At 36.9% G+C, this 72,089-nt stretch overlaps 1 protein-coding gene across 1 annotated transcript; it reads right to left on the reverse strand.

The window, feature by feature from the left end:
- Positions 1-11,413: 11,413 nt before the first annotated feature.
- On the reverse strand, positions 11,414-57,863 carry ADAM7 (ADAM metallopeptidase domain 7). The gene is given in 20 exon segments (XM_029202333.1): positions 11,414-11,452; positions 21,741-21,840; positions 22,430-22,449; positions 22,451-22,536; positions 23,062-23,140; positions 24,268-24,348; positions 28,496-28,682; positions 29,684-29,786; positions 30,192-30,387; positions 31,419-31,508; positions 33,126-33,301; positions 34,143-34,272; positions 35,777-35,861; positions 38,167-38,336; positions 40,968-41,036; positions 44,385-44,438; positions 45,720-45,912; positions 46,949-47,025; positions 48,347-48,425; positions 57,784-57,863. Coding segments are annotated over 20 exon segments (2,094 nt in total).
- Positions 57,864-72,089: the final 14,226 nt, after the last annotated feature.

Here is a 72,089-nt window from a genome sequence, read left to right on the forward strand (position 1 = left end):
GTCCTCTTTACTGGGTGAACTCACAGATGCTGATGTCTATGGAGAATTTGCACAACCTTAGTGGCGGTCATGGGCTCCCACCTCTCTAGTTATTCCAGGACACCTCCTAGTCTTCTCATTCCAGCCAGTTCTCTCCAAATTGCCAAGCTCTCCAATTCCAGTTGATTTTCAATATGTGGGCTCTTGATGCTTCCTGTATTGCAGTTTAAGGACCCACTCTGCACATGTCTCTTTGGATCAGCCTCAATTATGTCTCTTAATCACAATTTTACATGGACCCTCTGGCAGGATGTTGATGGAACCGTCTTGGTGCTTGATGAATCAGCCCCTCTGTACACTCCCTTTAGTCTGCCCAGCCTGAATTCTCCACTGGGGGAAACCAACTTGAAATATAAAGGAAAATTTATTGCAAAGATCAGAAAAATTGCATCTTTTGGTGTCTCAATCAGAAAATTAAAATATTACATTTTCATCGAAATTGTCTAAGTTATTTACTCATTTACATGTACCAGAAGTCTAATTTCTGAATTAGATTACTGGGTCTCAGGATGAACAGAGACCTTATGTCCATTAAAGGTATTTTTTTTTCATGAAACATACATATAGTTTAAAATATCAAATGATATTCAAGATTTATAATGAAAGATAGGAGCCCCTGCCCCATACTTTCCCAGTCACTATACACTAAACAACCAGTACTGTAAGTTATTTCCACTACCAGATACCTCCATATTTCTAAATAAGTCACTTACGTTTCCATTGGTACATTTGTCAATTTTAGGAATTATCTACCATCTTCCATCTGAGAATGATAAAGACTCACCACTCTTTTATCTCCTTCTTCTTACCACTTGTTTCCTAATCTTTCCAAAATAGGTATAGCACAGTTGTTTTAAATATCGCTCATAGTTGAACAGCACAGTATAGGCGATGACATTTCTTTCCTTGTACATTTTTTTCCTTGGATTTCAAATAGCCCCATTAAAATTTTTTTGTATTAAACTCTCCAGGACAGGGTTTTTTTTTTTACCTTGGACCTATTGGTAGTTTGGTCTGATAATTCTTGGATGGGATGGTAAAGGGCAGGAGGCTGTCTTGTGCATTGTAGGATATTTAGATGCGTCACTGGTCTCCTTCTAACACCTCCATCTAGTTGGAACAACCAAAAATGTCTCCAGACCTTGTCATATGTCTCCTGAAGAACAAAATCACCCTCACTGAGAACCACTGCTCCAGAAGAACTGGAAACCACATCTCAGGATGGTAAAGACACTTTGTTCTCAGCCAGGTCCACTATTGTGTTTTTGTTTATCTCCTCTTGAGGACATCTCTTCTGGAGCTTTCTATCCTTTCTGCAATCTGACCAGCGACTTTCTGGGACTCCCTAGGACAGCAGTCATCCTGGGACCTCCCTCCACCCACATCTGGGAAATTTCCTTTACTTTTCTACTGTGTTGAATCATCTGTTCCTCAAATCTTTTGTCTTCTTTATCCTTTTATTCTCTTACATTTTGGAGCACCTCCTCTGCCAACTTCCAGTAGGTGAATAACAGCTAAAATTTTGAAAGCTTGCATGGTGAAAATGTTTATTCTACCTTCATACTTGATTATGAAGTTTAGCTGAGTTTAGACTTCCAGTTTGAAAAACATTTTTCCTCAGTATTTGAAGGCATTGATCTGTTTTCTCCTAACCTCCTATACGGTATTGAGAAATATAATGATATCCCTGATTTTGATTCCTCTTTATAACCTGTAACTTGCCTCTGAGGTTTTGAGTTCTTTTTAAAACTGGTGATTTGAAATTTCAGTACACTATAACTTTTTTTTAATTAATTAATTTTTGGCTGCATCAGGTCTTCGTTGCTGCACACAGGCTTCTCATTGCGGTGGCTTCTCTTGTTGCGGAGCACGGCTCTAAGCACGCGGGCTTCAACCATCATGGCTCGTGGGCTCTAGAGTGCAGGCTCAGTAGTTGTGGTGCACAGGCTTCGTTGGTCTGTGGCATGTGGGATCTTCCCAGACCAGGGCTCGAACCCGCATCCCCTGCATTGGCAGGCGGATTCTTAACCACTGTGTCACCAGGGAAGTCCGTTTTAACATCTTTATTGGAGTATAATTGCTGTACAATGTTGTGTTAGTTTCTGCTGTATAACAAAGTGAATCAGCTATATTACACTGTAACTTTTAAGGTGGGTACTTTCTATCTGGAAACTCACATGCCTTTTTGAAGGCTCCTCCACTCTGCCAAACAGTACACACCTCCTCTTCCTTCCCCTGGGCAACCCCCTCTACTGCCTTCCTCCTTTGTGCCTTTCATCACACTATTTTATGACCATCCATTTGCAGGCCTGTTTTGCTTTCCCGTGAGGGTTGGGTTTCTTAGGGCAGAGCTTTATCCACCTGTATATCTTCATGTCCCTAGAACAATGCCTCCAACACAGCAAGTGTGCAATGAATCCTTGTTGAATAATGAAGTAAATGGATAATGAAACAAGAAGAACCTAAATGCTATCAATCCATATTTGTGATTCATTTCGTTATTTTTATGCCATTTTTTTCCCTCTGAAATTTACAAGGATTATTGGTCTCTGTTTCTAGTTTTTGCTTGTTTGCTTTTAGAAGTGTCACTGAGTGGGGGAGTTCCTAGTGAAGAAGGTCATATTTTGGCTGTTCTGTGATCCTGAAATGATGTTCATTCTATCACTCTTCTTTCCTTTTTTTTTTTTTTTTTTTTTTTTTTTTTGCGGTTCGCAGGCCTCTCACTGCTGTGGCCTCTCCCGTTGCAGAGCACAGGCTCCGGATGCGCAGGCTCAGCGGCCATGGCTCATGGGCCCAGCTGCTCCGCGGCATGTGGGATCTTCCCTGACCGGGGCATGAACCTGTGTCCCCTGCATCAGCAGGTGGACTCCCAACCACTGCGCCACCAGGGAAGCCCCGTCTTTCCCTTTTTTTTAAATTCATCTGTATTGGAGTATAGTTGCTTTACAATATTTTGTTAGTTTCTGCTGTACAGCAAAGTGAGTCAGTCATCCATGTACATACATAATCTTTTTTAGATTTCTCACTCTTCTTTCTGAGCGTTCTCTCAGTTGAAGATCCAAGTGAACCCAGGCAGGAGTATGACATTACATTGGCCTTGTGTCTGATAATTCAGTTCTGAAGGTGGGATGTTGAGTGGCACAGGGTCCAGCTGGTGAGATTTTCAGCATAGAAACCTGTTAAAACACCAAAGCGTCACTAATGAGATGGGATGAATTGATTTCTATTCTGAATTGCTTGGCAGTGTGCCTCAGTACTGAGGCATCAGATGTGCTCAGTGTGCTACATGGAAGACCATTTCTTTTTTTATTTTATTTTATTTTATTGATTTTTATACAGCAGGTTCTTATTAGTCATCCATTTTATACATATTGGTGGATACATGTCAATCCCAATCTCCCAATTCATCCCACCACCACCACCCCCGCCACTTTCCCCCCTTTGTATCCATACGTTTGTTCTCTACATCTGTGTCTCAATTTCTGCCCTGCAAACCGGTTCATCTGTACTATTTTTTTAGGTTCCACATATATGCGTTAATATACGATATTTGTTTTTCTCCTTCTGACTTACTTCACTCTGTATGATAGTCCCTAGATCCATCCACGTCTCTACAAATGACCCAATTTTGTTCCTTTTTATGGCTGAGTAATATTCCATTGTATATATGTACCACATCTTCTTTATGCATTCATCTGTCGATAGGCACTTAGGTTGCTTCCCTGTCCTGACTATTGTAAATACAGCTGCAATGAACATTGGGGTACATGACTCCTTTTGAGTTATGGTTTTCTCAGGGTATGTGCCCAATAGTGGGATTGCTGGGTCATATGGTAGTTCTATTTTTAGCTTTTTAAGGAACCTCCATACTGTTCTCCATAGTGGCTGCATCAATTTACATTCCCACCAACAGTGCAAGAGGGTACCCTTTTCGCCACACCCTCTCCAGCATTTGTTGTTTGTAGATTTTCTGATGATGTCCATTCTTACTGGTGTGAGGTGATACCTCATTGAGGTTTGATTTGCATTTCTCTAATAATTAGTGATGTTGAGCAGCTTTTCATGTGCTTCTTGGCCATCTGTATGTCTTCTTTGGAGAAATGTCCGTTTAGGTCTTCTGCCCATTTTTGGATTGGGTTGTTTGTGTTTTTAATATTGAGCTGCATGAGCTGTTTATATATTTTGGAGATTAATCCTTTGTCCGTTGATTCATTTGCAAACATTTTCTCACAGCCTGAGGGTTGTTTTTTCATCTTGTTTGTAGTTTCCTTTGCTGTGTAAAAGCTTTTAAGTTTCATTAGGTCCCATTTGTTTATTTTTGTTTTTATTTCCATTACTGTAGGAGGTGGATCAAAAAAAATCTTGCTGTGATTTATGTCAAAGAGTGCTCTTCCTATGTTTTCCTCTAAGAGTTTTATAGTGTTCCATCTTACATTTAGGTCTCTAATCCGTTTTAAATTTATTTTTGTGTATGGTGTTAGGGAATGTCCTAATTTCATTCTTTTACATGTAGCTGTCCAGTTTTCCCAGCACCACTTATTGAAGAGACTGTCTTTTCTCCATTGTATATCCTTGCCTCCTTGGTCATAGATTAGTTGACCATAGGTACGTGGGCTTAACTATGGGCTTTCTATCCTGTTCCATTGATCTATATTTCTGTTTTTGTGCCAGTACCATATTGTCTTGATTACTGTAGCTTTATAGTATAGTCTGAAGTCAGGGAGTCTGATTCCTTCAGCTCCGTTTTTTTCCCTCAAGACAGCTTTGACTATTCGGGATCTTTTGTGTCTCCATACAAATTTTAAGATTTTTTGTTCTAGTTCTCTAAAAAATGCCATTGGTAATTTGATAGGGATTGCATTGAATCTGTAGATTGCTTTGGGTAGTATAGTCATTTTCATAATATTGATTCTTCCAATCCAAGAACATGGTATATCTCTCCATCTGTTTGTATCATCTTTCATTTCTTTCACCAGTGTCTTATAGTTTTCTGCATACAGGTCTTTTGTCTCCCTAGGTAGGTTTATTCCTAGGTATTTTATTTTTTGTTGTGGTGGTAAATGGGACTGTTTCCTTAATTTCTCTTTAAAATTTTTCATAACTAGTGTATAGGAAAGCAAGAGATTTCTGTGCATTAATTTTGTATCCTGCAACTTTACTAAATTCATTGATTAGCTCTAGTAGTTTTCTGGTGGCATCTTTAGGATTCTCTATGTATAGTATCATATCATCTGCAAACAGTGACAGCTTTACTTCTTCTTTTCCTATTTGGATTCCTTTTATTTCTTTTTCTTCTCTGATTGCCATGGCTAGGACTTCCAAAACCATGTTGAAGAGTAGTGTGAGAGTGGACATCCTTTTCTTGTTCCTCATCTTAGAGGAAATGCTTTCAGTTTTTCACCATTGAGAATGATGTTTGCTGTGGGTTTGTTGTATATGGCCTTTATTATGTTGAGGTAGGTTCCCTCTATGCCCAGTTTCTGGAGAGTTTTTATCATAAATGGGTGTTGAATTTTGTCTAAAGCTTTTTCTGCACCTATTGAGATGATCATATGGTTTTTATTCTTCAATTTGTTAATATGGTGTGTCGCATTGATTGATTTCCATATATTGAAGAATTCTTGAATCTCAGATAAATCCCACTTGATCATGGAGTATGATCCTTTTAATGTGTTGTTGGATTCTGTTTGCTAGTATTTTGTTGAGAATTTTTGCATCTATATTCATCAGTGATATTGGTCTGTAATTTTCTTTTTTTTGTAGTATCATTGTCTGGTTTTGGTATCAGGGTGATGGTGGCCACATAGAATGAGTTTGGGAGTGTTCCTTCCTCTGCAATTTTTTGGAAGCATTTGAGAAGGATGGGTGTTAGCTCTTCTCTAAACGTTTGAGAGAATTCACCTGTGAAGCCATCTGGTCCCGGACTTTTGTTTGTTGGAAGATCTTAAATCACAGTTTCAATTTCGTTACTTGTGATTGGTCTGTTCATATTTTCTATTTCTTCCTGGTTCATTCTTAGAAGGTTATAGCTTTCTAAGAATTTGTCCATTTCTTCCAGGTTGTCCATTTTATTGGCATAGAGTTGCTTGTAGTAGTCTCTTAGGATGCTTTGTATTTCTGCAGTGTCTGTCGTAACTTCTTTTTCATTTCCAATTTTATTGATTTGAGTCCTCTGCTGCTTTTTCTTGATGAGTCTGGCTAATGGTTTATCAATTTTATCTTCTCAAAGAACCAGCCTTTAGTTTTATTGATCTTTGCTATTGTTTTCCTTATTTCTATTTCATTTATTTCTGCTCTGATCTGTATGATTTCTTTCCTTCTGGTAACTTTGGGTTTTGTTTGTTCTTCTTTCTCTAGTTCCTTTAGGTGTAAGGTTAGATTGTTTGCTTGAGATTTTTCTTGTTTCTTGAGGTAGGCTTGTATTGCTATAAACTTCCCTCTTAGAACTGCTTTTGCTGCATCCCATAGGTTTTGGATAGTCGTGCTTTCATTGTCATTTGTCTCTAGGTATTTTTTGATTTCCTCTTTGATTTCTTCAGTGATCTCTTGGTTATTTAGTAATGTATTGTTTAGCCTCCATGTGTTTGTGTTTTTTACGTTTTTTTCCGTGTAGTTCATTTCTGATCTCATAGCGATGTGGTCAGAAAAGACGCCTGATATGATTTCAATTTTCTTAAATTTACTGAGGCTTGATTTGTGACCCAAGATGTGGTCTATCTTGGAGAATGTTTCGTGCACACTTGTGAAGAAAGTGTAATCTGCTGTTTTTGGATGGAATGTCCTATAAATATCAATTAAATCTATCTGGTCTGTTGTGTCATTTAAAGCTCCTGTTTCCTTATTTAGTTTCATTTTGGATGATCTGTCCAGTGATGTAAGTGAGGTGTTAAAGTCCCCCACTATTATTGTGTTACTGTCGATTACCTCTTTTATAGCTGTTAGCAGTTGCCTTATGTACTGAGGTGCTCCTATGTTGGGTGCATATATATTTATAGTTGCTATATCTTCTTCTTGGATTGATCCCTTGATCATTATGTAGTGTCCTTCCTTGTCTCTTCTAACATTCTTTGTTTTAAAGTCTATTTTATCTGATATGAGTATTGCTACTCCAGCTTCCTTGATTTCCATTTGCATGGAATATCTTTTTCCATCCCCTCACTTTCAGTCTGTATGTGTCCCTAGGTCTGAAGTGGGTCTCTTTTAGACAGAATATATATGAGTCTTGTTTTTGTATCCGTTCAGCGAGCCTGTGTCTTTTAGTTGGAGCATTTAATCCTTTCACCTTTAAGGTAGTTATCGATATGTATGTTCCTATGACCATTTTCTTAATTGTTTTGGGTTTGTTTTTGTAGGTCCTTTTCTTCTCTTGTGTTTCCCACTTAGAGAAGTTCCTTTAGCATTTGTTGTAAAGCTGGTTTGGTGGTGCTGAATTCTTTTAGCTTTTGCTTGTCTGTAAAGCTTTTGATTTCTTCATCGAATCTGAATGAGATCCTTGCCGGGTAGAGTAATCTTGGTTGTAGGTTCTTCCCTTTCATCACTTTAAATATATCATGCCACTCCTTTCTGGCTTGTCGAGTTTCTGCTGAGAAATCAGCTGTTAACCTTATGGGAGTTCCCTTGTATGTTATTTGTCATTTTTCCCTTGCTGCTTTCAATAATTTTTCTTTGTCTTTAATTTTTGCCAATTTGATTACTGTGTGTCTCGGTGTGTTTCTCCTTGGGTTTATCCTGTATGGGATTCACTGTGCTTCCTGGACTTGAGTGGCTCTTTCCTTTCCCATGTTAGGGAAGTTTTCGACTATAATCTCTTCAAATATTTTCTCGAGTCCTTTCTCTCTCTCTTCTCCTTCTGGAACCCCTATAATGAGAATGTTGTTGAGTTTAATATTGCCCCAGAGGTGTCTTAGGCTGTCTTCATTTCTTTTCATTTTTTTTTCTGTATTCTGTTCCACAGCAGTGAACTCCACCACTCTGTCTTCCAGGTCAATTATCCGTTCTTCTGCCTCAGTTATTCTGCTATTGATTCCTTCTAGTGTATTTTTCATTTGTTACTGTATTGTTCCTCTCTGTTTGTTTGTTCTTTAATTCTTCTAGGTCTTTGTTAAACATTTCTTGCACCTTCTTGATCTTTGCCTCCATTCCTTTTCTGAGGTCCTGGATCATCTTTACTATCATTAGTCTGAATTCTTTTTCTGGAAGGTTGCCTATCTCCACTTCATTTAGTTGTTTTTCTGGGGTTTTATCTTGTTCCTTCATCTGGTACATAGCCCTCTGCCCTTTTATCTTGTCTTTCTGTGAATGTGGTTTTTGTTCCACAGGCTGCAGGATTATAGTTCTTCTTGCTTCTGCTTTCTGCCATCTGGTGGATGAGGCTGTCTAAGAGGCTTGTGCAAGTTTCCTGATGGGAGGGACTGGTGGTGGGTAGAGTTGGGTGTTGCTCTGGTGGGCAGAGCTCAGTAAAACTTTAATCTGCTTGTCTGCTAATGGGTGGGGCTGGGTTCCCTCCCTGTTGGTTGTTTGGCCTGAGGCGACACAACACCGGAGCCTCCTCAGGCTCTTTGGTGGGGCTAATGGCAGACTCTGGGAGGGCTCATGCCAAGGAGTACTTCCCAGAACTTCTGCTGCCAGTGTCCTTGTCCCCGCGGTGAGCCACAGCCACCCCCCTCCTCTGCAGGAGACCCTCCAACACTAGCAGGTAGGTCTGGTTCAGTCTCCTATGGCGTCACTGCTCCTTCCCCTGGGTCCCAATGCGCACACTACTTTGTGTGTGCCCTCCAAGAGTGGAGTCTCTGTTTCCCTCAGTCCTGTCAAAGTCCTGCAATCAAATCCCGCTAGCCTTCAAAGTCTAATTCTCTCAGAATTCCTCCTCCAGTTGCTGGACCCCCAGGTTGGGAAGCCTGACGTGGGGCTCAGAACCTTCACTCCAGTGGGTGGCTTTCTGTGGTATAAGTGTTCTCCAGTTTGTGAGTCACCCACCCAGCAGTTATGGGATTTGATTTTACTGTGACTGAGCCCCCCTTAACATCTCATTGTGGCTTCTCCTTTGTCTTTGGATGTGGGGTATCTTTTTTGGTGAGTTCCAGTGTCTTCCTGTCGATGATTGTTCAGCAGTTAGCTGTGATGCCGGTGCTCTCGCAAGAGGGAGTGAGAGCAAGTCCTTCTTCTCCACCATCTTGAACCGATCTCAGAAGGTCATTTCTTTTCCTTTCCTGGGCAGCCTAGAGACTGCAGAAGATCATGATGTCTTAATCTAAGTCCCTCTTCAGAGAGAGCATCACACACATTTCTGAGATCAAACTAATCTCCAGCTACTTTGCCAGGTGGACCTGAAGAAGCATGTTCCAGAGTCAGGACCTCAGATTTCTTCTTTTTTTAAAAAAATGTCACCTTTCCCGGGTCATCATCATAAACTTTTATATCAAGAAGCTGATCCTGATAAAGTGAGGAATGGAAAAGTTTAAATATGGGATGAGAATGATTTTTAAATGCTGGAGGATTTGCCTAAAATCATTCATGTTTTTCTATCCAGCAAGTCCTTTTGGAATGACGACAGACCTTTGAATATTTTCTTCCCTCTAATCATTACTTCAAAGAACCTGGAGAAGGTGTGAAAAATGAAATTGATATCTGTTGCTTTATGGCCAAAACCCAGGCCCACCCACTGCTCTTCGTTGGGCAACCCCTTTCTAGATCAAAGTCGCGTTCCCCAGGAATAAACTCTTAGGTCGTTCACCGGCGACCTGTTATGTTGTTGTTACATTGGTGCCTGACTGTTACCCACTCCAGCCTCAAAACTGGAATGGGTGACAGTTCAGATCATGCTTTTAGTCTAAGGCCCGTTTACAGCTGTATGTCTGGGGACCACTTATCGTTAGTTTCCTTGTCTATAAAATAATAGTTGTCACAGAACTTTGCAGTGGACATCCTAGGAGAAGTGTGTAAAGGTCTAGCAGGTGCCTGGAGTCTGAAAGGGTGCAGTACAGATACCCTCTCTTTCCTTACCTGTGAAAGGTGACCACTCATCTGGGGCATTTTTTATTATTATTAAAGCAAGGAAGAAGGCTTCAGCCTCTTTATCGATGCCTGCCACCCCGTGACCCATCAGCTGCTAAGTGTCAATAATTCTGCTGGTTTTCCTTCCCTGAACACAGATGGTGGAGGCAGCATCAGACAGTTCCCCAGGCATGCTAAACTGAACTAAAACATCACCCAGGGAGAGCCCCGTTCTGTTGAGAAAGCATCATCCAGAACCTGAAGTAGTTGTAAAACACAGAAAAGATTCCAGGATCACAAGCACCCCCTAGGGAGTGGCCAGGAGAACGGCAAACGGTATTAAAGCCTCAGCTAGCTGTATCCCTAGACACAGCTCTCTGTGGACAACAGCATCTCAACTAGGGTAAATCGGCTTAATCGTGAGGTGACTGCTGCCTGGCGTCCCTTTTCTTTCCTTGCTGTGTTAACCCATGAATCATTGTCCCTGAGGCTGCAAAGGTTGGGAAGTTTGGTGGATGGAAAATGAGAATGGGAGTGAGATATATTAATTTCCTTTCCAGGAGTCTGAATTTGGAGGAGGCCTCTGCTTTTTCCCTATAATATAATCAAAAGTATATTTACACCAGCAGCGTGGGATTGATTGAAAGCGTACTCTTTGGAGTTAGACATCCTGGGTTGATGTCCTGACTATGTAATTGAATCAGCTGTCTCTCTTTCGGTGGATTATTTGACTTTTGACCTTGATTTTCTCAAACTATAAAATGAGAATAATAATATTAGTTCACTCAGAATTGTTTTAATTTTAAAATGAAATTATACATATGGAGTGCTTAGAATAATGCTTAACAAATAGTGTGCACTCAGTAAATGCTGTATTTGCTCTCCTTGTAGCAAATTGCTGGTATCCATGGCAAGAACACTGGGTTTTACATTCAGTTATCTAAGATTCTCTAAGACAGCTCTGGCATAATTTCTTCTGAGCTAGCACTCGGGTGACGCTGAAGACATCTTTTTCTATGTCTTTCATTCCTGGAGACCTCTGAGGTTTAAAGTTATATGTATCTTCTTTCCTTAGCAATCAATATCCATTACGTATAGCTCACGGTTACCGCTTTTCCTGGAGAAAGATGTTAATGGATTCTGTCAAGGCCACGAGGCAGCCACTTCCTTACAGAACGGCTTATGAGTTTCTTAAAAGCCTGACCTTCAGTTAGAAAGTGATCAGGAAGCTTCCAATGAGCTCAGGAGTCTAATCAATATTTCTCAGTCTTTGGTGATGATCAGTTGTCATCAAGGGTCCACCAAAATGTCATGTCACACAGGCTGTGGCTTTTCCTGACATTTTCTATCCATTAGGTGTCCCTGGAAAAGGGGGAGCTCTTCAAGTTTCCATGGCAGAAGTGGCTAATCTGCCGGCCTTCTAAAAAATAAGTACACAGATAATACAAAATTTAAAAACAAAAGCAAAACCTCACAGGAGTCTTCAGGAGACTGGGTTATTTGGGACTATTGACAGATCAGCTTCAAGAAGACTGGATTGCAGAACTGAGAATAAATAGTGTTTGTCTTTCCAATTTAAAATCTCCAATCATAGCTTTCAGGCTGCCAGCCCAGCTCCCCTTTTGTTCAGTGATAATGATCCCTATTTTTCTACCTCAACCCATGACCCTGGCAGACAGGAAGTTGTGTCTGGCTAAATTCACAGAGTTACCTCCTTAATAATCAAGAACAGGACTTTAACACATTTCTTAGTACGTTTATTTAAAGTCATGATTTTGACGGCCTGGTGGTGTCTGACAAAGGGATGAAATCGTCCAGCAAGCTGCCTGTTCACAGGAGATTTAGTTTCCTATGTCGCCACCTAGTGAGCATTCTAAGAACTTCATTGATGGGTTGTCAGGTACAGACAGACCTGCCACATATATATGCACGTTTATAAGGAGGTTATTACCTTTCTTTAGAATATATTTCCCAGTTTTAGCACATGTGTGTGCTAAAATGTGTGGATTTTTTAAAAATTCCACAATCTCGTGTCAGTACAGATGCTTTGAGAAAAAGGCAAATTGGGTATATGGAGCTGGTTGATATTTGAGAATACAGTCATCCATTTGTAATCATGAGTTCTGCATGCAGGGATTCAACCAACTGAGGATGAAAAAATATTTTTTAAAAAATTCACAACTTTCCAAAAAGCAAAACTTGAACTTGCCACATCCCAGCCACTATTTACATAGCATTTACATTTTATTTACAATTATTTACAAAGCTACTATTTTCATTATATTGGGTATTACAAGTAATCTAGAAATGACTTAAAGTATACTGGGAGGATATGCTTAGGTTATATGCAAATACTTTGCCGTTTTATGTAAGAGACTTGAGCTTGGGAGGAGTTTTGTTTGGGGGGTCCTGGAGCCAATCCTCCACAGATACTGAGGCAGGACTGTAATGGATGCTATTGGCAATGCTGGTTTTGTCTTGTTTTCATTTGGGTCACCATCGCTGCATTCCTGGCAGAAATGATATAAAAATATACTTGAGATTCCTTGGCACTGTAGCATTTAGACAATGTATTTTAACAAATACGGATTCTGATATATTTTTTTGGAGAATTTTTTTTTTTTTTTTTTTTTTTGCGGTACGCGGGCCTCTCACTGCTGTGGCCTCTCCCGTTGCGGAGCACAGGCTCCGGACGCGCAGGCTCAGCGGCCATGGCTCACGGGCCCAGCCCCTCCGCGGCATGTGGGATCTTCCCGGACCGGGGCACAAACCCGTGTCCCCTGCATCAGCAGGCGGACTCTCAACCACTGCGCCACCAGGAAAGCCCTAGAGAATTTTTTAAAGTGATTTTGTGGGAAGTTAAACTGCAGAATCTATCCCCCAACTGCCCTCCACCCCCTGCAATGTACAGCCACTCACATCTCTGCTCAGTTTGACTTCTTTTTATATTTTACTGATTCCTGTGGGGTTCCCTGGTTCTGTATCACTCACAGGTCAGAGGTTTGGGCAGCGGTTTTGCTCAAATTCTGGGAGCCGATATACCTTTGGCCCTCTGCCCTTGGTCTGCGCCTGGGCTGGGGAGCATCGTCAAAGTTCAGCTGGGTTTCACTCATGCCTTGGATTTTCCTCTGTGGCGCTCTCTTAGGTACTCACCCCCCAGGTGGGGGTGGGATGGTGTGGGGGGCTTGTCAAACCTGCCATGCTTCTCTCATGTCTATACCCGCCTCTTCCCATTTCAGGTCGGTCCACTCTCGCCCTCCCTATGACTAGACCTCAGCCTAACTAAGATGCATCTTTGTCCTATTTGTTTTCTGTTGGCACTTTTGCTGATCAATCGTTTGGCTTCCTGCTCACCAACCCAAACCAGCCCACTGAATGTCCTTAAAAAATTTAAATACAAAGTTAGATAAAAGGTCTTGGAAGGAGCAGTGCATGTGATGGGCCCCGAAGCCCCAGCTGCCTCTGTCCAGGGCAGAGGGCACATGACCCAGCCGTAAGCACAGCCCAGCATCCCAAGACACAACCTCCCAGACCCGTAGCAAGCGCCGTCTAAGTTGAGGCAAGTACTAGCATCAGGAAGGGTTATTTATTCGTGGCAGGGCAGCAAGGCACTTACGGGGCTGAGGTGGGAGGCAGAGGTGCTCGGACAGTAGGTCTAACAGGTAAGTCCATTCCCACCAGGAGTTCTGTCAGTGCCTGTGGGTTCAAGGGAAAGGATTCAAACCCTGGGAGGTGACAAGAGCTAGAAATATCAAGGCTATGAAATCATAACTGGCTCCATAACCAGGGACAGAACTGGGCCTACAAGGGGCCCACTAGTAGGGGATGGCTGTGAAAATGCTTCCTAATCTGTAGACAATATTGGAAGAAGAAGATCCCTAAGAAATAGAGCAGAGAGAGGCAGCATTTGAAAGGACTGTAGGTAAAGTCTCTAAGGCCCAGGTTGAGTAGTATGGGCAAGCATGGTGAATACCACCTGAAATTAAAAAGATGCTCGATTGTCAGAAGGCCCCTGGGGTTATTTGAAAAACAGGGAAGCAGATTAGAAGACTAGAGTGATTATCTAGGCAGGAAGCAATGAAGCAGGAGGACTTAGGGAATTCCAGACATTTATAATTGGAGAAAAGAAATTTGAAAAAAAAAGAAATCACTAGAAATTGGTAGTTAGCTGAATGTGGATCCCAAGACAGAGGCTATGAGTGACGTCCTCGGAAAGGACACCATGAGGGGAGTTTTCTGAAAGAGATATGGGAACAATAAAAAAAAAAAAAAAAAAAATCAAGAAAATGGTTCTTTTAAAGGGGGAATATCACCAAAATGTATATTGTTGATCAACATGTATTGTTCAGGCAAATACGGATATGTGAACATCCCTTCATTTTGTCTTTTTAAAAAAAATTGTTTATAGTTGATTTACAGTGTTGTGTTAGTTTCAGGTGTACAGCAAAGTGAATCAGTTATACATATACATATATCCACTCTTCTTTAGATTCTTTTCCCATATAGGTCATTACAGAGTATTGAGTAGAGTTCCCTGTGCTATACAATAGGTCCTTATTAGTTATCTGTTTTATATGTAGTAGTGTGTATATCTCAATCCCAGTCTTCCAATTTAACCCTCCCCCTGACCCCTGCTTCCCCTGCCAACCATAAGTTTGTTTTCTACATCTGTGACTATTTGTTTTGTAAATAAGTTCATTTGTACCATTTTTTTTTTTTTTTAGATTCCACATATAAGCAATATCATATGATATTTGTCTTGGACATGAGGATTATTGTTTGCTCTAATGAGGCTAGTATATATGATATGGAATTTCTCTTTTCTCAAAAATTTACATAAAATATTTCAATTAGTATATTTTGCATTAAGCATGCCTTTATCGGTATTGTTTCTTTCTTTCTTTCTTTCTTTTTACATATAAAGATTTATTTTAATCAGGTAAGTATTCATCATCTCTTTTTTAAGTGTCCAACTTATCCTGTGGAGGATACACAGGAGACAGGCACTTTTGTGGAGGTCAGAGCACAGAGGCAGACTCTGTGTCTCCTACCAAGACCAGACTCATGTCACTCTGGAAAATGGGACAAATTAAATCTATAACACCTATCAATATATACTGTGAAACCTTATTTCATTACCACAGGCTGGTAAATGCCCTTGGTGCATGAATGCATTGCCCATCCAAGGTGCCAGTTTTGTTTCTTAAAGGAATAGCTTTGATTAGAAAAACAGATGCTTTTTGAAAGCACACTAGGTACAAAGTGCTGAGTCACTGCTGTCCTTTGCTGATTTCACTCACTCTTCCCATCAACCAGTCAGCAGAGCCACAGAAATTCACCAAGAACCATCAGCTTTCTTCTTTGATTTGCAGTCTTTATTTCATTGAATCAGAAAATTTGCAGTTAGCCCTTGAAAACTTTATTTCAGTAAGTGAAAAAATAATTGCAGATAGCTTTAGCAGTTAACAAAAAAGAAAACAGAGAACCCATGAGAACACTTTGAGGAGCCCCCATATAAGAAGGAGCTGAAATCATTCCCAGGACAATCCCGCGCATCACCGTCAACTGACAGGAAGGGAAGGAAACAGTGCAGAAATCGCACAGGAAGTGCTCAAACCCGTGTATTGTAAGGATCTCAAAAGCCCTTCGTGGGAATTGTCTTTCTTCTCTGCTGGAGTCAATTTTCTGAAATTTTTGTAATGCTCTGACTTTTCTGTCAAGTTCTTAAGGAATTCTAAAAAATAAGGAATTTTGAATTAACGTCTAGTCATTTAGAATTAACAGGAGCATTTCATGTCCTCTTTGGCTGCCACCACAAGTTTAAGAAGGATTTTTGTAGTTAAAGTGACTATTCTTTTCCCTCTTTCACTGTCTACCTTTTAATTAACTAGTGGAATCTGATGTTTCCTGCACAGATTTCCTTGGCATCTCTGCAGGAGAGAAGTTCATTTAAACCATAATTAATGGTAATTATGTCAGGTTCAAATTAAGATAAGTACTTTTATGTTCCCAAAGAAATAACCTGTTATAAGAGATGTTTTACTTCTTAGACTCAGCGTTGTAATTTACTGTCCTCTAAGTTTTGACTCTTTTTTTTTTTTAAGTAATTAGATTAATGTAAGAAAATCCTAGAGCAAGAAGACTATTTTTTGTATTAAGGAGCATTTGAAAAATGGTAGATTTTTTTGGTAGCCTATGTCTATGCCATTCTACAGGTAAATATTACAGAAGATGTTGTTTCTCTTCACCGTTTTCTGTCTGGACAAAAAACATTTGAAAAACTACCAGAAATATGTGTAGCAAACATCTAGGGAAGGTTAAGAAGATCTTGCATCCAGAATCCTCAGCCTAGCCTTGCACGGCCGTTTTGGATATCCAATTTCAAGCTCTAAATAAAAAGAGATGGTTAAAAGTAAATTGTTTTCTGCAAAATCTATAAGCATGTTATATTTCATTTATATCTACTAATTACAGTAACCTTTCTGGATTCTCTTGTACTTCATTTATTCACATTTTCCCAGATCGCCTTAGCCATGGCTAATTAAGCCGTCATTATAAAATAAAATCAACAAGCCTATCACAAAAGAAAGAAAATCATTTTATTTTTCAATACAAGAAGCCAGTTTGCTTGCACTAAGGAGCATCTCTTTCTACTCCCCAGTATGAGACAGGTTCATCCTTGTGGAGTGGAGGGACCATTAGAAAAGTCTTTTCTTCTCCATCCCAACAGGGAAAGTGTATTGGGCAGTATTTCTAGTAAGAATGCTTTCTTGGGGAAAGCTTCACATTAACCCAGTACATTGTAGGGACTCAACAAAAGTCACTGAATGGATGAATGAAGGAATGAAAACAACAACTCTGAATGCTCATTTTTTCTCCCTTTGGCAAAAATCACAATTTTTTGATAAATTTTCTGACATTAGACCTAATAATTCAAAAGTGAAATCATCCCTCGGGCATAGTCAGTTATTGATTTGTAAGTGAAAACTTGGACAAAGTAATCATGGAAAAAACTGTTCCGTTAGAAAGGATACCTTTTCTATGATTACCAGTACTGTTATGTCCTTTAAAATACCTCATGAGAACCCATGGGTATGTATACTCTAACCAAGAAAAGTTTGAGAAAGAAATTTTGTTTTTGTTGTTATTTCCAAAATGTGTTCAGACTCTGACACTGTTGAATTCTAGCTTGCTCCTTCAGTCAAGTTGAAAACTCTTGGACTAAAACATGCACTGCTGAATTATGTTAGAAGTTTAAACATATCAGGGGAAACAATTTCAACCTTCCTAATCTTTTGATAAGAACAGAGGATCTCTCCAATCAATGAGTAGACAAAGAACACAAAAGGAGACTAGCATTTGAAAAATCTGTGTCAGGAACAAAACCAGATTTCACACACAGGCACACATACCCATGAGCACATATACACACAGACCACCTCTTTTTGATCCATGAAAAACCTAAGACTGTAAATCGCTAGGGAATGGAGGGGATGGGGGTGGGGTGAGGCAATGATAGTTCAGGATAAGTGAAGTTTTATCAGAAGCCATGTTTCCTTGTTATCCTGATTGTAACTCTCTCCAGCAATATATTTGGTAAGAAGATTGCCAAATATTTTTCAAGTACTAGAGTTTTCATTCAAAAAACATCTCAGTTGAAATCCCAGTAAAACCAATTTATAAAAAGGGACTGTGCTGGTGGAGCAGGGCATGGGGAGATATGCTCATTCCGTGCCACCCTGACTATACAGCACGTTCTGAGACCCTTTTGTGTGACAGGCAGATTCTGTGGAGCCACAGACTGAACACTACCTTAATCACACACTTCTAGCCATTGAACAATGCGTAATGAGAATTGCTGAGTTTACAAAGATGTAGTTGAGAATCTCGGTGATTTTGGCGTCCAGTTCTGAATAAGAAGTGTTCTGTGTGACCTTGAGGATACAGGTGTAGATAAAGATTCCAGTGGTACAGGTGCTCTTAGAAACTTGGTAATATATCTTTTTTGGCTCCGTGTCTCTCGTGCATGTGTGGGCTGATTTAGCTAATTTGTTTCTTTCTCATCAGTATTTATTCAGGGAAGACATCTCCTCAGTTAGCGGAAAGCCCTCTGCTAATCAAGGCCTCTCTGGAAGCTCTCATTGGGTTTGACCCCTGAGAACCAGGGCTGGGACCAGGGCAAGGTGAGCAAGGCATTTGTCCCAGGAGCAGCATTTAAGGGGTACAAACAAACTCTGTGATCACAATCAATAATATGTTAATGTGTTGTTTAAAAAAAGAATCAGAACTAATTCCCAAGAATTCATGATGAGCACAGTCAGTATTTTAAATAATGACAGTATCTGACTGTGTACTTACAAGAGTCACTGTGCTCTTTATCACCCTCATCCCAGCCCTGCTGAGAAGTAGGAAGTTCCTGTTTCTGCCTCAAGTCAGAGAGCCATGTTATACTGTTGGAAGTTTTCAAGGGACCAATGAGTGGTTAAGAGGTACCAAGATTATTAGTGAAATGTACACAGACTAGCACAACCAACAGAAAAGAGCCAAGGGACCATACCAGCGTGATGTAGTGCGGACTCAAGAAACTGGTTGAAGTCTCTCCAAGGACCCTGCAGTTCTTGGCTGATGAAAAGAGATACTCTTAACCTGCAGTTAGGGCTCAAACAAATATGACTATTTTCCAAGCCTACAAAATACATTTGCTAGTCGTCTCCAGGATACAGTCCTAGTAAATGTACAGATATTGAAACACACAGAGACCATATTCTTGCCTAGGTTGTTCTCTTGTGATGGATGAGTCTAACAACTTATCTGTAAATCAAGCATACATATAAGAGTGGGAGTTTCTTTACATGTTATGATATGAGTAGTTCAAGGTCAGTCTGTTAACTTCCAAATCTTAGAGTCTCTAATTGTCTGCATGCCTGAAATTCCACAACCAGGCACATCCCTTTGGACCTTGGAGGTCTTTGAGGATTTCCAGAACTTACTATCGTAATGCAGATGTGCCCTGCCGAAGTTACCCTTTTTGAAGTGCTTTCTTTTAACCCCCGTGGACATTAATACAACCAGGCAGCATGGTTCAGTGGAAACAGGACCTAGGAGAGGCACTGGGTACCAGACAGAAAAGCTAACCAAATATCATTAATGTAACTGGGAAAGGACACCAAACACAGATCTTTTCCAAACCACAATTTTGCTGAGAACTGGCCTTTGATGGGTAACTAATGTATCAGACAGGAGTCAGCTAAGTCATTATTATTCATATAATTTTATGACAAATAATACAAAAAACCTAAACAAGAGATTCAAGGACCCAAACTGTCCTATAAATCTACATTTATAATATGTTATGCTATATGGTTAATTAAATTCATTCATATATTTAACAAATATGAGCTCTTCTTCTAAGTTCCCCCATTTAACTAAAAATCCAAAAAGCCCTTAAGGATTTTGTATTCAATATAAATATGCCCCAGGCTCTATTTGAACCTCTGGTGACTATCTATCATTGATCATATGCTCAGGCTAACTTCACCTGAATCCTTTCTCTGGGAGTGCAACTGTTTTGCACATTAATTTAAAGAAAATGTAATTAGGAAAGTTACTGCGACAGTGCATGAGGCATAGTAGACACTTAACACATATTAAGTGCTAAATATATACCAGACACGGTGCTAAGTGCATTTACATTCAGTTTCTTATTTAAACCTGATATTAGCATCCTGTGTTCTCATATCAGAAAATCTCAGTGTAAGCTTAATAAATTATTACACAATATTTTCCTTTCATTTGCGTGGACAATGTAGACTTGTTGATTTGGGTCACTACTGGCATAATAAAATGTATGAATGGATAAAAATGATCAACCATCATATTACCAGAGAAAGGGTAACTATACAGACATAAGTAAGAGAAGTTCAGTAAAAGCCTTTCTACTATAATGTCATATATGTGTTCCTGGGGGTAGGGTGGGAGCTTGTTCTGTAATATTGTACAGTAAAAAGCACAGGCCTTTTGGGACATGGAGAGTTGGGGTAAAGCATTCAAAATCTCTGGAGCCATGGAGCAAAACCAAAAAAAAAAAAAAATCCTTATTTTAAAATACTAGCACCATTATATTTTCATTGGCATTTGCATCTAACAAGGATCAGTTCATACTTCCTTCAAGACTTCGGTCCTGGTGGGCAGTTTCATCGGTATAATCTTATCGCAAATTCTTTCCTCACTGGTTAACTTTTTTTTAAAGGAATGCTTTTGTAGCTTCCTAAGCAGCACTCACATTTTTTTTTTTTTTTCCACCGAGTCAAATGCTTTGGAAATCATAGCTGTTGTTAAAGGTGCTGAACAAGCCACTGCTTGCAAGGACTTTTACAGGATTGTCAGCTTTTTTATTAGGTTTTCATATATTGCTATGGGTGTTATTTTAATAAACTTTTCTTTTAATGTAAAAGATACACAAAGAAATGTACAAACAAAGTATGAGGTGGGTGAATTTTAAAAAATGAGCACCTATGGGTAACCGAACCCCACCCAGATCAAAACATAAAACTTTAACCGTTCCCTCTGAAAATCTTCCCTGTGGTATGACTACCCTGACTTCTAATACCATAGAGTAGTTTTGTCAGTTTGAATTTATTTAAGTTGAATCATACAGTTTGCTTTTAGGTTCGGTGTGTTGTCTAAGAGTATGTGACAGTAAGATATCACATATAATAGTATGTTGTAAATGTCAGTAGTTTGTTCGTTTTTCCTTCTCTGTAGCGTTATTGGACATACGTATTATTTTCACTTTTTGCAAATAATGCTGTTGGAACATTATTGTTGATGTTTTCCGATATACACATGTACACATTTCCGTTCAGTGTGTTCATAATGACAGGAATTGCTGGATTACAGCGAATGTGTATGATCACGTTTAGGGTATAGTATGAATTTTGCCTATTGGTTGTACCATTTAAAGTTTCATTAGCTTTTATGAGAGTTTTTACTCTCTATATCCCCACTAATAATTGGCATTGTTGCCCATATTCATTTTTAGTCATTTCTTGGGAAAATACAATACAGATAAAAAACACACACAAAACAGATTCATGGCTTAATGAACCATTTAAGGTAAATATCCTTGCAATCACTGCACTGATTAAGGAATAAGACTTTGCCATTTCAAGTTTCCTGTCATTACTGTCACCCACTTCCTCCCCCCAAATTAGCCACTTTCCCAACTTAAAATAATGACCTCCTCCTTGCATGTGATTTTACACTTTTACCCCCAAATATTTATCTCGTAACACCATCGTTTAGTCTTGTACATTTTAAATTTTTTACGAGAAAGATTTTTCCCAGTGTTTTTCTGATACTGATCTCTAATAGAATTTTATTTTGAGAACATATTTTGTATGACCCCAATTCTTTTAAATTTATTAAGATTTGTTTCATATCCCAGAATATGATTTATGCTTGTACATTTTTCCAGTCATGCACAAATTAGTATTTTATTTAACCAATATATTCTGCTCTGAAATAGTGTCTTGGTATGTTTGAGTCCTGCCATCCTCTCCTTCCCCACCTGTCAACGGAAGGTTATTGGTGTGGAATCAGGTTAGACCATTCTGCATTTCCCACCTCACTTAGCTTAGGGGTAGTTCCACTTCACACATACATAAAACTACTTTTTAAATTGATTAGTGCAAATGATATTTTCTTACATGTAGGGGGTGAATATCAGGTAAGATGGACTCAGTCCTTGTCTGCTGCTCATCACCAAAGTATCCTTTATTCTCCACTCCTAGGGTTTCTCTCGGTGGGCTGTCAAGAAAGGAATTGAATGTTGATACCAGCTAAAGTATGAGGTAAGCCGGTGGTTAATATTAAATCATCTCGGAGATTTTTTAAAGACTGATACTCATGTTACACTCTATAACAATTAAATCTGATGGAGGAATCAAATTTAGTACTTTTAAAAAATCTCCTTTTAAAAAAAAAATTGGAGTATAGTTGCTTTACAGTGTTGTGTTAGTTTCTGCTGTGTAGCAAGGTGAATCAGCCACGCGTATACAAATATCCCCTCTTCCTTGGATTTCCTTCCCATTTAGGTCACCACAGAGCATTGAGTAGAGTTCCCTGTGCTGTACAGTCTGTTCTCATTAGTTATCTATTTTATACATAGTAGTATATGTATGTCAATCCTAAATCCCTTTTGATTCCAGTGTGCAGCAAAGTTTGGGAGTCACTGGGATAAACATTTCAATGAGAGCAAAGTGTGTAAAAGCCTGACTTATTACTAATCTACTTGGCCTTCAGTAAGAGGCTTATACTTTTCTCCCATCTCTATGGCCATAAAGCTTACATAGTCTCAGTCATGGTCCCCTTCAACACACAGAGAATACAGACATACCTTTGAACTTGCTTCAACTTAAATACATTTTTTGTAACGAATTAATACTATGACAACCACAACACCAATAATAACCAGGATGAGCCCAACCACCAGGATGGAGATATCTGTAACATTAAGACACATGAACTTCAGCCAGGACATCAACTTTAGGATGATGGAATATTAACACTTAACTGAGCTGTTACAATTCTGCTTATTCCTTCCTTAAAGGGCTTTAATTCTCCCTCCACCGGTTATTTTTTTAAATAAAGTGAAAGACTAAAACATTGCACAAATTATTATCTGTATTAACAATTAACACTCCACCCAAGATTCCATTGTGCTTAAGGGAATCACAGTCAGCAGGAAAAGTTGGATTGTCAGTTATTGACTATAGAAAAGGCCTTATTGTGTTACGGGTTCTTAGAAGAACTCATCCAAATTTAACTAGAAGGAGATATGTTCATTCTAAAAAGAAATTTTAGTAAATTCAAACTTGGGTATTTAAATATCCAATGTACCAAAAATTCCATACAAATCCATACAGAAATACAACATATGTGCAGTAGACTTAGAATATAAGCAAAAAGCATTCTCACTGGTCAGGCTTTTGATATATGAAAGATATTATATTAATCTAGGATGCTCACTGGTAACCTTTAAGGTTTCCTCCCATTCCGCAGATGCCTGTACTGCCTCACACTGGCACTCAAGTTCACCATCATCCACCTGGAAGAGCCGTAAATCATAATTCATCAAAGGACTGAGGTAAGTTGTGTTTTGAAGCTCATTTAGCTTAGTGCCGGCTCTACATCAAACACACACACCCAAAAATACACACACCCACGCACTCATGAACTTTTTATTGATTAATTAACAAAACTGCTTACCAAAATCAATGTTGGGAAAAATAAGCAAACAAAATACAAGGAGCAGCTGTCTTTGAAGATGGCCTTGGAACAAGAGAATGATCCTGACAAATTCAAAACCAGATGAGCCAGGTAGTTTGACTTATTTTTCCAGAAGCCATAAATCTTATTAAATGAACAGCCCGGCTAGAGCTGGACATGTCATAGCCAAAGAGGAGACTCTAACTAGGCTTAGTAACAGTGAGATAATATTAACGTGGGAAAAAAGTGATGGCATAATGTTTAGTTCATCAAAGAGCATTGTGTAATGGTTAAGAACACACACTCTTTCTGTATTGAATTCTCAGCTTTTCCTTGCACATACCATCAGTGCGACTGGTTCACCATCTCTGAAAGTGGGCATAGAAATAGTACTTATCTTTTAATGTTGTTATGAAGCTTTTAAAATTTAATATATATGTAAAATAATTGAAAGAGTACAATTCTATATACGTGTTACTGATTAGTTTGGCTTAGGAAAGATGTTACCCACACATGCAAACTGCTAGGTACTGCTAGTATTGAACAGTGTTAAATGAGTGAAAAAAATTGCTTTTATTGTTTTTCTCAAAAGCTTTAGGCTATTGTTGATATTGGTGTAATTTAACTGTAAGTGAAATTATGATAGATCCAATATTAAACTTCAGGTTTAAACTTCATTCATATGTAAGCTCCTGGGTTTCTAGATTACCAGTCCAATGATAAGACATATACTTGCAACACTGGCATTATCTATGTATAATACTTGGTTTGGCTTTTGGATCAATATTATTGATGATACATGAAAAAAATGGATCCCCAATGCATATTTTATTTAAAAATCACTATACATACATATATACATACACGCTCATGTGCACACCTGCACTTATACATGGGCTCAGGAATGAAGTCTTGTGTAAATAAATGACTGGTAAGACACTAATTTAAAAAGGAGTCAAACCTTACAGAATTTTCATTGCACTGAGAGGAGCAGTCGGTTGAATTGTAGGCCTGCGCAGTAGTCACACATTCACCATTGCTGCACACCTAGAAATGAAGTCACCAAGATGAATTAGAATTACTTGCTCTTAGAATTTGCATCATTTGTTCTGTTGTGAAAAACCACATGTAGAATCTTCTGTGGAAGAAGAAATCCTCTATAAACATTCAATGGTTATTTGAAATGTGTACTGCACATTCAAATACTGTTGTATACAAACATTAATTATTATAATGTCTATGTCCTTATTAATTCTTCAAATGTTAATCTATCAAAGATTCCACCACTGTAATTGCAGCGATTTCTTCTGTTACTTCTATCAGGTTTTCTTCTCATTTGATAAGGATCTGTGATCGTTTATTTCACAGTTGCTGGTTGGGCATTTTGTCAAAATCAATTAATCTTCTTATTTATACTTATTACTTTCGTTTTAAATTACGCTCGTCTTGGGGGGTAGGTTTTATGACCAAATTACTGTTGTTGTGTTGCTTGTGGTTATTGCCTGGCTTATCTTAGCTCATTTATTTGTCAACTGTTATTTTTAGTTTTACCTGTTTCTTTAGAAAAAAAGCTTACATCTGGAAATGTTTTTCCAACTCTGTTGAGGTATACTTAACAATTAAAAATTGTATATATTTAAAGTGTATATCGTGATGACTTTAGGTACTCTTATACATTGTGAGATGACCACAAACAACCTAATTAACCCACCCATCACCTCAAATAGTTACTTTTTTTGTGATAACACCTAAGATCCACTTCTCAGAAAATTTCAGGTACACATTACGGTATTATTAACTATAGTCACCATGCTTTACATTAGATCTCCAGAAGTTATTCATTTTATAACAGAGAGTTTGTATCCTTTAACCAATGTCTCTCTGTTTTCCCTACCCCTCATCCTCAGCAACCATCATTCTCCTTCCTGCTTCTGTGACTTTAATTTTTTTAGATTCCACATATAAGCGAGGTCATACAGTATTTGTCTTTCTGTGTCTGGCTTATTTTGCTTAGCATAAGTGAAATATACAAGTTCATCCATGTTGTTAAAAAGGATTTCTATTTTTTAAGGCTAAATAATATTCATATATATATATATATATATATAAAGTCACATATATGTGTATATATATATTTACATATATAATCACATTTTCATTATCCATTCACCTGTCCAAGGACATTTCAGTTGTTTCCATTGGCTATTGTGAATAATGTTGCAGTGAATACGAAAGTGCAGATATCACTTCAATTTAAATTCATTTTCCAGTTGGCTGGAGTACTTGACTATTCTTCTTTTCAGAAAATAAATGCTGTCTAATTTTACTGTATATTGTCTTAATCATAAGGTTGTGAGGGTGTTGTTCTATTACTTTACACTCTGAATAATAGCTTGGTTATATATATGGTTTTAGGGTCACCATATTTCTGTTTCCCAAAACTGTGGATTTTGCTGCATTATCTTCCGGCATGTTTTGTTGGAGATAAATATGATGGTAACTTGATAATTTTTCCTATTGAAAAATAATACTTGCCTTCTTTTGTGCTCATAGAACATTTTCTTTATTGTTGACTTCATGGTATGAAGATAAGTCTAAATGCTCATTTATTTTTATGATTTTTTCCTGGTACTGAGTTTTTACTTTATTCATTCCTAAGCTCAGGGACATTGTTGAGTATTATTTCCTTAATTACATTTTTTTACCTCTATTCTTTTTCCTTTATCTAGAATTCCTATTAACACTGTATCAGGTTTCTTAGCACTGTTTCTCTTGCTTTTATTCATTTTCTTTTATTTAAAAAATTTTCCTTATCTTATTTTTCTGTGTTGAGAAGTTTAGCTTCCAATTTCCTTTTTTTTTTTTTTTCCTGGAGTTTCTATTCCATGACTTACTGCATAAATTGCATATAAACAGGCAATCACGATTCATTTTGCACTTTGAAGGCAGTGCTTCTTGATTTCAAATTATATCATTTTTATAGATTTAATATCCTTCTAAATAGTATAAAATATAAATTTAACTTATTTCTAAAGGATTTTCCTCTTTTTAAAAATGCATCTGTTTCATAGGAGACTGTCATCTTTGATATCTTAGACTGGTCTCCTTTGTTCACTACTGAATTCTCTTATGTCTGTTATTTATCTTCTTTCCTTATGCTTCTAGAATGGGTTTTCTATATACATGATTAAACACTGAGAAACATTGTTTTAAAACCCATGTAGACCTCACTTCAAGTATTTCAGGCTCAACTAAAGGAAAATACTGAGATGTATTTTATTTTGATTTTGCTGTTCTGTATGTTTAATAAAGAGATAACTACAGAGACAGTTTTTGAGCAATTCTTCTCTGGTAGAGAATGAAAGAATTAACTAATTTCCTCTCTTTCTTCTCTTCTCTCCTCTACTCTCATTCTCTCTGCAGTCTACTATCTTTCTCTCTTACTGTTTCTCGTCTTTTAGTTTTCATCTTTTTTTCTTATCTATGTTGTAAGTTCTATAGTATAACTAAGGAAAAGGGCACCCAGGGGTAATGGGATATGTTTGTCCTCTTTTCCCATGCCAAATTAAAATTTACCCAGAAAGAATAACTACTAAGAGAAACTAGAATGTTTTTAGGCATTTAAAGTTCCTCAAGTCTAAAAAATAGTATCTCAGAATAAATATGAAAATGACAAATTCTGTCAGTAGTGTCCTTGTGATACCTCTACAGACTAGCGTTTGCTATGCATAGATTTCCTCAATAGGAATTGGTTCAAGAATTGGTACCATTGTGAGTGGCGCACTTCCGTACTAAGATTTCTCTAGAAGGAATTAGGCACTCAGTGTGGTGGTACATGGTCGTGATGTGTTTGCACAATCACGAAGTGTTCCTTAATAACTGCTCCCCTATCATTTTCTTGGCTTAATTCCTGCCATTCTGTGAAAGGGATGTTGTACGTTTGCTTTGTACCTCTGGCTGATTTTCCTTATCTGAAGTGAGTAGAAAATTATTCGGTATTTTCTTCAAACCAATGCCTCATATACTCTATCTTACTGAACGTCCTTGAACTTTCTAGTTTGTGGTTGGTACACATACCCAAATTTTCACAGGTATTAACCCCTCGCCATTTTTATGTTTATTTAGTCTTTTAATGGGAAACTGTATAATTAAATCTATGGACTTGAAATAGAGGTCTCTATGAAATTATTAAATTCTGATTCTGCTTTTACATGCTGAATTTTTACTTTCCAATTCATTTATCTATCTCATTATATGAATGATACTGTAATGCTTGTGGATGGCAGTGTCAGGGGGTGGTTCATATCACAGAAACTGCTCAACTTCAAAATTGCTGATTTTCTCTACGGCGTTATATTTTTTCAAATATTCTTGTGTTTTTAAACCTTGATGAGATGGCTACTGTTTTTAGTTTACATTCTCACGTTTTCATCTTGGAGTGATAAAGCCTTTCCAATCAGGCTTCACTCTACCTGTTCAATTTAATTTTTTGCCATTTCACTCAGAGCGCCAGTCACTCTGAAATTGTCAGCTACCTGTCTATGCCATACATTTGTACCTTTGCGTATTATGTAGGTATATTTCTTTTTAAAAGGTCTTTTCTCATCTTCTGTGTGTTGAAAAATGTTGTTCATAAAGTCAAAGCTGAAATGTCGCTCATTTAATGGTGTCAGAAGATGCCACTCTGTGTTCTACAAGTAAAGTCAGCCACTTCCTTTGGACTCATGCACATTGATCACATCACCGTGAAAACAGTTGAGTTTTGTAGTGACACACTTAATTTAATCTACGAAATTCTCAAGTACACTCATCTTTACATCAAGTGTGTCCTGCACAGACACTGGCACCATAGTATGTGCCCAGTAAATATGTCTGAATGAATAAAATAAATGAAGAATCTATGGCTACTTCATAGTCAAATAAATTTTAAAAAATTCAGTCTATAATTTTATTGAGCATCTACTGTAAGACACTAATTAAGCACATTTATAATATTTTCATAATTTGTATAACAAATATTAAGCAAAATGAATATTTACTATTGTGTTATTGCTACTCTGCTCAATTAAAAAAATACTGCAGATTTTTTTTCTGTGTTCCCATATATAAGCCCTCTGGAACCATTTATAGGATCCAATGAGGTTTTAAGTGACTGGACAAGCAGTTTTAATAAAACAAAGGGCCTTCATCTTACCAGTCCATCTCCACATTTTGTTCCAGGAGCAACCAGGCCAAAATCCTTAGAATCGTGGTATAAAAAAAAAGTTTTGCATTCAGTGGCATTCTGCTTCAGAGGCTTCTTAAGGTGATAGATCTTTTCTTCTCCAAGGACAGAAGAATGCTGCCCACCTGTGCAGAATATCTTTCCACATTTGATATCTCTGAAGGAAAGGAGGAGTATTCTCACACTTGGGACCAGAAATACAATAGAACTTTAGAGACTAGGTTGGAAGTGAAATGGCCCGGTCACGTTTCTCTAAACCAGGCTTGTCAGAGCCCAGGAGAGGCTGGGTAAACTGTTGGACCCTGTTTCCTGACCCTGGAAACTGAGATGAGTAGACAAAGATGTAAAATGATTGTATTTCTTTATAATATCTATGTAATTCTCATAAAGCAATATTAGCTCAAGTTTACAGGAGAATATTTCTTATTAGTAATTTGAATTAGCATAACTTTAATCAGGATATTAAGATTTCCTTCTTACTCTTTCTTGCGTGGAGCACATCAGTTGATTCTCGTAACAAATCTATGAAGTTGCTATTATTATAACCCCCTCTTTACAGATTAGGCCGCAATTGGAAGTGAGAGAAATTAAGCTACTGCCCATTTTTAGGATTATATTTAGAAGCAAAGTTGAACTCGATTCTACGTTTTTATTATTGTTGTTTTCAGTCCAAATCCTGTTTGGGGGCACACAGAAAGTCTTGCCAAATGTCAGAAACAAACCCAGAAGTGGGGGTCAGCACATGTTTTTTAAAAATCAGATCTAACATCCAATTGTCCTATTCTGTCTTCAACTTCAGCGTCTACCTTTCTTTCTTCTGATGGCTTTCCTTCTTTTTTCCTCTTCTCCCCTTTTCTACTTATTTTCACCCTCCTTCTGTTTGCTTCTTTCTCTCTTTTTTTTGTAGCTTCTTTTCCTCCCTTTCTTCCTAAGAATCTTAAATCTTTCCCATCTTTCCTCCTTGTGTTCCATGACTTTCAGTTACAATACAGAACATAAATGCCGGTTAATTCCATCAGGGATGTGTGGTCTCTCCCTTCCTGCTTCCCTTTCTTCCTAATCTCAGTAAAAACAGGCTGGCAGCTGTCAGAACAAGAGCTGTTCTGATTTTACAAAACACTCTCAGAGGGCACGTACTTTTCTTTACAAGGCACTTACTTTTCTTCAGAAGGAATTAATACGTGTTTCTTGTTTTTGCAGTATCCAAATTTATTTCCAATTTTATTCATCTTGTAGCAGATATCAGAACTATCTTTTGCCTCTGGGACCCAAAAACGGTATGATAAAAGTAAAACATTGAAAGCATGAATATGACATATCATAAAATGCCTTACTTTTCTAATATAATTGAAATTTCAGTGTCATGTAGCAGTGAAGCAGAATGGGACAACTAAATAACTTAAAAACTATCCTATTGCCTCGGGAGGATATTTTAGGAAGGAATATGAATATAAAAAAGAAACATACCTTAACCCACATACTGAGCTAGTCAATTAATATTAGAGGTAAAGTCAATGAATATGAAAGGTATTATTCAGAAAGGTGCCAGGTGCCAATATCTGGCACAAATGGCATTATCTCCAATCTTGTCCCCAGATTCCTAAGGGACAGTAACAGAAATAACGGCTGTTATCTTTATCAGTCATTCACTGTAATTGTCTCTCGCCTTTATCAAACACTTCAGAGCACTGATCATCCCGGGTGGGACAATTCCCCATGAAGCAGTAGCCTTTTGCATTCTTGCAAGGAAACCCATTTATTTGGAATTGGTCCTTAGGACACCCGGAAGAGTGGCCAGTACACATCTCAGGAAAATCACACTCATCTTTTGCTGGTCTGCATATAGACGCTGCTTTTTTCAGCTGTTGAAGAAAAACGAATAGATTGAATCTTGGACACCCATAGGTTAGGAAAGTTTCAGTAAGTAGGAGGAAGTAAGGAGGCTGACCCATTTAATTTATCTAAAAGTTTTAAGGATGGATCATGACTTCCCTCTCCACTCCACTGAGAATTATTAGCATTCTTGGTTTTTATGTAATTTTAGGAGCGACAAGTTGGTGTTTTTGAAATTTGGTATTAGAGCAGCACTGAGAAGAGTTGGAATGGACATAAAATGGAGAAATGAAGCATATGTTCTGTTCATCTTGCCTTCTTCATCCCTTTAGTACATCCCTTTCTCACACACACACACCCCCCCCACCGTACACACACGACTGGGAGCACCTGACTCTAATGAGGAATCACCACTCCCAATAAATCAGATCTTTTCAGATGAACTAAAAACATACCCAGGCTCTCACTGCTGGAGGGCATGACACGGAAATATTCTCTCTCATACAGCCATTCAATATGCATTTAATTTGTGCTGGGTTTTGGAAAGATTTGAAGATGAATAAAACACACTTCCTTTCCTTTGTCAGTTCGCAATCCAGTGGCGTGAAAGGAGTGTCAATAAACCCTTAGACAGAGGCATTTGGACTTTTGGTCATCTTTCCTAGGAATATATCTCCAGCTACTAGTCATTGTCACTTTCCAATTCCAGGATAACCCTTTTCCCTTTCAGTTCACTGTTGTTGGGATGCCATTTTCCCCCTCAGCTGAGGTGAAATAGGTTGGTAATGATCGACAAAAAAAGCAAGAATCATGTTAGTCGTATAACTCCACTCCTGAAAGTCCAAGCACTGCTTACCTGCTTCTCCACTCTCCAGACCATAACACTGCTTAGTATTTAGAAGTCTGAGCATCTCAGAAGAGGCTGTATTGGGTACAAGCAATCTTAGCTCCAATCTGGGATTAGTGGTGGAAAGTCATTCAGTGGCCAAACGACTCTTTGGTTCTATGTATACTTAATAAACTGAGACCAGAGAAACCCAGTCCTAGCAAAGGATCTTACCTGACAAGATTCACAGCATTCTCCTTCTGCACAACTAAATCCTGGCTTCAACATACATTTGTGTGCCTCACAGCAAGGATTAGTGCACTCCTGGCAATAATCAAAAATGAAAAATTAGGGCTTTCCTGGTGGCGCAGTGGTTGGGAATCCGCCTGCCAATGCAGGGGACGTGGGTTCGTGCCCCGGTCTGGGAAGATCCCATATGCCGCGGAGCGGCTAGGCCGCTGAGCCATGGCCGCTGAGCCTGCGCGTCTGGAACCTAGGCCCGCGTACCGCAAAAAAAAAAAAAAAAAAAAATTAGAAGCAGTTTGTAGTTTGGCTCCTGTTTGAAGAGTTAATTTGTGGTGCTTCTATGCAATTTAGCCATAATTGTTTTTCAGAGTTAAATCCAAATGCATGGTCCTTGGCTATGATATGTATACAAAGACTACTGCTTGCAACTGGTGTTTGGGACTTTTACTTTGTTTCCTTCCCTTGTGCTGTTCAGTACTCCACAGCTAATGATTCTCACTGGTAGCATACAAAGCCCAAAGTTTGTGACCTTCCATTCTCCTGATGACTTCTGTTCTCTGGAAGAGTCCTGCTGCTTCTCATGCTAAATGTTGGGTGTGAGACTTCTGATTTTATATTTTCCTCAAGATGCTAAATATTTCTGGCTGAACTTTTAACAAAATGCATCGTTAGATAATAATAACAGGATGGACACTTAGACCCTATCTGCTGAAACAAAGTTAAGACTGCAAAATATTGTCTGCATCCTGTCATGTAAGGTACTTCAAGTGTTGGAATGAAACTGTAGAACTATTCCAAAAAATGCACATAGGCAAAAGCATCACTTTCCAAAGTTAGGATTCTCTTTCCATTTAATCTGAGACATTTGAAAAATAGAAGCTGTAACCTCTGGACCTTCGCTGCCTCCGCTCTGATCTTGGAGTCTCTTCATAGCCAGAGTGAATTTTGAATTGTGCAGTGTCTAGAGCATAGCTACTTAAAATGTGGTCCTTGGACCGGTGGCCTTAGACAACCTTGCAGGTTGGTAGGAATAGGATCTCAGTTCCACTCCAGACCTACTGAATCAGAATCCACATTTTAACAACATGCCCAGGTGATTTATGAGCACTTGATAATGTGAGAAGTCATTATCTAGGACACATACCTATATGATGACCTCTTGAAAGAAAAAGCTCCTATGTTAGAGAAAAGCAGAATAAGAATTAATTTAAAATATGCCTCCAAGGCTTATTCTAAATGTACCAGAGACTGCAATGAATATGTGTAAGTTTAGAAGGTTTCTGCTCAATTAACTTTTCTAATAATGTGAACTGGTCAACAGGGATATAGACTAACCTCATAAGACCCTGAGTAAAACTCGATTGACTGACTGTGAGGGATTTTGTAGAACAGATTCCTACTGTGCATGAGAGATCAGACTTAACGACACCTATGAGCCCTTCTCACAAGAAGAGCCAATTAATGTATAAACCAGGCTAATGTGATGCTTTGAATCTCCAGCAAGATCATTACATGACTTGGTAAGAAGCCTTGCATTGAGGCTGCACCAACAACTTGTTTCCATTTTTTTTTTTTTAAAGCACAGTTTTTAAAGCTTTATAAGAATTACCATGGTTGATTAATGGCTACATCCCTGTCTAGATTCTAGCTGAGGTTACACTTTGTAAATGTAAAGGCAACATCATTTGCAAATACCTGAACAGGGCTACAATCACACTCTTCTCCATCGTCCAACCTCTTGTTTCCACAATATGGATAATCACTTAACTTATCAGAAAATGGAATATTGAACATGCACGTTGGCTTGTAATCCTTGAGGTATTGCTGGTACTGGGTTTTGCTGCATTTACTGAATTTTAGTGCAGGAATGCCAGAGATAGGACGAGTTAAAAATAAAGATTAATCATTTCAATGCATAGTGGTAGAACAGCTATGAAAGTTCTATGAAGAATTTAGAACAAAAAAACATACGTAAATGATAGACTCAAGGTCCATTTACCTTTTTTACTCTTGTCTCACTTACAGCAGAGTAGTAGCTGGGCTCTTTATTATAGAAAATGTCTTATTGAAACACAGCCAACACATACTATTTTAGTGAAAATACTCAGACTATATATCCTCCAGAATATCCTTCCTGAAGCCCATGGTTCTGACCAATTGTGCCTGCTACTCCCATATCACTTTTTATTTGCCCCACTTGAAATAATCTATATATTTGCCTACCATCCATGCAAGAATACAAGCTTCTCAATACAGGGACTGACTCGTGTTCAAAGTTTTTAAAAATAAGCACTAGTTAACACAGTGCCTGGCACAAAGTAGTTCTCTATAAACATTTTCTGAAACAAACTATTAATATATAGTACGCTCTTACACATCTTAGGAATGTGATATATTTCTTTTTAAGCTGAAACTTGCCTCCCTTCCATCTTCCTTTTGTTTTGACTCCTTTGTCATTATTATTGATACAATGATTGGATACAGATGGACTTTTAAAGTCTTGGATACGTTTGAGTGGGATGTTATGGTCCCCCCAAAATATTACTAATTCTGTAGATAATGATGTAAAATTAGATATCAGTTACTGAGTTCTTACCCAGGAGATAGTAGGAAAATTCCAGATAATAACAATATGTCCCTACAATATTGAGTTTTACTCAAAGCCGCTCCCCCAATATTGAAATATATTCTCTATGTTGTTTAAGCCTCACCTTCCATCACTATCCATCGCGCATTTTCCCAAAGTACAGGTACATGGGTAATCATCATGCCACATCCCAAGGTTATGCCCCAACTGATGTGCCATTCTGCTTGCAATTGCATTTAGGTCAGGTAAAAGATCCTGATGCCAAAAAAGATGTGCATTAGAACTTTCTATAAGATAGTACACTACAGTACATAACGCTTTGAACTAGTGGTTGAGAGCTGGTTTCTAGCTTCTGGTTAACTAGTATTTTATCTAAGGGGTCGTGGACTTAGTTATCTTCCGTTCTTGCACCTTAGTTTCTTCAGTTATATATAATGAGGTTGGACAAGTAACCTTTTGGATGTCTCTAACACTAACACTTCGAAATTTTTTTTTTTTTGGTGCAGTCATTGTTGGTTTTATATAGACTCATTTTTACAAATAGCTCAAATTTATTAATTAAAATCCTACACAATAAAATAAACATTATTGATTGTCTTCTATTATTAGATATTCAAAGGGAGTAAAAATAAAAATATGTGAGTTTTGGGTTTCCAATTTATAGTCTCACATTAGGCGATAATGTTATACAATCATGAAGAGGCAGTTACTACTGTGAAAAAAGTCAGAAGATCAGTAATGTAAAATCCAACACAGAGTTGATAGTTATCTCTGTTCTTAGTTCTATTTCATGTTTTAATCTCTATATTAATGAAAAAAATTAAATTTCCAAAGGGGTGGGATATCAGATTACTGTAAAAGTAAAACACCCCTAATTTGGTGATTTCATCTTACTCATATGACATTTAAAATGTGTCCTGGATGGGTTATAATGTCATAATTGGAGTGGACAGCCTATATTAGATTAATTTGACTCTATTATGCAAAATTTTGTTTCTAAAATACCATGGGCAAAGGCGTAATCATAAAAAGAACCATAGGAATAATAAATCAGGTAGTCATTTTAATAAGTACTGGCTTTTAAGTTCAAGGTCTTACAAGACTTGCTTAAGCATAACAACAATTAGGCAGAGACACTATAGGAAATCAACACAAACCTTGATATCTTTTTTTTTAAAACAAATTTTGTAATGTATTTTCATAGTCTTTGTGCATATCCTTTTTTTTTTTTTTTTCAAAACCTTGATATCTTAAAGAATGTCTTAGATAGTGTTATTTGGGCAGCATTTACTAGAAGTGTAGTGACTTGGGAAGGGATCAGGTAAACAAGGGGAGTCAGCAGTATGTAGGTTTTAGGCTTTCTGAAAGTGAATGGTAAAGCCATCTAGGTATGATATTTTCCACATAAGAACAATTATCCTTACTTGCTAAACCAGCCATCAAGTTTTATGTACATCACATGTCCTTATAAATAACTATATTTAATATGCAAAAGAGCTTTCCTAATCTTTGTAGGTTAATTCGTGTATGGCATTCATATAAACTCTGGAAAACACTGGCTTATCTTCATTATTTATCTATAGTTTTTAATAAAACATTTCCCATTTAATAACGGAAACATGAAAGTTTCATCGTGACATTTTGGTGGGAATGTATGACAGATGCATACATGGTCCCTTTCAATAGGACACAGAAGATTACAGAAATCTAAGGTAAGCATTTTGATTAAGTAATATAACATAAATAAAACACAGCCCACCTTAACGACACTGGAGGAATAATAGGGCAGGCATATACCCCCTGGATAGGAAGTTCCTTGTGCATGTGCGTAGAGCCACTTTCCAGTATAAACGAGATATAAATAAACTCATAGTTCAGTTAACACAAACACTGAAGTGCAGTGAACCCCTCCAATGCTAGTGCCTTGGCACTGGAGTTCTGGAATTGAGGATGACGTTGGTTGATATGAAGCTCATTTTAAACCTGTGGTATTTTAGAGGCATTGAGAAAGTCAATGTAGTCTTGAGTTGAAATCATAAACGAGTATTTTCCCCCCCAAAAATAATAATAAGGTCAGAGTCCATTTGACTTGACTTTAGTTTGCCTTACACTCAACTTTGGATAAAACCACTTAAAAGACCAAAAAAGTTTAAAGTGTTCAGAGGGTAAAATGCAACATAGTGAATGGACTCAACACCACGATTAATTTGCCGTGGTTGAAAATTAAAACAAAAAATTAATCAACCATAGAAACTCATAGAGGATTTGATAAGTATAATCAAACATTTAAAACACTTGTCATTCATTGGAAAACAGGTCTATTCCTGGATTATCTAAAAAGACAGATGTAGATGTGTATATTAAAGGGAGCCAAATTTGATATGCTTTCAAGAAGAACATTTAGAGTTGGACCACTTTAAAAAGAACTATCATAGGCTGAAGGGCCATACGTAGAGTATAATAGAGACAGTTCAAATACAGGAAAGCTAGTCAGGCTAGATGACCCCTTTCAGTGTTTAACTTTTCTGATCAAGAAGATATGCTATATTTCTTTCTTCACTACTGATATGTTCCTGTCCCTACATTTTAAAGCCTTAGTATTTGACGATGCATATTGGAAGAAATTAGAATTCTGGTCTTCCCAGACTCTGGAGATCTTGGGAGAATACCAGCTATGGAGATGAAGCACCAGAGGAAGCACAATCTGGATTCTGACTTTGCTCATGGTCACTGAAAACCAAAAGTCACACCATGATAATATCATATACGGTATCCAATCACTTCTAGATCTATGTGAATATAGAGGGAAGACATATAAGAAACCAACATAAGAAGTTCTAAATATGATGCCCAGTTAGTCATTTAGTAGCACTCCCCCATATCTCTATTTGTAGACATACTATTAGTGTGTGAAGCTACTGCTCAGAGTAAGAGACACATGGAAGTAAAAGATTGTCTACTTATACCAAGTTAATTTTCCTAGGCTAATTTATTAAGTATTTTAAGACATACATGCAAGGAATAGGCAAATAGAGCTAATCTTGCCTGCTGTGAAGGTCATGATAATATTTTACTGTATCTCCATAATTTTGGGGCACAGTAGTACATGAATATCTGAACCCAACCACTACTTCCCTGGAGATATGTCTTGTGGACCATCCTGGATATGAAAATCAGAAATGATATTTGGAGGTCTAGATCACTCATCAATCTGCCAAAGGGCTGAACCTGACCTCTGACTATGGGCATTGGAGGCTTCACAGTTCTGAGTTCAGACTGAAAGTTAACATTTAGATAACGATAGAAAGCATATTTGCAGGCTATGTTTGTAGACTTTAGGAGAAATACTGGCAATATAGGTAGATGAAATAGTTAAAGTGGATACCACTCATATAGTAGCTTTAAAGACATCAAAAGAGATGCTAAAAGACTCCACTGCTTCAAATTTGTTCTTCCCTAATTTAACATTCCTTATGATGACAGGACTATGTGAAACACAAAGTTGATGTCAGATCAGTTCCACCATAATTTATCATTTTCCTATAGGCTGAATAGTGTACTAGGTATTTTGAATGACAAAGTGGTAAAAATAACCCCCCTTTTAAGGAATTAATGACCTAGTATTACAGAAAAATCCAACCCTTTACTTAGGAACATTAAAGCTGTGGCAGGTTTAGTTTATCAGATTAATAATCTGTTATCTTAAGTATAGATGCTCTTGAAGAGCTGGTCTGGATGCACACACTCTGTTGAGGGAAAATGTCCAGAAAATGAAGTGCTTTCTCAGAAAGGTGGGTTTCGGTGCAGTGTTGAAATGGCATGGCATGGAAGGCTGAAGAGAGTTCACATTGGATGCTGATAAGTAAAGTGAATGGATTCTAAGGGTGCTTTGCTTACCTAATGACATCTTCAGCTCTGCCCAGCAACATGAATATTTCAAGGTTTTCATTTCTGATATTAATCATTATTAGGAAGAAAGGTTATTTACAAGCTCACCTGGAAATTTTCTGTATAGCTACACATAACGTTTTTGTCCCTGTGGCTTTTATCCAAAAATCAGCTGCTTTAAAAAGTATTTTGGTTTATTTGTTTTGTTTTCTTTTTTAATAATCCACCTAAGATATGCAGGAAAATAGAGCAGCGACATACCTGAGTAACATAACATGATCAAAATTCTTCCTCTTTTAAAGGATTATTTCTTGCCAAGCCGAAAAACGTAATAAGGTAGTTTCTATTTTAGAATCGATACCTATTTTGTCTCCATTTGTCCATATTTCAAGGCCAACTAATGTCACTTGAATGTCCAAGGTTTTATAAATCTGTTCAAAGGAGAAATAATTTTTCACAATGTCAAGTTGCAGAAGGATCCTTTATCATGACTATATTCCTTTACATTAAAAAAAGTAATTTTAATGTGTGAAGTACATAAGCAAAACTTTAGACCTCATTTTACAAACAGTTGTATTGAAACAGAATGTAGAGTTGAATTGTCCAGAATACTGGGTGAATTGCCATGACCAACAAAGAAACTTGACCAGAAACACCTGATTCTCCTTGAACTATTATAATCCTTACATACACTGGGCTCAGGATATGTCTAAAATAAATAATTTACTAAAGCTCTGAGATTACACCTGACCTGAAAATATGAATTTATGAACAGTGGCACATAATGGAATGAATGCTCTTTATTCATCTCTCTACTTAGGTCATGAGTTTGTTCTGTAGCAGATTAGAAAGTTGATACTGTTTTCAAAAACCCATAGGTTAGCTTTCATGTTTGTTCCCCATGTTTGATTTTTGGAACTACTTTGTTGTGTCAGAAATCTTATTGGGAATTGCTCAAAGCCTCAAAACAGACAGAAATAGTTGTAGCCCAAGGATTCTCACCCCTATTCCCATCTGCTTTTGTAAACACCTAGTTGGTAGGTACTTTGATGCCAGGACAAAAGAGTTTAAGAGTTTAAGTCATTTCATAACCGTGAGAACTATGGTTCTCATAAACTCTTATAAAGTTAGACCTTTAGTTAAATCATGATCTCAAACCTAACTAGATGTCCGTTCCTTTTGGCTCTGATCGTATTGTGGAATAAACCTTATGAATTAGGTCCCACCAAGCAAGATAATTTTTTTAACCTTTGAATTCTCTACATTCATGGATAGGCTTTAGGTCCATAAAACTGGATTCAAGTGCAAATGGGAACAATATTTGTTATTCTATGGATGTATTCTCTTCTAGTGAAAAAATATCCTATAAAATAAAGCCATATTTTATCTACAGAATGCTTGGATGGGTTTGGATATACATATTTGGAAGGTTGTTGAGAGAGTTGGTTTACTCTTCTTAACAGAGAAAGTACTTTGGAATTTCTGAGACAAAAGAGGTGAAGACATGAAAGTAAAGTGAGAAAGGATGCAGTGAAATAATGAGTGTGGAGGATAAAGGGCCAGTAAGAAGAGATATGACGGGAAGAGTCAAGGACTTTTAGACTGTGCTACTTTAAATTGTTTGTGGTATGAGCCCCCAGTCTGAACTGAAAATCTTTAGTAAAAGTTCAGCAATGTGCAACAATCTTGGAGATGGGACCCCAAGGAGAGAGATAGAGTCTTATATTTGGGTCAGTGTTAGAGGAGTAATAAAGACAGTTGCAAGATATAAGAAACAGGAGAAGCAGCACTTGAGATCACCCCCAGAGCAAAGCCAGTACTGGGTGTGGGAGCTCCCCACTATGCCCAGGAAAGGGATTAATTTATATCCAAGGCTAACGGTAGCTCGCAGCCCCTCCAATCCTGTTTGGGAAATTGAGAGTACCCTGAAGCAATTCCTCCGCCTCCTGCCCATGCTAGGGGGCTGAGACAGCCCCGCGCACTGTGGAGAGTGTTTTCCAGCCCCATCTGACCCGAAGGGCTGGTGAGAACACCTGAAAGATGTGCATCCCAGTGGTGCTCAAGCTGAGAGAAGGGCAGACAGAGCCAGTAGTCTGCAAGCAAAGCCAGTACTCCTATTCAGCTGGGAAACTTGGGGTCAGCTGGAGTTAAGGCAACAAAGAGCTTTACCAGTTTCAGGGCTGCTTCTCCTGCTGTGCGCAAGCAGGGAATTTAATTTGCAGCCCCACTCATTGCTGAATATAGACTTCAGCCTGTCTGACCAGGGACCCTCTCTGTGAGACGCTACATAGCCCATTCAACTGCAGAACTTGAACAGAGTTCAGCCCGTGGCTTCCCCCATCTGTGGAGCAAAACTGGTGGCCTCATCTAACCCGGGAATTCAGTGCACTCAGGTCTGATTCAGGCCCCAAACATCCTAGTGAAAAACTAGAAAAAGATCAAATGTCCTTCAACTGGTGAATGCAAAAACCACTGATCTAAAGGAGCGATTTCTTACAATGTCTTTCTTTGGGACCTCTTTATCCTGGTAATGGAGCTGGTTGGAAGGAGTCAGCTTTAAAAAGATGTGTATAATTCACAGTCTTGCTTCTTTGACAGGATACTAGTTCATTTCGTGTTAGACGAATTAATCATTTTAGTGAATTTTACAGAAATATTTCCCCTGATTTCTCTGTCTAAACATGGGCAATAAATTATAGCTTGAAAGACTTTTTGCTATGCAAAGGTCATGGAAGAGTGATTTAAAATAGTGGATTTGATTTACTCATGATGGGTATTCAAATCTTTGTACATCGCTTTATAAATTTTGTGATAGTGACCAACATTTCAAACTTACGTAAATATTAAGTCTCATTTACTTAGAAAACCAAAAACTTAGAGCTATGATGCATTTGTTGCTGTGATTTTTTTTTTTCAATGGAATTTTGCTAGACTACTTGGTGAACTATTATGTTTTGGGCTGTCTTAATATTAGTATTACTACAAAAATCCAGCAGAGATCTATCCTAAAAGTTTCTTTCCATTTGTGTTTTTGGCTTGATTCAGACTGTATCAGATCTTACCATGTTGACAAAATTGACCATTCCCCAAACTCGATTCCTCCGTTTGTTAGGGTGATTATTCTTGCGATACTGGAAATATAGACATCAAATCAATACTCATTAATCATAGGAGTTGAATAAAAATTCAACATCATGAGATATTTCGAAGAAAAAAATTCATTGGCTTTCCTTCCAGAGGGCTAAAATATCTGGGCAACTTATGCAGAAGTACATGTTTTGTATAAAATAACTAGATATAGCAGTTTCAAAAGTCATGCTTCACCTTGGCACTACTTTAAGGTTTTCTTTATGACTCTGTTCCCTCTTCACGTTAAATATATTACATTACGTTGATTTATTAAACCAACTGATAAGTGTGCTTTAGAGTCCATATTCATAACAAAACTTATTAAAGCTCCACAGCAACCATTATATTGCAAAAAACAACTTTGTCAGCACTCCTGTATCCATGGTGGCTGCAAACTAAGGAGCATATAATCAAGGACCTGGAGCCAGGGATAGGATGGAGAGGGGCAAGAAATTGTCGTTTCCCCTCCTTTCTCTCCAGGAAAAGGCTAAGAAGACAAAGCAGTTTCCTGCTCCAGCTAATTTTCTATGTTGTTCTCTTCTTACAAATGGATTCCCTATTTGTACTTGTTCTCAACATTATCAGTTTAGACCTAATAAAATACTTAATAATAACATAAGGTATCCCGTAGAGATAAATGCAAATGGTCAAGCTTCTTTTATAATAATAATTAAAAAAAAGCCTTTTCTGAATGCTGCAATTATCCTATAGTTAACATTCCATTGCTCGCCTGTTATCTTATATATCTGAATACCCCCAAAGATATTACATTAAAATCTCTTTAATTTTCATTTCCTACCCACTCCTCAACTTACTACTCATTGATTTAAATGCCACTATTCTACTGAAACTATTCCTGATAGGCCCATAAATGTCCTCTTAATTATCAAACCCATTGCATTACTAGAATAAATCTTCATTGTTATGCACACTTTTTCTTTTGATATGTGCTGGATTGGGTTTGCAAATATTTTTAGGGTATTGGCAGTCGTATTTGTAAGTGAAATTGGCTTATAATTTTACTTTCTTGTCTGGATTTGTTATCAGTGTCATCATAGGTTGTTATGGTAATGACTCTTAAGGAATCACTCTTCCGGGTATCTGCACCGATGTGTGGTTCCCTCAACCATTGATTCTAGACTTGGCCATATGACTTTAGTTAATAAGACATTTATAAGTGTCCTATAAGCAGAAGCTTGAAAAGCTCTTGTACATTGAAGCCTGGTCTCTCATGATGTTTTGATGCCCAGCTATAATACCAGAAGAATGGGCTTGCCTACTGGGGACACATGGGCCAAACCCAACACTATGTACCAGACAAGTGGCTAAGGCCAGGTTACACCATCCAGCCAGCCCAGTGGAACCACCAGATTACTGCAACTGTATAAATGACCCACACTAAGTTTTGGGTAGTTTGTTACACAGCAGTAGATAACTAATATGAACCTTATAATAACTATGAAATGTGTGAAGAATGTTTCCTATTCTTGAAAACAGTGTATAAAAGATGGGGTTTTCTGTTACAATAAATTTTGGTAAAAATTTGTCTTTAAACTCATCTGAGCCTAGTTATTTGTCAGTAGATTGTGGACTACTTGTTTAACTTTAAAACTATGTTATGTTCTTTTTGGAGTTTCCTATTTCTTCTCAAGTCAGCTTCTTAACATTGTACTACATTCTTCTCATAAATTTATTGGCACAAGGTTGTACATATATTTTTTAATGATATATCTATAACCTTTCCTATATTTATAGTTATGTTTTTCTTTCATTCCTAATTTTATTTGTACTTCTATTTTTGTCTTAATAAGTATTGTCAGAAGTTCCTCTATTTCATTTATCTTTCCAAGGAACTAGCATTTGACTTTGTTTCTTTTTGTCTTGTGCTTTTTATCAATTTTACTCATTCTTAAAATTATTTTTCCTTCTCTTTTTTGGTTTTATTCTGTGTTTATGTTCTGACTTTTCCAGTTAGACTCTTAATTCATTAAATTTCTTTCTTTTTTAATATAAATGTTTGTCTACAAATGTCCTTCTAATTACTGTTATGCCACCTGCATCTAGAAAGATTTATCTCAACTAATGTTTTCTTTTTGCTATTATAAATATTTCATACTTTCAGATTTGACTTGTTTAGTCAATTAATATTTGGCAATGTATTTTTCTTTTAGTTTCCAAATCAATTTTCGTTTTGTAGTCTAGTTTAACAATTTTTTTGTTATACCTTCCAATTTGGTTGTGGTTAAAAAAAAGCGGTGATCTTCTCCATATATATCTTTCCTATCTGTTTTACTTCCTTTGTGGCAAAATGTCAGTTTAATTCTTGAAAATGTTTTGTTTGAACTTGAAACGAATACATATTGTCTTTTTTCTGGTTGCAGTATACATCCACCAATTGATTAGATCAAACCTATATTTATGTGGTTCAAATCTTTTCTATTTTTGTTGAATGTTTTCCCTGCTTAGCCTAAAATTTTCTAATAGAGATGTAAAAAACAACCCTTCTTACCCTGTAACCATGTTTTTTGTTGTTGTTGTTGTATATCTTTTTATACTCTGCTGTAAGATGTATAATCTGAAATATCGTTGGATGATTTGCAGTTCTTGGAGAGCTCATTCTTCTTTTCATTATGTTGGTTGACTCTTCCTCGTGTGATTAGTTTTACCTTGGATATGATTATAGGGCATTTTTGACTTGGAGCCTAGCAGTTTACCGAATTTCTGATCAGTTTTTTTGTTGAAAGCTTGGCATGGCATTTCTGTATCTAAAGAAAAGTATGTCATGCTCCACATCAGTGCAGGACACAGGCTTAGGATTTTGTTTTCCCATGCATAACATTTTCCCTGCCCATTGCTACAGGCAGACAAACAAAACGTTTCCTTTCTCTTTGCAGTTTCACTAGAGAGCTTTTCCAGTTCCCTTTCAGAGATGGGACAGCCCTTTGTGGCTCTGGGCCTTATGCAATATATTCTATATACTGTGTGTTGTGTCACCATGCCTTTGAATTTTAGTTACTGTTTTGATGGAGATTCTCTGCCTCATTTTTAGCACTTGGAGATTTTCTGTGTTTTTTTAGCTCAACTATAGATGGTGAACATATTTTCAATTTTTTGAATTTGTTCATCATTTCCATATGTTCATAATGTGGAGGGAGGTTCTATTTTGGCTTAGTCTGCTATACTGCCAAAGGACATTATCATCTCTTATATATGTCTGTTTGGGGAAGCTAAAAACAGAACATTGAACCTGGAATGGAATTCTGATTGAAATACTACTTTCTCTTTGTTAAAAATCACAACTATGGTTTTATAAGAATGAATGGGGAGCAAATGTTTCTCTGAAAACTTACCATGTTATCATCAGCAACAATGAACAGTTCAATATACTTTTCTCTTTCCATACTCTGGAAATTTATGGAAAATTGAATGAAGTACGGTTAATGTCTCTTATCTTAACATTTTAAGCTAAAATTTTCAAGGTGAGAAATGTTAGTATTATTGGAAGTTGACATGCAGGAGTATATCTAATAATTCTAGAAATGTAGGTAAATAAAACCCACTATATTATTAAAACGTGTGGTTCTATGCATCAGATTCTAGTAAACCTGAAACAACATTCCATATTTTATTATCCTTTTTATTTTTGTTTAGTCTTTCAGGTAAAATAAGGATTATAAACAAAGAATCATGAATCCAGTTTTTAACATTTAGGGTTTTTTTTCATTTACAAAGTAAATGCTTACTAAGTAAGCTCATGTAAAAGGACCATTTACAGTTGAGAGCAAGACATATAACTGGCCAACAGGAGTGATTGTATTCCTTCTACTCCTCTTCTATCTCCCAATCTCCCTTTATGGGAGTGTCAATTCCAAGGAAACATATGAAAGTTGTTAATTATAGATCTTTTATTTTATAAAACACAATACCAAGAAATTCTAAGTTTTCAGCTTTCAGTGTCATGCATTGAGGTACATGCATATGCTCTTGAATATAAACCAGAGGCATATTGTTCAAATATTTGACTGTCATTCTTTTCTGAACTAAGTAATCATTTATTTATTGATTTATTCAATCAAAAAACCCCATCTATTAGGCATCTAGTAAGTTTCAGATACAGTCTACACCATGGATATGTGAAGAAAATAAACACTCACACATCTTAAAGGCTAACATGTAGAGGAGATTTAAGTTGATATGAACAAGTATAGAAAGCCTAAAATATGGAGGACTATCATTGTGCCTTCATTCTACTAGAAATTCCACCTTAACAATTAGAATATTTGGCGTGATGAAAGGGGGATAACCTGGCTTATCATCAACAACTCCTCCCAAAAAAGTGGCAGGAAAGACAAAGAAAAGACAATATCTAAGAGAGATTTCAAGATGTAAATTTCATTCTTTCCAACCACTTATAGCCCTAATACTATAAATCTATATGTAGGATTGTAGATATGCCCCTTCTTAGAAACTGATGAGACAAACTGGGATTTGCTGTAGGGAATGAACACTTTCTGTATAGATAACAAAAACAAAAGTTTGACATTTCAGATTTCAAACAATGAAGATTCAGATTCAGGCAGCCTATACACTTCATTAATTGGGCTCATAATCTCTCTCTTGAGATCAGTAAGAAAGTAAGAGGCATTTGACTTGGGATAAAGATAATTTAAAAATAAGGCACTCACTTCCATTTTGGAGTCTTCCATGGATTTACTATTGTCATTTGGAACAGCTGTCCTGGTAAAATTGAGCTCTGTACAAGAATAATTGGCAGGTTGCTGCATCTGGGGTTTATATTTGAACACCAAATGTTCTCCTTCATCTGAATATTTCACTGGTTCAATGAGGTACCTTTGGTCACTCACCCTGAAGAACCCCCTGTGGAAATTGGGAATACAATTGTCTCTTTAAGATCTCTTTCATTTTACTGCTACATTACTTACACAATATTTCTCTGTTCCACTTTATGGAGTTTGCCTTTTCAAGAAAGGGAAACTGCAGAGTCAAGGCCTCATGTAAGCATGTAGCCAGGTATTCTGAGAGACAAAGAGGTGAGATGGCATGTAACCTTTGACTCAATAACTTTTCTAAGAGTCAACTCATCTGGATTTTCAGAAGTTTAACAGCCCAACCTCTCCTTTGAAGCATAGGTAGAGTAACAATTCCCACCTGGGGTTGAGGACCTCTGGCAAGTGTGAGTTCTTGCAAAAATTTTGTGAATTTTCATGTCCATCATTCATTAATTACAAAGTAAATATATGAAGGTACAGACACTATTATGTGGTAATTGTGTCATTAAAGGGTTTCTCATTCTTTAAAATTCTGGGGAATTTTAAAATTTTTGAGGAAAAATGAAGACACAGGTTTCTTGCTCTTTACTCTTTGCCTCCCCACATCTTCTTCCTTTGTCCTTGAGCCCAAGATCTAGAGACAACAATATAGGCTTTACTTCCAACATTTTTTACTTTCCAGAGTCTGGAAACACTGCCTAATTTAGTAAAAAGCTGTGAAGCGTTGTGGTGTGATGCAGTGGGAATTCACAGGCCTACAAATTAGGAGGCCTGGTTTTTGGACAGAGTTCAACCACCAGCAAAATGAATGCTCAGGAGCAAGTCTCTGATGTCAGTATCCTGATCTGTAACATGAGAGGACAGGGTGGATGAGTTCCAGTCACATTCCAACTCTGAATCCCTTGATCATATACTGAAAAACTTGTCTTGCTTAGGGCTGTGTTTTACATCTTTTTGTCCAAAATGAACATAAACAATGGGCTGGAGTGGATCCTCATGCTGAAAATATACAGTAGCTTTTTTCCATTAATTTTTCTATTTAAAGGTCTTAAAAAGAAAAGAGAAGTGAATGTCTTTGAAAATTCATAGGGAAACTCATAAAGGTTGAAGGATACGGTGCATACCTCAGACCATTACATGTGCTGATACTGGCAGCAGAATCAAATTCATGTATGATGGATCCTTGGTAAAAACAGTGATCCTAAAATAGATGAAGAGGCTACTGATACAAGTACATGTATTGACATTATATAAATATTAATATCTACATATTTCATGTTCACAATACATCATTATTTCATTTTCACAAACTACACTTATGTTCATTTATGCATATTCATTCATGCATTCATTCATTGCATTCTTTCATTGGAAAATTTCGAAGCTACTTTAGAAGCCTTTTATTTTAATTGCATGATTACTTTGTGTGAAGCAGTGTATGAATTCTTCTCTCACAAATTTAAGAGTCTATTAGTTGATGCTAACCTCAGAAATGTGACCCTTTTCCTTTGAAATATTACTTTTTTAATCCATCTTAAAATCGTATCAAACTACCCCTCCTGTGCTATTATTATAAATTTCCCCCAGTTGCCTATGAAATTAAGTCAAAATTCTTGGTGATCGCAGAAATTAGGTCTCACTCTCCAACCAGGTCCCCTCGTGGCTTTGTCTCCTGACTCTCTGCTTCGATCAAGTTGGTATCTTTATTACTCCCTACTGGGTGTTCATCCATGGTGATTCCGCCAAATAATGTGTGACACTTTCCATGGTCCCGGACCTCAGACTCTCACAGACGAGCAACCACTCACTGTATAACAGAATGTTACCCAGTTTTCTTACTGTTCTATTTTACAAAGATTGCATTATGACTGAGATTTCATAGTTGATAGCTGCCTTAAACAGAGGCAATATGGTTTAAAAGTATACATTTAATAGAAGAGAATAAAGTCATCCTTGGCTAGAAGGCTGCAGTGGGCATGTTCTGTAAAGGGGAATAAATATAAAAATAGAACTCATATCCACTGGAATAATATTCATGATTAATGAACAAAGATTCATTTGGAGAATGAAGGAGAGGACTCAGTGTTGGTGCATCAGAAGGACAGGGCAAGAGGATTTGACTCCCATAAGGGTCAGTCAGATGGAGGTTTTAAACTTGTTTCATGTCTTGAAGTTTTATCCTTTAGCTTAATTACTATCCCATCATGGTACCTTATACTTCTCTGGTGTCCTGCTTTACCCTTCCTCCAGACTTAACCCTATTTTGGGTACATAGAAGTCAGTGTGGTAAAGGAAAATACATTAGCAGTCATTGATTTGCTTGTTAGGCAGTGATCAATCTCCTTTAGAGGTCAGAGTGTCATAGTTTCTGTTCTAGAATCATTCAGTGATGGTAGTCAATGCAGGAGTAATTTCTGATGTAACACTTTCTGAAGCTGCTTGTAAAGCTAGGATGGGGTTTAAAAATCATACGAGGGAACAATAGTTTCAGAGAAGAGACATAGGAAGGTCCCATAAGATACCGTGATCTGAGGATGCTTGGTGATCTGCTCTCCTTTTGTGGAGTAGTATGTCTCACTGTAATCTGAGGCTAGGAACTGCCTGGAAAAGAGAGCAGAGAGGTAGTGAGATTCACTTATTCTAAAAAGTTAGCAGATAAAACCTATTATGTGAGAGTGAAGGCCCTAGGCTGCTTTCACTTCTCAGCAAGATCCTCTTATGCTAAAAGCAAATAAGCAAAATCAATCCCAGTCACATGAAAAGCCTTTCTACCTAGATTTCATGGTTTGGTAAAGATGGTAAAATATTCTGGCAGTTTTAACAAGGCATCGTTTTGAGAAGAACCTAGAGAAAATATTATCTAAGTAAAAATCTTCTTGCCTTAAGCGCCAAAATTGATGCAAAAAATTGTGATGTATATGTATCATATATATAAATATATATACTATATATATTTTATCTAAATATACAGCTGTTGGGTTAATATGTATTAAGATATATGTATCATATGTACATAGATATGGATTTAATATGATTGCAAAGTTTTTACATTTTACGTGAAATTATACAATATTAACTGTAAATATTGTAACCTCTAAAACAAAAGCTTTAAACTAAAGCAGAGAGATATTGCTATAAAAACAGTCGATAAACAAAAAGCCAGTAGATAAGAGTAAAAAAGAAATCAAATAATTCAAAGATCCAAAGAAGGGCAGGAAGAGAAAACCAGAGGACAAACAGAAATTCAATATTAAATACAACCATATCATTCATGACATTAAATGTTAATGGATTAAACTTTCCAATTAGAAATCAGATTGTCAGAATCCACTAGAAAGGCAGAACCCAACTACTTGCCATCTTACAAGAGACACATTTTAAATGTTAAGGCACAGGTACGTTGGCATGAAAAATAGTATATTATGGAAACAGTAAATATGTGAATGTGGAGCTAAGCTGTATTGATATCAGGTAGAGTACAGTTCCCAAAAAGACGGGCAGTCCATAATGGCATAATGATAAAAGAGTAAATTCACCATAAAGAAAAAATAATAGTACATGTGTATAACCTAATAGCTAAGCTTCCAAAACATGAAGAAAATATTTTAAAAATTGAAAAGATAAACAATTCCAAATCATAATTGAATGTTTTGACATTCCTCCCTCAGCAGTTGACAGAACAGATAAACAAGTAATATAAGTAAAAATAGAAGATCTAAATAATCCTATCAACCACTTTGTCCTAATTGTTGTTTATAGAGCACTTCACCCAGTAACTGCAAAATACATATTCTTTTCATATTTGTTCTAACAAATTAGAACATAGGTTTGGCCATAAAACAAATTGCAATACATGTTTTTAAAAATGATATCATACAAAGCTTGAGAAAGGGTATGTAAAAACTACCAAATATTGGAAATTAAATAACCCACTCTTAAATAATCCATGAATCAAAGAAGAAATCTTAAAAGAAATTAAACAATATTTTGAAAGGAATGATAATAAAAATAAAAGACGTCAAGGTGTTTGAAATGCATCTAAATTAATGCTTGAAGGAAATATCATGGTTTTAAATATTTTAAATACTATGACAAAAAGATCAAATGTTTGCATAAAAAAGTAAACACTAAATAAGTGGAATAAATTAAATAATAAAGATAATAGATGGATTCAGTGAAATAAACAGACAATAACAATAATAAACAAATTCAAAGGGTGGTTATTTGAAAAGATCAACAAATTGATAAACCTCTTTAGATTTGTCAAGAAGAAAAAAGAGGGAGAACTCAGATTACCAATATTAGAAATTATAAAAAGGTTATCATTAAAGGTACCACAGATATTAAAAGAATAATCAGAGAATATTATGAAACACTTTATACCAAAAATTTGACAACATACATGAAATATACATTTTCCTTGTAAATTACAATTTAAAACTGACATAAAATGAAATAGAAAATCTGAATAACCCTCTCAATAAAATTGAATTTGTAATCATAAAACCTCCTCCCCACACATACACACAAAAAATCCCTCAAGGCACAGGTAGTTTCATTCGTGAATTCTATTCAACAATCTAAAAATAACATTCTTCAGAAAATATAGGAAGAGAGAACACTTCCCAATTCATTTTTGAGAACACTTCCCAATTCACCTCTTAATATTAAATATGTGACAAAGACATCACACACACAAAACTAAAAATGCAGAATAATATCTATCGTTAACATGGTGTCAAAATCCTTAAGAAAATCTTCGTGAACTGTATACAGCAAAGAGGGTTTTATCACAGGGATGCAAGTATGGTTTTACGTTCAAATATCAATCAGTGTAAATTACCATATGGACATTTCAATGGATACGGATGAAATGCTTTCAGTAAACTTCTCAGGAAGCTATCTTAATCTCATAAAGTACACAAATGACAAGTCTACTGGCAATATAATATTAATCATTCAATATTTATCACTTTTCCCTTAAGATAAGGGATACTGTAAGATTGCCAACTCTTCTATTTCTACTCAGATTGTACTGGAGTTCCTAGCCATTACGATAAAGCATAGAAATAAAAGGAATAATGACTAGAAAGAAAGATATACAACTGCCAATATTTGCTGATGAAAATCTCTAATCTATGAAACAATAGATAAATCTGTAGATTAAGACCTCACAATAGAAAAATGAAATAATAAAAAACAATTCTGCTTACAAGAGCACTGAAAGCATTAAATATGTAGAAATACATCTAAGCAAAGACATCTGAGAGCTGTACACTGTAAACTACAAAACATTGTTGATAGAAATTAAAGAAGATCTAAATTAATATAGAGATGCAACACGAAGACTCAATATTGTTGATATCAGTTCTTTCAAATTCATGTATAAATTCAGTAAAATCACAACCAAACTTCTAGCAGCCTCTTTAAAAAATAAAAATTAACAAGTGAGTTCTAAATTTTATAGAGAAATGCTAAGGTGATCTGCACCTTTGCCAAATCCAGTGGTCAATTCTCAATCTTCACTAACTTGACCTTTTACAACCTTTGACACTGTTGATGACTTTCACCTTTTGAAGAGTTTAGCTCATTTGTGGATCTCCTCCATGCTTATTCACTGCTTCTTCTTAGTCTCATTTGTTGCATCATCCTTCCCTCCCCAGTATCTAAATACCTCAGATCCCCAGGGCTCGATTCTTGGAATGTTATATACAGTCACTAACAAGGTGGTTCTCAACCAAACTAATGGCTTTTTCTTACTCTGGTACCACAAATCTAGCAGTGCCTTGCATATACACACTGTATTCAATATAAATTTGTTGAATGAAATAAACATAATTTGCAACATGATTATTATCTGGTTACATCCACGTGTGTTTCTAAAAATTTTGAACGTAATTGAAACAACTTTAATCCAAATGAGCATCTCTACCAGTAGAGTTTCTGATAATCTTTCAGGTCATTACAAGAGATAGTTGAAGACTGATGGGCGTACTCAGTATATCTGACCCATCACCAAACAAATACTCATCCACATATCAAATGGAACTTAGCAGCTTCATTCACAGTGACAGTTAAAGAGAGCATTTTAAATTGGGTGATAGGTTGGAACTATATTGAGCTTGCCTTTATTACAGTCTAAATTGTGGAAACTAGAATAAACAATGTTTAAAATACCAATTGTGAAATCCCAATTATTTATGTTGTCATGTTAAAGGATAAGGCTTAAAGGCATTTGTCTGATGCCTTTAGTTATGGCTGAGCTAACTTTCTAGCATGTCTGTAAGATTAGAGATGTGACATTATCCATGGCTAATCCAGGTGAAACAGCCAACAACTTTCAAAGAAGAAAAATTTTTGGAACTTACTCATGACCCATAATCAATAAGTGAAAAGCAGACATTAAGATAAAATTTCTTCATGGCTCTGTGTTCTTATTATACACTAGTGCTTTTTTTGAGGGGAAAAGAAACTTTATTTTTTCTCATAAAGCTCTATCAAGTGACTAGTGTGGAATAGTGCAATATTATAATATAACTAGTTTATAATTTATTCTCACTCTCAGGTCACAGCTTTCTGTGTTTAAATTAACATCATCACTAAAGTACATAAAGCTTTAGAAACAAACAATGACCCCTGAAGCAGATTTCTGTCAAAGTAGCTCTGGGAAGTCTGCTTATCAGACAAAAGCAGATTTTAAAAATTAGACAAATATGAGAATGTTCTGTCCGCTCATATCTTAGCTGCAAATTAGTGAAGCAACCTCTCATAGGAGGTTCTCCAATCGAATGCCATCTTGGTTTCAGGGAGGGGTTTGGAGGTTGTACATTCTTGTGTCCAATCCTTATCATTACTAGGATCACCCTTTAACAAGTAGTGAAGCAGGAGTATGTGTCTTGGGGGCTTCCCAGCTTTGTGAAGTGCATGTCCACTTTCTCCCTTTGACCTCCCTCACAATCCAGGTACCCCTTCAGGCTTGCTGTCCTGAGCGTCCTTCTCTCTTTCTTTCCCTCAGTCCACCTCCCCCTCTCGTAGCCAGCAACTTAGAGAGCAATCCCTCACCCCTTCTTTTTTTTTCCTTTTTTTTTTTTTTTTTTGCGGTACGTGGGCCTCTCACTGTCGTGGCCTCTCCCGTTGCGGAGCACAGGCTCCGGACGCGCAGGCTCAGCGGCCATGGCTCACGGGCCCAGCTGCTCCGCGGCATGTGGGATCTTCCCGGACCAGGGCACGAACCCGTGTCCTCCGCATCGGCAGGCGGACTCTCAACCACTGTGCCACCAGGGAAGCCCCCCTTCTTAAGGACTTAACAGTGAATTCACAATAGTGGAGGCCCGGGAAGCATGACAGATGATAAAGAATATATTCTAAGTCAGAAACGGCGGCGCACTCTGCAGACTCAAAATGCTTACTCTTGTTTCTCTTTGCCAAGAGAAACATGAAGAAAAGGAGCAGTAAATTCAAGTGAATGAAGAGAATGAAGTGAATAAAAAAAAAAATCTTATTCAAATTACAATAGAAATGGCAAAAACTTCACACAGAAATACTGGAATAAAGGTTAGCATTTTCTGTCTGACTTCAAAAGAAATATCGTTATAAAGTACTCCAAAACCACATTAATTAAGGGGAACTTGTAATTCTTTTTGTAGAAGCTAGTTTCAGCCCATTAATTGTGTTTTAAGTGCATTGAAGAGAACACTAGATTCAAAATCAGGAACTCTATGTTCACCTGTGACTAATTCTGCTACCTCTGCCAAATCACTTATTTTCTGGGCCCCAGTGCCTTATTTATAAATTGGGAATATCAGATTATTTGATCTTTAAAATTTTTTTTTGACGTCAGGATGCTGTGTTTCCATGCTTTTACTGAATTTTTTTCTCCTTTTCCAAGACCTCTTCACTGTAAGTAGAAATTTTGACTTGATAGAATAATGACAAGTTTGGAGGGTTTTTTTATCATTACCCTACTTTCCACAAATTAGTATGCATAGTAAATGTCATGTTATAAATGCAACAAGAGCCATAAAAAAAATTGACTCACTCTGCTACCCAAAAGGACAAGGTTATTCCTGGGGAATGGCAGACCCAGACTAAAAAGAGTGCATAGAAATTTCACCTCTTAATTCTGATAGTCACATTACTTAACTAGTGACATTGAACAAATTACTTAATATTCCTAGAGTTTTGGTTTCCTCGTGGCAAATTAAAGATAATAGTGCTTCCTACACAAGATCACTGTGTAGATTACTAAGATAATTAATGAATAGTGCATAATACATATACGACTCTCAATTTTGTTGAAGGGTTGACATTATTTCTCACTTTGAATTTAACTGTGTCATAAGAGCTTTAGGGAATACACTAACTTTGGTAAGGTCAAAATGTTTAAACAACATAGATTTAAAGCCAGGTGGTGACAGGGTATGAAATGAAATGCAATTAGATTTTCTCCAGTTGCATAAGTGATAGCATTCATGATCCTATCCATAAGTCCAATTACTACAGAACTATGTCACACCTTCACTTCACTCCTCAACAAGCTGTAATTTTCATTTTTAAACAATTTATAGTAACTCTCTTGATCTCTCATGCCCTTCCAGCAACCTTGATATTTTCCTTTTATAGCAAAAACTTCTCAAGGAGTTATCTATAATCGCTGTTCTCAGTTCTTCATTCTCTCTTTAAGCCACTCCAGTCAGGTACAAGAGACAATCTCTTTTGTACCCACTACTCTACTGAAATTACTCATCTAGGTCACCAATGATCTACATATTTTAAATTTGTGGTTAATTTTCAGTCCCAATTTCATTTCTTGGTCATATTCGATTTGTCATTTGACCCTCTCTCTCTCTTTTTTTTTTGATACACTATCCTTACTGGAAAGGAAGCCCTGCTTTTTCTCTCTCATTAGATGCTTTTTTTTTTTTTACTTTGATTCACTCATTTCTCCACATATCCCAGACCTTTGAACATTGGAGGGTCTCACTCTTTGAACTTATTCCCTTTTCTGTCTATACTTATTCCCTTGGAGATCTCAACAAATCACATGTCTTAAAAAACTATTGCGCTGCTGCTGATTGCCAAATTCATAGGTCCCAGAATTATTTCCTTGACTCCAGTTGTCCGTTTGGCATCTCCATTTTGATGTCTAGTGAGCATAACAAATTCAATATACACAGAAACAAAACTCCTGATTTTCATCCCCAAAACTGCACCTCCGCACATCCCGCTCATCTCAGGAAATGACAATGCTGTCAATCAAAATAGCTACTCAAGCCAAAGACCTTCATGTTGGCCTGGGCACCTCTCTTTCTCTCACATTCCATACACCATCTCTGAGGAAGCTCCAGAGGCTCTTCTTTCAGAATATACTCTGCATCTAATCTTTTCTCATCTCCTCCACTGCTACCACCCTGAGCAAATCCACAGTCTGTTACTACAGTAACCTCCTGACCAGTGGTTTCACCATTTCTATCCTTGCCTCTCCCTCGTAGTCTCTTTTCCAAAAGTAGTTAGTGATCATCTTAAAATGGAAGCAATGCCATGTCAATTCCTTTGTTTGGTACCCTCCAGTGGCTTGCCATCTAATGGTGAGTGGCAGCTAAATTCCTTGTGGAGATTTACAAGTCCCTACATGATCTGGAGCCCTGTTACTCTTGGACCTCATCACTGGCTCTTCTCAGCTCTCTTCAGCTACTCTGTCCTTCTCCCTGTACCCAGGATGGACACGCTAGCCCATTGTCGCTTCAAGGCAACATCCCTATGGCTCCCTCCCTCACCTCTTTTAGCTCTTTCCTCAGTACCTTTTCACCAAGACGTTCTCTGTTCACTCTATTTTAGATTGCACCTCTCTTTGAACAAATATCTAAGCACTCCGTACCCCCCTTCCCACTTGGTGAATGAAGGCTTCTTAGTACCTGGTCAGTGAAGACTTTTATTCATGTATTTATTTTTCATCCTCTGCCTGTTCTAAAATGTAATGTAGAGATTTTTTTCTGTTTGGTACTATACCCCCAATGCTTAGGCTTGTTCCTTGCATTTAACAGACTCTCAATAAACTTTTTGTGTAAATTAACCATTTATTTCAGGATATTGTCCATATAGCTTATATTTTCTTTTCAAGAAACTTAGTATTACCAATGAATGACTGAGATTCTGGCCTCTTCTGCCTTTCTGAAGAGGATTTCTTAGTAGCATGGATGGTCAAATGTAAGGAGACATAAGTTATCCTATCTAGCCACTGTTTGCACAATATTTTAAGATTATCAGCAAAACGGTGTAAGGACTTTACTTTTAGCCAAGTGACCGTTTGGTTGGTTGGCCCGTTCAGTTCTTGGTGCCCCTGCTCCTTTTATCAGCATGCCTGTGGGAGTTCTCCTACACAGTTGGCCCTCCTTTCATCTGCCTACAATTTCAGCTGAAACATCTTTATTCAAGGTTGATTAAACAGAACTCAGAGTATACTTGTCAGTCTTTTGTGGCTTCATCACGTGCTTCATTCCATGCCACCCTTTGCCTCCAATTTGACAAATATAATAAATCACTGTCTGGGGCGAGGGGCCATCATCCCCTGTCTACCTTCCCTGAACCCAACACATCTAGTACCACACTCTTCATGATACTTCTATTACCCCTAGTACCCACCATAGCACGCGCTGCTCCTTCCTTCCCCTGACTCCTGATACCCTGCCTAGCTCTGCTCTACAGTCTGCATGTTGGTATGTGAGTACCTTTGAGGGAGTCTTTCTTCTCTGCTTGTTATGGTAGACTAGATATAGTGGAGTCCGCAGTGTTGAGTAAGTTTGTTTGTTTATTTCTTAATAAAGTGATATATCTGAAGTTACCCTCTGCCTATCACTGCTCTCAGATATTCGCAGTCATAGAAATTATTAGTATAATTTTCACTTTATCTTCTGAAATATGTGCAAGCCCTTTGAAGACAGAGACCACGGCGAGCATTCACATGTCACCTGTGGAGTCTAACAGTACCAGACCTCGCACGTTGTTGGTACTCAATAAATAGTAATGTAAGAACTTGATTATAATTTATCATAACATTATTGCTACACTCATTTTATAGAACAGATGATAACTATTATGGATTCACTGGGACTGAACAAAAATTTCACAATAATTCTCATTTTCCTGAAAATGGGAGCTTCTTTGGGTCTCTGTGTAGCTAACCTAAGCCTGCTTAAAAGCCCCCTAATCACTGTGACTAAGGGCTGTTTATGGACCATCAGGTAGTAGGAGTCAGGGTCATAGTAATATTTCGAATAACTTGGATATCGATCGTGCCTTTCTTCTGAAAATGGGGAAGAATGTGATACCATCTCTACAGTCTGCCCATTCAAACTCTGTAGACTGCTTTCACCCACAGTAATACCTTCCAGCACAGCTTGATCTCGATGTTACTGTACCAGCAGCACTTCATTAATTGTGGAGCAGAGGCTGGGAATGGCCCTCAGACCTGTGCCAGAAGCTCCCCATGGGGCCAAAGTTGTCGCCTCACAAAGAGAACATTAAGGGAGGGAGGGGTATTGGCACCTGGATATTCCTTAACTCAGAATGCACAGTCTTGATTCAGCCTTGAAATTAAAAGCTTGGTGAAATAAAACTTACACCCTGAGCATTCACTCTGTCAGTCACTTGCTCATTCAGTGTTAACAGTATGTGGTAGTTAAATAATAATTTAGCCAGTTTACAGATGAAAAAACTGAGTCTCAAAAAGGAAATTCACCCATTCAAGGGTAATCAGCAAATGGTGGAGCTTTGTGTATGCCCAAGTCCCTTAGACAATGTGTGAGGTTCCCATTATCCTGCTCTCTCACTTCTGAGCATAACAGAGAAGTCCTAGAGTAGTGATAATCTCAAAAAAAAAAAATACTTTTAGTCTTTCAAAGTAACCAGCCCCTGCATAAGGTTTGAAATTCCCTTCCAGTTTCAAACTCTAGCCACGTGCCATGCAAATACGGAGTATTTTGAGCCTTTGCTTTCCACGGTGCTTTGTTGGTGATGGTCCTGCTGCCTGCTAGTGGCCATGGTTAGAAGCAGAAATAGAAAGAGAAAGTTGAGATTGAGAGTTTTAATTTTTTTCACTGGTTTCTTCTTTTAAGAACCATACTTATTTTTCCCTAATTCTTAAGGAGACTTCACCCAAGAAAATTATTTACTCTCATTCTCTTCCTATGAAGTGAGGAAGTGTGCTTTTGTTTTGTTTTTGTGTTATGTTTTCCTCTTTTGTTTGTTGTTACGGCTTGAGCCCCTCTAATCTTTGCTTCTGCCATTCCTTTGTTGAAGTTTCTCAGTTGCTTCAACTGAGTAATACATTCTTGTAGAAACTGTAATAGTCTTTTAAGCAGGACAAAAAAAAAATTAGTTGGATATTAATGGAATGATGAGATTTGCTCAAAGGTATGAACTCTCTAGGAGAGTATTGCTATGAAGTTAAATGAAATTGTTTAAAAACAATGTAGATGAAGTCAACTCATATCTAAAATTCTGACAGATCCTTTGATTTGGGTGATCAATGGAGATGTTAACAATGGAACATGTTAAATGGGATTGGAGAGGTGGATTGTGCCATGAAAGAAGGCTTCCCAGGTAGGTTGAAGATGGAATATGAAGAAGTCAGTTTGCCAGAGTAACAGGATGATACTTTATCCTGAAGACAATAGCTGTTAGAATTTTAAACACAGAAAAAATATTGTCAGACCTGTTTCTCATATGATAAGGACATCTGGCATGATGGATTGGAGTGGAGAAAGGAGAAAATGGTGTTGATTGTACCAGATCTTCTGAACAGGAAGGAAAATTTTATCAGTTTTATCTTAATTTAGTTTTCACTCACATTGGTAAATTTCAATCCTATCCCTCAGTTGGAGGGATTTTATTCCTGGGAGTTTTCCTTGCTAGAGACAGGATATTCCAGCTGTATTTAGTGTGGAATATTAAATGTAATGATTTGTAACCCACTATTTGGAAGGTTGCTCTGTGATATTCCACAAAATTAAGAAATAAAATTGCATCCATTGTATTTTATGAGCCAGGGGTTGTGATATGATGGTCTGTGGGCCACCAGTTTTATAAATAAAATTGTATTGGAACTTAGCCACACCCATTTGTTTATGTATTGTCTACGGCTACTGCAGAGAAGTAGTTGTTACATCAGAGACCACATGACCCACAAAGCCTAAAATACTTGCTATCTAGTCCCTTACAGAAAATATATACCAACTCGTGTCTTAGGCAATGTTGTTTTCTTCAGTGTATTTTTCCTTTGTTTTTAAAGTTTTGAACCATTGAGGAGATAAATATTCAATAGTATTGAGGTTGCTGCATTACATTTTACTGATCAGAGCTCTTAAGAGGAACTGAAATGGAAATCTGGAGAAAAGAGTTGAATAGAAGTCCTCTCAAATAGCCTAAGTTACAGAGTACTGCACATATACACACAGACATGTACACACACACATAGTAAAAAACAGAAAAGCAAGAAGAACAAAAATGGAACAATTTGTTTTGCTCACTGTGTTACATAACGCTTTATCTTTTTTGTTGAAAGAAAGCCAAATTTGTCTTTTAGAGTATTTAATCTCATAATGAAGTTTCTAGGCATTCTTTTCCTGGACACTGAGGCACCACTCTTTGTTGAAATTGTGTAAATGATCTTGTCAGTATAAGTGATGCAAACGAACGCAGTCCTCAAAAGATGCACAAGAAGTTTTCCAACTGTGTCCTGAGTTACCCTCCTGTTGGTGAAGAAGGTAGAGCTATGGAAAGTCAGAGATATTTAGATGGTCCATCAGAGATTGAACAAAGAGAAAAATGATTTCTATTTTAGAAATTTACTAAAATTATTTTCCATGGGTTTAGTGCTTACTGTGTCTCACACACACAGCTAGCAATTTATATATCTCTGTTAAACTGCCAAAAGTTTGCAGCATGTAACCATACTTCATCCAGTGCCTCTACATCCTGTGTCCTCATCTATTAATGGGGGGTAATTTCATAGGTGAGTAAACCTATCTCACTTTCCAATTTCATACACGTGGTAAGTGGCAGAGTAAGGATTCCAACCAAGTCTATATTCTACAAAGCCAGTGCTTTTCAGGATATCACACTGACTCTAATAAAGGTCAATACCTTTTTTAAAAATCCCAAGCATCTACCTCCTGTCAACATTTATGATTTACAAAACAGAAACAGACTCACAGGCTTCAAAAACAAACTTATGGTTACCAAAGGGGAAAGGGGGGGGGAGGGATAATTAGGAGTTTGGGAGTAACAAATACACACTACTTTATATAAAATAGATAATCAACAAGGACCTGCTGTATAGCACAGGGAACTGTACTCAATAATCTGTATGGGAAAAAAATCTGAAAAAGAATGGATATATGTATATGTATAGCTGAATCACTTTGCTGTACACGTGAAACTAACACAGTATGGCAAATCAACTATACTCCAATAGAAAATAAATTAAAATTTTAAAAAGATATACTAATTTTAAAAGATTTATGATTTAAAGCAGTTAGAAAGCCCATCTGGGTAATAAAAACATAGAAAGGTAACTGGAAATATATAATTCTGAAGAAACACAAACTTCATCAGTACTACAAATCAATATGTATCCTAGACATACTTTTTCTAAAATTAGCTCTGATTCCATTAGGGTTGTTAAATATTGAAGGATTCTTCTAGCTCTAAAGTGCTCTGTTCCTAATAAGGAAATCTGACTTCAATAACATGCCCTGGGCATAAAGCCCTTTATCTGAAAAAGTAAAATCAAAAGAACATTTAAGTCAACCTAATGAGTTTTTCTCTCTATTTTACAACAAAATATTTTGGTTCTCTAATTTCTGTGAAGCTTATTTTAATTTCCCAAGTGGAAGTAAAACAAAAACAAAACAAAGTCACTTTTTTTGAGTGAAAATAATGGATTTTTTTTCTGCTTGTTTGTTTTCTGTGTGTGTATATGCACAGGACTTATGTATATGTATTTTACTCTAAAGAGAGAGTCTCTTAACTAGGAAATTAGTTGATTTCTGAGATTTATTAAAAGAGAAATTTCAAGGACTTAACCTAGAGCTACTTTCTCCTACTTTTGCTGTTCATATAAATTTTATGATCTTGCCATTGTATGACTGAGGAATATAGAGAAAATATTTTTGTGTTTCTGATCAAGGATCTTCTGAATAAATTTTGTAGAAATTTTGTACTCTGACCTAAGAATAAGCCATGAGAAGACACTACACCAGTATAGAGAGCGAGAGAACTCCAGTGACATTTATCTAATTCCATAGGTACAAGTATGAGTTAATATTTCAATGGAAAATGAGACCTGGGACCTTGGAGATATATCTATAGGTCATAGAAGCCTGAAAGTCTGGGGCATCTCTGGCCTTTGGAGTGATATATTTATATTCCAAAAGATTAGAGTAAGAACTTAGAAACTTTTCCATCCTGTCTCTAAGGAACAAAGGTTTTTCTGTTTTCTTTTTGGACTGGAGAGAAAGACAGCCATGAGACAGCTGAGAAAATCCATTTTTCTCCATTTCTTGCTTAGGGAGTATCTGACCACTCAAATAAGTTTTCCCATCTGGCTTTCATTGTATTGTCTTGGGGTAAGAGTGGAGCAAAGGAAACAATACAGCTATTATTATGGAAATACTAATAACTAATCTCTCTCTGATCCAGAACACCTCTTATTCACATTGAGGACAAAATTAATAAAGATGAATATTTAAAAACCCAGAGGTTTACTTTTTGTTGCTTGCTTCAAATTGATGTTTTCATCTTCATGTATTATGTATCATTATTAGTTACCTTAACAATTTTTTTAACTACCTAGTGTAGGAATAAGTAGGTTGGTATGGATAGGATGGTAGATTAGAAGAGAGAGAGAGACCAGGCAATAAGCTTTGATATTCATATTTACTAGTTGTTGTTGTTTTTTTTTTTTTTACTGTGGGTTACCAATTAAGGGAGATATATGATTTTTAAAAAGCTAATTTAAATCTGAGGATAATGAATAAATATTTGACTATACTAATTGGAGATCCCATTACTTTTCTTAATGAAATGCATGCGAATGTTCCAATTCTCCATATAGTTAAAATCAAATGCTTTTCAGGAAGAGAGACTCGGGACATACACTATCAAAGTAACTTCTTAGTAAAATAAATATTCTCACATACATTATAATGGCTTATGTCAAGGACATTGGGACTTCACAAACATGTGTATGATGTATATATAGCTCAATACATCTAAAAAAGGTACCTCATAGATTATCTCATGTGATCCTGGTAATACCTTGTAAGTTAGTAAAATAGAAATTATCCTTATGTCTTAAGCTATGAATAGTGAAGTTTAGAAAGAATAAGTGGCCAGGCCAAGGCATGCAGACCAGGCGTGTAGAATTCCCATAAAACAAACAAAAAATATTTACAAGCATATCTCATTGTGCTTCATAGATACTGTGTTTTTTTAGAAATTGAAAGCTTGTGGCAATCCTGCATAAAGCAAGTCTGTCAGGGCCGTTTTTTCAACAGCATTTGCCCACTTCGTGTCTCTTTGTCACATTTTGGTAATTCTCTCAATATTTCAAACTTTTTCATTTTCATTCTATTTGTCATGGTGGTCTGTGGTCAGTGATCTTTGATGTTACTGCTGTGACTCACTGAAGTCTCAGATGATGGTTAGCATTTTTCAGCAATAAAGTATTTTTAATAAGGGTATGTACTTTTTTGGATATAATGCTATTGCACATTTAATAAACTACAGTATAGTGTAAACATAACTTTTGTATGCATTGGGAAACCAAAAACTTCATGTGATTTGCTTTATTTTGATATTCACTTTATTGTAGTGGTCTGGAACTGAACCTGCAGTATGCCTGTATTGAATGGAAAAACACTGTGAATAAAAAGACATATAGTTCTGGTTTGAATAAGAACTTCAAGAACTGGAAATGATTGCATTTCAATCATGAGATCGATGTACAGTGCTCTAAAATAAGTTTCTTCCTGCCCTTTTATCTAGTGATGAGAAATGGAGTACATGGAATAGTTTCTGTGAGTGGGAGGTACACTTATGTTTATAAATTCATGATGCGTTTTATCTTTGAATTTAGGGTTTATTTAAAAGGATTGGATTTTTCTTATATTTTACAATAAGAACAAAGTTTTGTTAGGATAACTGCATCCAAATACCATATGTTATGGTTAAAATGTTATTCTTCACTGCTTTGAAACTATAGGTGTTAAGGTGACAAATTAAACTTAGGTGTTCTTTTCTCCAAAATCCACAGATAGCTGATGAATGGAACAAGAAAAAATAGGTCCAAATATTTCCAATTTCCTCATTACAGGGTATCGAAATTTGGGTTTATACTATAGACAACCAGAAAACAGAACAAATTATATGTAATGATATTTTTAGAAATTAGACAACAGGCTTCCCTGAAATAAGGGAAACAAACAAGGAAGCCCCACAGTAACCTTGATTTCAACCTGAAATGCAGCACAAGAAGAGGAAACACAAACATAGCCTGTGGTTCTGCTGAATTGAGGAGAGAGTTCAACTGGGTGGGAGAATCCTTAGGAAGATAGGATTTGTAGATCAGTGTAGCAGAGAAAGTGCTCCAGAAATCTGCACATTGGGTCCATTGAGTTTATGGATGAACAAAAATTTGTGCATGTGTGTAACAGAAAACTTCGTGAATCAGGAAAATAGTGACTTCTGAAGAAAGAATAATTACAGAGGAGTAATAAACCAAACAATTACAAAAGCTCAGCTAGTAATTCTACAAGCTAAATTCAGAACCAGAATGGAGAGACTTTGTTCATCACTCAGAACATTCAGTAGAGTAAGGGGGGATCACATCTTAGTAGTAAGGCTAAGCTAGTGCTAGATTCATGCTCTAAAAGGCTACTCTAGATCCATGCTAAAAGTTCTAGAGTCCATGCTGAAAAGACTATCAGAGGGAAGTCCAGTACACTTTATTTATTTATTTATTTTATTGGAGTAAAATTGCTTTACAATGTTGTGTTAGTTTCTGCTGCACAATGAAGTGAATCAGCCACATGTACACCCACATCTCCTTCCCCTTGGACCTCCCTCCCACACCCCCATCCCACCCACCTAGGTCATCACAGAGCACCGAGCTGAGCTCCCTGAGCTGTACAGCAGGTTCCCACTAGCTATCTATTTTACACATGGTAGTGTATTTATGTCAAACCTAATCTCCAAATTCGTCCCACCCTCCCCTTCCCCCCCATGTCCACATGTCCATTCTTTACGTCTACATCTCTATTCCTGCCCTGCAAATATGTTCATCTGTACCACTTTTCTAGATTCCACATATATGCGTTAATATACGATATTTGTTTTTCTCTTTCTGGCTTACTTCACAGACTCTAGGTCTATCCATGTCTCTGGAAATGGCACTCTTTCATTCCTTTTTATGGTTGAGTAATATTCCATTGTATATATGTACTACATCTTCTTTATCCATTCATCTATCGTTGGACATATAGGTTGTTTCCATGTCCTGGCTATTGTAAATAGTGCTGCAATGAACATTGGGGTACATGTGTCCTTTTGAATTATGGCTTTCTCAGGGTATATGCCCAGTAGTGGGATTGCTGGGTCATATGGTAGTTGTATTTTTAGTTTTTTAAGGAACCTCCATACTGTTCTCCATAGTGTCTGTATCAATTTACATTCCCACCAACAGTGCAAAAGTGTTCCCTTTTCTCCACACCCTCTCCAGCATTTATTGTTTGTAGATTTTTTGATGATGGCCATTCTGACTGGTGTGAGGTGATACCTCATTGTAGTTTTGATTTGCATTTCTCTAATAATGAGTGATGTTGAGCATCTTTTCATGTGCCTCTTGGCCATCTGTATGTCTTCTTTGGTGAAATGTCTATTTAGGTCTTCCACCATTTTTTAATTGGGTTGTTTGCTCTTTTGATATTGAACTCCATGAGCTGTTTGTATATTTTGGAGATTAATCCTTTGTCCATTACTTCATTTGCAAATATTTTCTCCCATTCTGAGGGTTGTCTTTGCATCTTGTTTATGGTTTCCTTTGCTGTGCAAAAGCTTTTACGTTTCATTAGGTCCCATTTTTGTTTTTATTTTCATTACTCTAGGAGGTGGGTCAAAAAAGATCTTGCTGTGGTTTATTTCAAAGAGTGTTTTTCCTATGTTTCCCTCTAAGAGTTTTATTATAGTGTCCAGTCTTACATTTAGGTCTTTAATCCATTTTGAGTTTATTTTTGTGTATGGTGTTAGGTAGTTTCATTCTTTTACATGTAGCTGCCCAGTTTTCCCAACGCCACTTATTGAAGAGGCTGTCTTTTCTCCATTGTATGTTCTTGCTTCCTTTGTCATAAATTAGGTGACCATATGTGTGTGGGTTTATCTCTGGGCTTTCTATCCTGTACCATTGATCTATATTTCTGTTTTTGTGCCAGTACCATACTGTCTTGATTACTGTAGCTTTGTAATACACTTTGAAGTCAGGGAGCCTGATTCCTCCAGCTCCTTTTTTCTATCTCAAGATTGCTTTGTCTATTCGGGGTCTTTTGTGTTTCCATACAAATTGTAAAATTTTTTGTTCTAATTCTGTGAAGAATGCCATTGGTAATTTGATAAGGATTGCATTGAATCTTTAGATTGCTCTGGGTAGTATAGTCATTTTCACAGTATTGATTCTTCCAATCCAAGAACATGGTATATTTCTCTTTTGTTTATGTTATCTTTGATTTCTTTCATCAGTGTTTTTAGTTTTCTGAGTACAAGTCTTTTGCCTCCTTAGGTAGGTTTATTCCTAGGTATTATGTCACTGATGAACATAGATGCAAAAATCCTGAACAAAATACTAGCAAACAGAATCCAACAACACATTAAAAGGAGCATACACCATGATCAAGTGGGATTTATTCCAGGAATGCAAGTATTCTTCAATATATGCAGATCAATTAGGGTGATACACCACATTAACCAATTAAGGAATAAAAACCAAATGATCATCTGAATAAATGCAGAAAAAGCTTTTGACAAAATTCAACACCCATTTATGATAAAAACTTTCCAGAAAATGCATATAGGGGGAACCTACCTCAACATAATAAAGGCCATATATGACAAACCCACAGCAAACATCATTCTCAGTGGTGAAAAACTGAAAGCATTTCCACTAAGATCAGGAACAAGACAAGGAAGTCCACTCTTGTCACTCTTATTCAAGAGTTTTGGAAGTCCTAACCTCAGCAATCAGAGAAGAAAAAGGAATAAAAGGAATTGGAAAAGAAGAAGTAAAACTGTCACTGTTTGCTTATGATATGATACTATTCATAGAGAATCCTAAAGATGTCACTAGAAAACTACTAGAACTAATCAATGAATTTAGTAAGGTTGCAGGATACAAAACTAATGTGCAGAAATCTCTGGCACTCCTATACACTAATAATGAACAATCAGAAAGAGAAATTAAGGAAAAAAATCCCAGTACACTTTAAAGGAACACAACAAAGCCCAGAATTCAACAGTATAAATCTACAATGCCTGGCATCCAATAAAAATTACTAAACATGATAGAGAAAAATATTACCCAGTACCAGGAGAAGATAAACCAATAAAAAAAGAACTAGAAATCACAGAAATAATGAAATTAGCCCACTAGAACATTGATATGAAATATGTTCAAAGATTTAAAAGAAAACGAAGTTAATGAAGTGATGAATGATACAAAGAATACAAAAAAGGAATTATTAGAAATTTAAAAATTGGTCTCAAAATTTAAATTTCTGCTTATGATTTACAGTAGATTAGGCATGCAAAAGGAAAGATCAGTGAACCTGAAGATATAACAATAGAAAATGTCTATAATGGAGCGTAGAGGGTAAAAATACTGAAAAAAATAAAATTTCAACAACTTATGGGAAAAAGTCAAGATTTCTAATATGTATATAATTTTAGTCCCATAAAGAGCGGGAAAGTAAAATTAAACAACACAATCTTAAACAACCAATGATCAAATAAGAAATCACAAACAAAATTTAAAAATACCTTGAAGCAAGTGGAAATGATAAAAAAAATTCAAGAAGCCAAAGGGAAAAAACCTTTACCTACAGAGGAGCAAAGATAAGATTACATCTAACTTCTCCTCAGAAACTATACAAGAAAGAAAAGAGTAGAGTAAAATATTCAAAGTATTGAGAGAAAACACCAACTATCCTAGAATTCCATACCCAGAATAATTACTTTTTAAAAGTGAAGAAGGAATAAAGACTTTCTCAGACGAAAAAAACTGAAGGACATTTTTGCTGGTACACCTGCCTTCCAAAATGTGTTAAAAGAAGTTCTTCAGAAAGAAGGAAAATGATCAAGTCAGAAACTCAGATATACATAAGGAAAGAGCATTGAAGGAGGAGTAATTGAAGGTAAATAAAAAGTTTTATTGTTCTTATTCTTAATTGATCTAGTGGATAACAACTTGCTCAAAATGATATTATCAACAATGTATTCAATTATGTTATGCTTATGTATATATCATATATATGGTTGTGTGATATATATATGATATATATATATATATATCATATATATATAGGGTGTGTGTGTGTGTGTGTGTGTGTGTGTGTGTGTGTATGTGTGTGTGAATTGAATGGTAGTAATCAGGATGGGACTGGTGAGAAATTAGAATTATTTTGTTGTTATAAAATACACTACCTGGGGCTTCCCTGGTGGCGCAGTGGTTGAGAGTCCGCCTGCCGATGCAGGGGACACGGGTTTGTGCCCCAGTCCGGGAAGATCCCACATGCCGCGGAGCGGCTGGGCCCGTGAGCCATGGCCGCTGAGCCTGCGTGTCCAGAGACTGTGCTCCGCAACGGGCAAGGCCACAACAGTGAGAAGCCTGTGTACTGCAAAAAGAAAAAAAAAAAAAAAATTACCCAAGCATATGTCATTTACAAGAAATCCACTTGTCATCTACAAGATATATATAGCTTAAAAGTAAATGGATGGAGAAAAAAATACCATGTTAACACTAATCAAAAGAAAGCAGGAGTAGCCATTATTAATTTCAGACAGAACAGACTTCAAAGCAATGAACGTTATCACAGTTAAAGAGTATTACATTATGATAAAGGGGTCAATTCTCCAAGAAGGTATACCAATTCCTACTGTGTAGGCACCTAACAACAGTGTGTTGCAAAGGCTGATAGAACTGCAAGAAGAAATAGATAAATGCACTTGATAGTTGATAGTTGGAGACACAACACTCCTCTCTCAGAAATGGACAGATCCAGCAGGCAGAGAACCAATTAAGACATAGCTGAAATAAACAGCACTATCAATCAACAATAGAGTTGGCATCTATAGACTACTTCATCCAACATCAGCAGAATATACATTCTTCTCAAGCTCATGCCTAACATTCAGGAAGATAGACCGCATTCTGGGCCATAAAACACACCTTAACCAATTTAACAGAATAGATATCATACATCTGCTCATGGACCACAAACTAGAAATCAATAACAGAAGGATAACCAGAAAATCCCCAAATACGTGGAGATTAAACATTTAGGTATTAAGGTAAGACTGGACCTCAAACTTTACTTCTGTTTTGCAAAAGACAATGTAAAGAGAACGAGAAGACAAGACACAGACTGGGAAAAAATATTTGCAAAAGATACATCAGATAAAGGACTGCTATCCAAAATATACAAAGAACTCAAAATTCAATAGTAAGAAAACAAATGACCACATTAAAAAATTGGCCAAGGTCCTTAACAGACACCTCAGCAAATACTATCTACAGACGGGAGAAAAGCATATGAAAACATGCTCCATACCATATATCAGGGAAACACAGGTTAAAACAACAATGAGATAACACTGCACAACTATTAGAATGGCCAGAATCCAGAACACTGAGAATACCAAGTGCTGATGAGGGTGTGGAGTGCCAGGAACCGTTACTCATTGTTGGTGGGAATGCAAAATTGTACAAGCACTTTAGAAGATGATTTGGTGGTTTCTTGCTAAACTAAATATACTCTTTCCATGTAATACAGCATTTGCCCTCTGTACTACTTTCCCAAAGTTGATGAAAACTTAGGTTCACACAAAAACCTATATGCATGAGTGTTTATAGCTCTTTTATTCATAATTGCCAAAACTTGGAAACAACCAAGTTATTCTTTAGTAGGTAAATGGATAAATACACTGTGGTACATTCCAGACAATGGAATATTATTCAGTGCCAAAAAGAAATGCGATCTCAAGCATGACAAGACATGAAAATACCTTAAATGAATATTAATAAGTGAAGAAGCCAACCAAGGGGTGCTTACTATATGATTCTAACTCTATATACAATATTTGGAACAAGGCAAAATTATGGAGACAATTAAAAGGATGAGTAGTTATCAAGGGTTGGGGCAAGGAGGAAAAAGATCTGCAGAGCACAGAGGATTTTTAAGGCAATGAAAATGCTCTGTTAGATACTATAATGATGCATACATGTCGTTATACATTTGTCCGAACCCTTAGAATGTACAGCACCAAGACTGAACCCTAATGTAAGCTGTAGATTTTGGTTGATAATGACATGTCAGTGTAGGTTCCTCAGCTGTAACAGATATGCCACTCTGGTTTAGGACTTTGGGGAGGCTATGTGCATATGCATGTCGGGGCAGGGGCTATATGGGAAATCTCCCTTTCTCTCAATTTTGCTGAGAACTTAAAACTGCTCTAAAAAATAAATACTTAAAAAACAAAAAGAAATAAAACTCTTTTTTTATTAAGTGTAGTTGATTTAGCATGTTGTGTTGGTTTCTGGTATACAGCAGAGTGATTCAGTTATACATATATACCTATTCTTTTTCATATTCTTTTCCATTATGGTTTATTACAGGATATTGAATAAAGTTCCCTGTGCTCTACAGTAGGGCCTTGTTGTTTATCTATCCTATATATAATTTGCATCTGCTAGCCCCAAACTCCCAGTCCAGCCCTCCCCTGCCTCTCCGTCCCCTTTGGCAACCACAAGTCTAAAAACAACAATCCTTTTTTTTTTTTTTTTTTTTGGAATTTTTCAATTTTATTTTATTTATTTTTTTATACAGCAGGTTCTTATTAGTTATCCATTTTACACATATTAGTGTATATATGTCAATCCCAATCTCCCAATTAATCACACCACCACCACCACCGCCACTTTCCCCCCTTGGTGTCCATATGTTTGTTCTCTACATCTGTGTCTCTATTTTTGCCCTGCAAACCAGTTCATCTGTACCATTTTTCTAGGTTCCACATATATGCTAAAACAACAGTCTTTTAATCTTGGAAAGAAATCTTTAAGAAAATGAAAAGGCAAGAGATAGATAGCCTAGGAGGAAATATTTGTAATAGGTATATCTGACAAAGAACTTGTGTCCAGATACATAAGCAATTGCTATCACTCAATAATAGGATACACAACACAATAAAAATGTACAAGTGATCTGAACGCACACGTTGCACAAGAAAATAGATATAGCCAATAAGCGTACAAAAGTGTGTTCAATAACATTTGTCAATAAGGACACGCAAATTAAAATCACATGGAGATAATGCTGCATACGTAGCAGAATGGCTAAAATTTAAAAAGATGAATGATACTAACTGTTGGTGAAGATGTGGAGTAACTTGAATTCTCACATATAAACTGATGGGGATACAAAGTCGTAATATTCTAGAAAACATTGTGTTACTTTCTCATGTTAAATATATACTGCCATATGGCCTAGTAATTTTATCCTTGGTATTTTCCTGAGAAATAAAAATATATGACCATAGAAAGACTTGTACACAAATATTTATTGCAGTTATAGTCATGATAGCCACAAACTAGAAACCACCTAAATATCTATGAAAGGTTAACTCGATTACACTAAGTATGGCACAGCCATACAATGGTACTCTGCTAATTGATTTTAAGAAATGGACTGCCAGGGCACACAATTAAATGGATGCGGTAGTTTTAAAACATGTTCACAGATTCTCTGAACATGGACCTCTCCTCTTGAATCTAGACTGACCACAGGGGTGCATTTGCAAGCAATACAGTACAGCACACGTGACGCTATACAACCTCTGGGACTGTGTCAGAAAAGGCCATGCAGCTTCTGCCTGGCTCTGGACGCCTTTGGATCCAGGACCTGCCGCATGCTAATGCTCACTCACCATGCTGTGGGGAAGCAGCAGATAAGTGTCCCCGTCTATAGAGCACAGAGGTCTCTGCCCATAGCATCAACCGCTAGATGCATGGGTGACATCGCCTCAATTGCTCTGACATCCAGGCATTTAGTCACTCCTAGTACTTCCAGCTGAGACCCCAGACAGTAAAGGGCTGTCCCCACCGTGCCCTGTTGAAATCCTAACCCACAGAGCCCATGGGCAAACTAAACTCCAATAAAAATTAAAAGAAAAGAAAAGAAAATGCTCAAAACAAAACATAGGAACAAACATACAAAAGGAACTAGAAACTATAGAAGGGTGCTATCTACCTGCTCAAAGAATGGGTAGATGTCTGCCAATATTTGTCCATCTGTGGTCACTAAATTAGTCATCACCAAATCCTCAGGAAAAAACAAGGGGGAGACACGGAGACATGCTTTGGGCTGCTTACAATATTTCAACACATAATGCTACCTACTTAATACTGGAATTTCAAAGGTCAGGAAAAATTAACTGTTATTTGCTCATTTTCTCCTAGAAGTTTTCATGTTCTAGCAATATTTATCTCTTTTCCATAGGAAAGACCAGCAAGGAATTGGAAAGTAAGTTCTTTGTTTCTGACAGCAGGTGTCACAATTGCCTAATAAAAGAGAAGCATGCTGTAAGTTTTCTTAATGAAAAAGAGAAAGGCACTAATCACTTTGACATATGGCTTTAAAAAACAGGCAACTAGTATCATTAGCACATTGTGAGAATTGACATGGTAATGAGTGCATTCCCGCATTGGCAAGTAACATGCTGGTAAACTACAGCATTGATTTAATTATAGTTATTGAAGAGAAAAACAGAACACTACCTCATCAAATGTGTGTGTGTGTGTGTGTGTGTGTGTAAAAATATACATCCATATATACTACAAGCAATATTCCAACTTCATAAATGTTAAAATGTGAAAGGATGTTACCCTTAGCACCAAGGAAATATGGTCACTAACCACATGCTGTTTGCAAGTGGCTGGTGAGT

This window comes from Monodon monoceros, unplaced genomic scaffold (assembly GCF_005190385.1).
Source record: "Monodon monoceros isolate NGI ecotype Baffin Bay Population unplaced genomic scaffold, NGI_Narwhal_1 Super_Scaffold_5, whole genome shotgun sequence".
Classification (NCBI taxonomy): Eukaryota; Metazoa; Chordata; class Mammalia; order Artiodactyla; family Monodontidae; genus Monodon; species Monodon monoceros.